Source organism: Elgaria multicarinata, chromosome 4, assembly GCF_023053635.1.
Source record: "Elgaria multicarinata webbii isolate HBS135686 ecotype San Diego chromosome 4, rElgMul1.1.pri, whole genome shotgun sequence".
NCBI classification, from domain to species: domain Eukaryota; kingdom Metazoa; phylum Chordata; class Lepidosauria; order Squamata; family Anguidae; genus Elgaria; species Elgaria multicarinata.
The window spans coordinates 59,602,553-59,674,641 of record NC_086174.1 but is presented as its reverse complement, the minus strand read 5'-3'; the positions used below and the strand labels follow the sequence as shown (position 1 = coordinate 59,674,641).

Sequence of the window (72,089 nt, the reverse complement as noted above, 5' to 3'; positions counted from 1 at the left end):
CATTGATGCCTTGTGGATACATCTGGATGAAATATTAAGGAATCTAAAATGAGAGAAGATGTTGCAGCATGTAATATCTTGTAAACCCTCACAACACTATGATAAAACAGGCAGCCCTTAATTTTTCTCATAAAAAACCTTTAGCCTGTGTGTTAGCCATTAACTGTAGAAGTACCATCTGTTCAAGTGAACACATTAACTTTTTGATAGAGAACATCAAATTAGCACTTCCTGTATGTTAGTATCTCTGAAAATTGGCAGGAGTGGACAGACACTGATGACCTCATTCTGGTTGCTTCATCTTTCCAAATAATTTCTACAGAGAGGCCCAGTTTAATTTTCTAAGTAATTTCTGATTCAAGCCTATTGGGGCAAGATAGAAAATGAACACAGATTCTTTTCCCCTAGAAAAAAAAAATCGCTTCCAATTACAGGATGAGCAAAAGAACACTGCTGCACTTTCTTTAAAAAAAACCCTGTTATTTACCATGGGGAGGTAGAATCATAAATTCAGAGTGTAGGTTGATCACAGCTTTTGAGGGAAAGATGGGTTTTGCTTTTACATATGCAACACAATTAAAAGTCTCTTCCAAAATGACCTTTCTAAATGACCTTTGAAAGCCACATTTTCCCATGTTTACTTTAACAATTGTCAGATGGATTGGCTGTTGATTGGAGAGTGAGAGAAAGGGAATACAATGTCTACAGCTTAGATGCAAACTACAGCTTTATTTTCCCCCATTTGATTAAATTATGCTTGTTTTATTAAAACAGCTCAATAACAATAAAAGACCAGAGCCTCTATTGTGTTTTATATCTCCAGAAAAGCAGATCTCATGAGTTTAAAATACCAGCTTAATCTGGGCATGGCCCTAAAGATAAGAAATCTACCAAATAAGTAGCTGAAGGGAGACAATCCAAAGAAAAATGTATTGAAAGGAGATGGAAAACAACTCAAGTGAAGGCAGGTGACAAGAGACTCATGAGACATCAAAGCATCAAAGTCTTTAACTGGGAAATGCTCTTTGATCTGCATTTCATAGAAATCTTACTGTTTGGCCATTGTTCTAGATTAGTTGTAGGGATAACTATTTAGCTTCTGTGAAATGTGAATGTCAGTCATTGGAATAGCCCCAGTGTGTGATCTAGCTTTTATACAGGTGAGACCAAGTTGCATTGGTATGTACTCGCATACTAGCCTCTTCACAAGACTGGCCCATGGTGGTATCCAAAAGGCAGGGTGTCCCTAAAGCCCTTACATTGGGCTTGGCAACTTGTAATCTCCCCTGCTGAAGTTTTGGCCTACTACTCCATCCACCCTAGCTATCATAGACAAAGATAAACAATGATGAGAGATTTAGGCCAACATAAGTGGAGGGCCCCAAGTTGCCCACCACTGGCTTCTATGACTACCTATTCTTATTGGATGGGGTGGGGGAAAGCTATCTAGAATAGCACACCTTGACAACCTTAAATCCATCAGTTGCAGAATCCATGGGTGATGAATATATTTTCTTTATTTTCTTTATAAACCTTGATTAATAGCAGGCAACAGTTGTTTAATGCTCAAATAACCCACAGGACATGGTGCTACCCTTAATCACCCTGACTGAGCGTTGTGTGTTCAAAATGGCGGTCGTACAAGCCTGACAAGCATCCGTGTCATATAAACTGGCCCAATGTGTAGTTTGTCACTGATACTGTAAATTTCAACATCTGTCTTTGTCATCAAGATGGTCATTTGTATGTTTTATCCTGGTTGTGCTTTTTATACTGTATTTTTTGTATTTGTGCTTTTAACCTGTTGGTTGTTTTATTATGGTTTTAATTTTTGTGAACTGCCCAGAGAGCTTCAGCTATTGGGTGGTATAAAAATGTAATAAATAAATAAATAAATAAATAAATAAATAAATAAATAAATATAGTTTTTGCTTAATTAGAACGTGCTCCCTGCTTATGACCATTAGCTCAGCATCCCTACAACCCGGTGCCCTCTGGATGTTTTGGACTACAGAGCCCATCAGCCACAGCCAACATAGTGAATGATAGTCAATGATGGAAGCTGTTGTTCAAAACATCTGGAGGGTACCAGGTTGTGGGAGACTGGGTTAGCTGTATGTACTCATACGGTGGCAAGCTGCTGTTTCTAAGGCCCTTTCAGAAGATGTTGATGATGATGATGATGATGATGATGATGATGAAGATGAGTTTGTTCAAAACAGAAGATCTTCTTCTTAGTTTTGCATTCAAGCTAGTCCCATTCCAGCACCAGCAGCACAATATCGTCACCCCACCCCCATGTTGCAGGCACGCTGCTGTTCAGGAATGATAAGGAGAAGGTTGCAAGGAACGCCTCCTCCCATATGTACCTGCCCAGACCCTAAGGTCACCCTCAGGGGTCCTTATCTGTGAGCCCCTGCCAAAGGAAGTGAGGCAGGTGGCTACCAGGAGGAGGGCCTTCTCTGCTGTGGCACCCCAGCTGTGGAATGAGCTCCCTAAGAAGGTTCGCTTGGCACCTACATTATATGCTTTTAGACGCCAGGTGAAGACCTTTTTATTCTCCCAGCATTTTAACAGTCTATAAATAAATTTTAACTTGGTGTTTTAAATTTGTAATTTTGCATTGTTGCTCTTTTTATCTGGTTAAGCTTTTATATTGTATTTTATATTATGATTTTATACTGTTGTTTTATACTTTGAATGGTTTTAATTTTTGTGAACCACCCAGAGCTCCGGCTATTGGGTGGTATAGAAATGTAGTAAATAAATAAATAAATAAATGCTCAGAATGATAGGACATTTTCTCAGTCTTACTGCAGTAGACATCTTGTTCCAAAATAAAACCTCTTAAATGAGCAGAAAATACAATTCATGACAGTCAACATATGGGACAGGATCAATATCTTTCAGGAGCTTGCAAAATCAATACAAGTTAGATGGAGCTTTTTGGAGCGATATAAATAGTGTATGTTGATCTGTTCTTGATTTCATTTGCTGTAAATCCTTTGCAGAATGTATAAAATTAATTTTCTAGGAATGCTACTTGCAGAACACTTACAAGGCTCTCATCCTACCTACATTTTCTCCATCTCATAATCTCTTGTTTTTCAAAGCTTGTAACACACACTGCCTTTGCAGTGAGTGGAAGCATTCCTTTCTCATCATTGGTTTCTGTCTTTGCCAGAGTCTGAGACCTGGTAGAATGGAGGTGGCGTAAACATCACAGATGCTGCCATATATATAACCAATTTGGTTTGGGCCAATTTTAGCTACATAAGTAAAACCCCACCAAAAACAAGGGGGACTTATCCATGGGGATAAGGCAGCAACCTGAATAAGAACATAAGACGAGCCCGGCTGGATCAGACCAAAGGCCTATGTAATCCAACGTTCTGTTCCCACAGTGGCCAACTAGATACCTCTGGGAAAGATTTGCAAGGAAACTCAATAACTAAATGGTACAATAAGATATGGGAAGTAGCGCTAATAGAAAAACTGACATTTGCCGCTGAGTGGGGGACTTTTATTACCTATATGAATAAAGATAGTAATACACATCTAGTCCCAAAAGCCTTCAGAAATATTTGGCTCGCTTAGGATATAATCATTTCTTTAAATACAGCGCTCATGTTTATATTGGCATGTGTAATATCCCCTTAAGATTTTTATTTTATCGTTCATGATCATGCTCTGACTAAATTTCCATATGTTGTTTGAATAACTGTGGAATATTGTTCTTTTCTCTTGCCCCCTTTTTCTCCCCCCCCCCTTTTGACTCTTTGCATTTGTGTATATATTCTTGGTCATTTTCATTGTATTTCATGCATATTGTCAATATTATTATTATTATTTTTTAAAAAAGATACCTCTGGGACGCCCACAAGCAGGACATGAGTGCAACACACTTTCCCAGTTATGTCCCCCAGCATCTGGTGTACATAAGCATATTGCCTCTGATACTGGAGGTAACATCCAGCCATCAGGACTAGTAGCCATTGATAGCTTCAACCTCCATGATTTGTCTAATGGGGATTAGACAAATTAGCCATCCAAGTTGGTGGCCACCACTATGTTGATGACCAAAATGTTGATCTGATATTATATAATTAAGTCTGTGATCTTTAATAAATGAATCAGTTGTTAGATTAATCAATTTACAACACTTTAATCAGCTAACAATTAGGCATTTTTAATTCTTATTTTTTATATAAATTATAAAAAAAAACTTCAGATGACAGGTCTTAGGAGGGAAGATAGCATCTTCTGCAATATATATGCACTATTATCCCCCCGCCAAAGGAAAAATTCCCTTTCCCCATCAAAACTGTTTTGGCACATGCATTGTTCCTAATGGGACAAATAGCAACTTTGGGGAAGTTCTATGTCAGAAAACAGAATGGAGGAAAGGGTTAAACCAGAAGTGGGGAGCCTCCAATTCATGGCTAGATAGGACCTGCAAAGGGTACCTGTCCAGTAGGATTGCTGTAGGCCATATTTGGCACATGAACTTTAGGTTCCCCATCCAAACTGCCAGCTTTCCCTCATCTCATATCTCCTATTGCTGATTGGAGAAGAATTTTCCCCTGCTTCCTTTCCCACCCCTGCTGCATTTAGGCTTTCTAAAAGCCTAATTGCAATGCCTGTTATCTGCATTGCTTCCTAAAAATGCTAGCTGCAGAATCAGTGTAGTTTTTGTCTTGTGTTAGATTGGTGGCATTCCAGGTTTACATAGTTGCATGCCTGTTTAGCCTCATCAGGAAAGAATAATGTACAGAGCAACATGTGACTTGAAACTTCATTGTCCAAGCTGTAATCAAATTCAAGAGAGTTTTAGCTGACTTGCTACCTCATTACACTTATTTATTGGTGCCCTAATGGCAGTACATTTTTGTCAGCTTCAGCCCTGTTGGTTTCTATCCAGGACAAACTTAATTTTGCAAATCCTGAAGCTTGCAATCATCTATAAATCCATTTAATAAATGAATGTATCAACTCCAAACGTCCTGCTTCCTTTCTTGATGAGTATTACATTATTTTATTTCTCTAAATATCCCATTCATTTGTCAAATTCTCTGCACTGCTTTTTTAACTGACACAAATTAAACTGATTTGGTTCCAGTGAGGATCAGTATTGAGTGGAGATGTGATTCCCAGCATCACTGATGTCTCATTAAAAAAGATCTCACATCAGTTGATAGTTTAATCAGCTGGGCTTATAAAACTGAATTCATTTATGGCACTGAATTTAATATTACCATCCTCCCCAAAAACAAATCACAGAGGTCTTTGGTAGGGATAAAGGAGAGTGTTGATTGGGAAAAGACCAGCAGTCCAAAAACCAAACAAACAAAACACCTGTGGTGAATGGGAAAAGAAGTGGCAGGTTTGGGATCCATGTCAACTGGCTGCCTATTACTTTATCATTTTATTGTAACTGTTAACCAGAATGGAAAACATTCCAGCCAAAGTTAAGCACTTTTATGTCTCATTGATTTTGATAAGGCAGGTAAGCTGACTCTAGTTTAAACTCTCTCCTGTGAAACTCAGTGGGACATTAAAAATGCTGGAAATAATATTGGGCAATTGACCAGCTATCTTTTGGAGTAGAGAAATGTCTAAACCTAGCAGATGACGATATTGAGTTAATTTCATAGCAGCTAGGGAAAGGAGATTCCATCCATCCAATTAATATAATGGATGGGCTAAATCAATCCTGCAGAACTTGTGACTCTCCAACCCCAAAGCGCCCCCCATATGGAAGTCTAACTGTGACTATTCCCAGCATCCCCTAGCCTACTGTTGCTGTCTCCCTGCAAAAAGATGTTTTGTTTTTTTATCAAGGCCCAAGTCAGTCACCGTGTTCAGCCGATAAGCCATGTTTGGCCTGGGCTATACATTCAAGCCCAACCTTCCCTGACCTGGAACCCTCCAGACTACAACACCCACTGTCAGTCAATCATGCAGAGTGGGGGGTTCTGGGAGTTGCAGCCTAACCAATCTGGAGGGAGCCAGGTTGGGGAAGGGCTCCTTGGAAAGATTTGCTGATATTCTGCCAGCCCTCTGCACAATATTGACCTCAGGGTTTTAAAAGGTTGCAGTGCGGTGGGTAGAAAACATCTTTCAGTGACCTATGGATGATTTGCCCTGTAGAATCTGAGAGGTGCCCCATCTCACAGAGGATCCCAGGTCACAATTCCTGAATTGCATACTACTTCGTTGTTGCCCCCAAAATACTGCTGGAGCAAATGGGTTCAGAATCAAGCTGTGCTTTAGTTTATGTGTATTGTACTGACCTATAATTGTTCCATAAGGAGAGTCCCACTGGATCCATCTAGTCCAGCGTCCTGTATCTAATGATGGTTAGAAGAAGCGGCTGCAACTTTTGTAAGTACAACATGAATAGAATGTCTTTTCCCTGTCATTTTTTTTTTTTTTTTTACATAGCATCTGGTATTTGGAAGTACTTTAAAAATGTGTCATGTTCCCTGTTTCTGAGGCTCCACATTACCCTTAGGAGGACTCAGATTCAGACAGGTCAGAAGTGAGCCCCAGTGGAGTCCGGTGACTCTGATGTCAGTGGGGCAGTAAATCCACTCTGAGTTTCTGTCAGAACCAGTCAGGATTCTGAAGGAGTTATCCAAGGTGCTGAGCAACCACTTCTCACTGGAGGATACGCTAGCCAACACATCCTGCAGACTGCTATCCAAGATCCTGATGGGACTCCTGCCTGACCTGATTCAGAGCAGGCCGTGAGCACCATGTTACAGTCTGTTTCCTGGACTTTCCTGGTAAGGACAAAATGGCGGTTCTATTTCAGGTATTGCGGAAGCTCCATTTATTGCTAATACCACAACCAGTTTCCTAGAGAACATCTTCCAGGTTTCTTGGGCAGGCTTTTTCAGTCATGGTGACATCCAGACATGCTTGAGTCTAAGAATTTTTCCATTTTAGAAATGCCCTGAAAAAGAGTTGCTCAGAGAGATTCCCAAGAATGGTGGGAAATTTAAAGCAAGGTGCCAAGTTGGCACTTTACCTGCCACCATTAAGCAATCAGATCCAAACTTGTTGTCCTTGCACATGTGCCTCAATGGGAGCCAGTGTAGTATAGTGGCTAAGGTGTTGGACTGGGAGTCAGGAAATCTGGGTTCTAGTCCTCACTTGGCCATGGAAACCCACTGAGTGACTTTGGGCCAGTCACAGACTCTCAGGGTGGTTGTTGTGAGGATAAAATGGAGAGTAGGAGGATTATGTACACCGGCTTGGGTTCCTTGGAGGAAAAAAGGTGGGATATCAATGCAATAATAAATAAATAATTTTTTTTGCAGTTTTATTGTGACAGTACACTTTAGCAAAAAATTAACTTGTGTTTGAATAGCTGGGCAGGTGTATCATCAAGTATTGTGTGGCCTGTAAATTCCAGTCAGTGAAGATTTTGGTTTCAAAAATCTTTTTGAAAGAGCTCACTGGCTCCAGGGTTTAAATTTTATGGTTAAGTTGTACTCTATGGTTTTAATTTTTGTGAACTGCCCATACTGCATTTCTATACACTATATCTATATCTATACCTATATAATTTGTGGGATGAGTAGACAAGTATGGGTATGTGTGAGGGGAGAAATAAGGGGCAAAATGAATTTCTAACACATTAGACTTCTGGAAAATATAAACTCAATAAAGCTGCAATCCCATGCATGCCTAGATAGAAAAAAAAATTGTAGGACTTTTTTTCAGTCTAAACATGCATACAATTGTACCCTAAGTTTATCTCCCTTCCTGGTCCATCCCCATTCCTCTAAATGCCCCATCCCCACAGATATTTAATTACAGGTTATAAGCTGGTTGTGTAGCTGCTTCAATAGAGGGGTTGAATTCAAGATCTGTTTTCTGCCTTCCACAAGAAGTCCCTCCACCCAATTTTGGGGGATCCTCTCTCACCACACACACTACAACTCACCCCATTAAGCAGGATTGTCTAACTCTTTGTGTAGCACTTTCAGAGGGTTAGAAAAGCAGGCAGGGAAGTCTACTGCTACCATTGCAGTTGATCCAGGGAAAATCTGGATCCAACCCAAGGAGTATAGGTCATGGTGGAAGACTCCTATTTCCCTGCAAAGGCTTCTCCCTCAAAAAGGAAGTCAGAGATAGAAGTCAGAGATAGTGGGGAGTGAACTTTACGGATCTCCAATGACTCCAGAATAGACTTATATTTATTTATTTATTTATTACATTTTTATACCGCCCAATAGCTGAAGCTCTCTGGGTGGTTCACAAAAATTAAAACCATAATAAAACAACCAGCAGGTTAAAAACACAAATACAAAATACAGTATAAAAAGCACAACCAGGATAAAACCACACAGCAAAATTGATATAAGATTAAAATACAGAGTTAGAACAGTAAAATTTAAATTTAAGTTAAAATTAAGTGTTAAAATACTGAGAGAATAAAAAGGTCTTCAGCTGGCGACGAAAGGAGTACAGTGTAGGCACTAGGCGGACCTCTCTGGGAAGCTCATTCCACAACCGGGGTGCCACAGCGGAGAAAGCCCTCCTCCTAGTAGCCACCTGCCTCACTTCCTTTGGCAGGGGCTCACAGAGAAGGGCCCCTGTAGATGATCTTAAGGTCCGGGCAGGTACATATGGGAGGAGGCATTCCTTCAAATAACCTGGCCCCAAACCGTTTAGGGCTTTAAATGTCAATACCAGCACTTTGAATAAGGCTTGTTTCTTTCTCCTCCCCCCACCCTGCCCCACAAGTCCAGTACTCAAATCTCTGGCTCTCATATGTCCAATGAGCATTGTGAATGGGATGGAGGTGTGCATCTAGATGTGTAACTGTATCTACAATGCTATGCATATGTAAGGCTATTTACGTACATGAATTCCCTTGTTCAATGGGGAGAACTGGCTGAAAACTCATTCCTGGTATGCTTCGTTGGATTTGGCAAGGGGAATAGGTGTGGCCTGAGGAAAGAGCCCAAACTTCCACAGGCCAGAAGGGTAATCTCTGTGGTAAGGAGGTGAATCACCACTCCTTTGCCACATCAAAAAGGTACACATCATTCCTCAATTGTGCGAGGAATTGGTTTCAGAAAGACCAAATGAAGTACGCCAGGAAGAGATAAGTGAAGTAGAAAATAATGGGAAAAAATGGAAAAGAAAAATGTTCTCCATTATCACACCTTTAAAAAGAGCTTTTCCTGATTTACATTACTTGATTCCTTTTTCACTGGCAGAACACAAACACTCTTGAACATGAATAACTTCGTAATTGTTCCAGGCAAACCAGAATTAAAATGCTGAGAGTAGGTGAGGGAAATTCCTCGCTGAAAATATTAATTTTATTTGTCACCAATTTGTTTGCTGATGGCTTTTCTATTTGCTTGCTTATCCTAGAATTCCATCTCTGCATTCTGTTTTGATGCAGTAAGCGTAATTTACTGCCGGCCTTGAAAAAAAAATGCTGTTGTTACGAAAATGCTTTTCCCACCCTTGCTTCCCTTGTTTTAAAAGGCAATCACTTTTTGCCTTTGCAGCCCTTGACAGCAGCATCACAAAGCTCTTCCTAGGAAAAGATAATGACTTTTTGCCACCAGCTGCAATACATCAGTGCATTCTGGGAAAAGGTGCTAAAGTTACACCATTCCAAAAGGCATTGCAAATGCAAATGGGTTGACCATGAAATTGGCTCAAGTTGTTCCCAATACTATTTAAATTCTTAATTGTCTGTTGAACAGCAGAAAGTGGAGTGGATCCAAAGGGACTTTCTGTGGCAGAACATTCGTAGACTAATCTTCTGAGGAATGTTTTCTCTCCTGCTACTAATTTTTATGAGAGGCAGATTTTGCTTTGAGCAAATTATTACTCCCTCACTGGCTACCAGCACATTTAACATCAAATTCTAGAGGGGTAGCCGTATGGAGCAAAAGCACCAAAGACTTAAAGACTAACGTATTTATTGTGGCCAAAGCTTTCATGAACTGCGGTCCATCAGAAACATGAAGTGTCATCATGAGCTCAAAGCATCCTTTATGAAGGATGCTTTCTGAGGAGTAGCCATTTCAGTCAGTTTTGCAGCAAAATCAACAAGTAGCCTTATAGTACCTTAAAGATTTAAACATTTATTATGGTATAAGCTTTCAGGGACTACAGTCCATGAGATATGATCTGATGAAGTACCACATTTCTTTGATTCTAAGACGCACTTTTTTTTCTCATATAAACGTCTCTAAAAACGGGGTGCATCTTAGAATCGCGGGTGTGTTTATTATTTCTTAGAATCAACACTTTTTTCTGTTGGTACTGAAATTAGTGTGCGTCTTACAATCGATGGCATCTTAGAATCGAAGAAATATGGTAGTCTGTGGTCTGTGAAAGCTTATGTCTCAATACACTTCATAGTCTTTATCACAAAACTCCATATTGTTTTTATGAATAAGGCTACCCATGTAAATAAGGTGCCTCATTTTCAGACTTGATTGCTGGCACAGAATATCCACTAACTAACAGACCTGACCCATACAGGTCTACTCAGAAGTAAGTTCCATTAAGATTTATAGACCATACTCCGGGTAAGTGGGTATAGGATTGCAGGCTTACAGCCCAATGCTAGGAAGTATGAGTCAGCTTTTCTTCTACTTTCTCCTCTTCTTTGCGTTCTTAACATAGTCCCATCTTCAGGCTGTGTATGCGCTTGGGGAAAAGACCATGTGATATGTATTTCTGTGTTAAAATTAGCAATTGTAAGCCCTTAATATACATCTTTATGACTGCAATCCTATATCCACTTACATGGGAGTAAGGTCCACTGAACTCAATGGGCCTTAATGCTGAGTGGACAATGATAGGATAGAGAGCTTCGGCTATTGGGCGGTATAAAAATGTAATAAATAAATAAATAAATAAATAAATAAATAAATAAATAGGATCATACTGTAAACTTGAGGGCTATTATCTGAGTCTTGTGGAATGCAGTGGAATCTATTTTCAAGTAATCCATAGCTCTGGGGAAAGCCCCACGGTGGCTGTGGATCTGCACCATGTCAGTTAGACAACACAAGCGCAGCTTCGCAGCCACTGCAGGGCTTCCCCACAATCCTGCATATTGAAAAAGTTGGGGATTTACCCTGACTTTTTCAAACAGAGCGACAAACACCACATTTCCGCTGTGTAGTGTCACTCCACAGCCAATCCATGGTCAACCTGGGGGCAGAGCCTGGTGGAAGTCAACCAGCGATTGGTTGCCTTCCATGAGGAAGAGGTGGAAGGCAACCAGGACTTGGACAGCTACTCAGAAACCCTGCACTCCCTCCTCAGTGTCAAGATTACGTAGTGCCACCCTGTGAGAGGGAAAGTGTGGAGTTGAAAAGGGAGGTAGCGCCAACCTGGCGCTGTGAAGACATTCCCTGGGCTTTAGGATCATAAAAGAAAAGGGCGACACATATCCATTAGATTCTTCCAATTCAACAGACATTCCTGGAAACAGTTATTTCAGGGGTCCCCAACCCCCGGGCCACGGACCGGTCCCAGTCCGTGGCCTGTTAGGAACCGGGTCGCGGAGGTGAGCTGCTTTCACCCACCCACCCCACCCCCACCCCACCCCCAGTGTACCTGGGCGCAGTGCACCATCTCACCTGCCCAGCCGAAGCGAAGCCAGGATGCTGGAGTGGGGTGGGGCAGCTTCGGTGTGGTGTGCCCGGCCGGAAGCCACTCTGGGAGAACGACTTCCAGGCGCGCCATTCTGAAGCCGCCCGCCCCAGCATCCTGGCTTCGCTTCGTCTGGACGCCCACCCAGCCGAAGAAAAGCCAGGATGCTGGAGTGGTGGGGGCAGGGGGGCTTCCCAAAACCATCCCCTCAACACACACACACACACTGGTCTGTGGAAAAACTGTCTTCTATGAAACCGGTCCCTGGTGCCAAAAAGGTTGGGGACCGCTGAGTTATCTAATTTTAAGACTTCTGCTGCCAAAGTTCCCTGTGATTTTCAGCATATATTAAGACCAGCTTAGGCTTGTATTTTAGACATCCCCTAAATACTGCATCCAACTCCATCTTCTGACTGAAATAAACACTAAAGTAGATGTGGAAAGATCCAGAGGGAGAAACAAATGCAAAGAAGAGAGTGCCAAAGGAGCAGGCAAAATGCCAGTGTTGTACAAAATATAGTCTTACTAACAGGAGTTATTTTTGTTGTACATTCAATAAATTGCATTTGGAGATGGAAGATATATTTTATCATGTGCATAATTGATTTGGCCTTCTCTTTTAATAGAATGGAAGTGGCTTTTGCAACAGAAGCAATTTTACTTATAGTCTATGCTATTATACTGCTATAAAACCAATACCGAGCTTACATTCTATGACAGTGCAATCCTACTGAGAAGTAATTACTCAGCAGGACTGAAGGAGTGGCAGAGGTGATTTTCACCTCTCCGACCTTCTTTTTCCTCTTGAAGGGCCTCTGAGCTTATCTAGGGTACCCGTGCTAGTGGGAGTAGGCCTCGGGCTGGAGAGGCCATAGGAAATATTGTGTCCTGGTCTCTTCCTTCCTCACCCACCAGAACATCTCCTTGCAGACCTCTCTGAAATCTTCTGAGGCCATGTTTTGTGACCTTGGAAAGAAGTTGGTATGGTTCTTTTCATGGCTCTGAAGAATCCTATGGACCCTGGGACACTTTCCAAGGGATTGCTCTCTCCTTCATAGACTTTGCCGCAAGAGTATTCTGAAATACTCCATGCAACTCTTCTTGTGTTAACAGATTACCTTCAGACTACTGTCTGCCTGAGTTTTGCATCAATATTTGAGTTTTAGATCATACATGGTGTCAGAGCCAGAGGCCTATTACTTACCATGGTGGTAAAACTGTGGCTAGGCTGTAACACTTCCTGTTAAGCTAGTTTTCTAGAACCGTCTCCTTAGCACCTAGTTTTCTATGTGAGTCCTGTATCTGCAGCCTGAGGTGGCAAAGCCCAAAAGGAAGTTTGCTTCTCCATTGGGAACTACCATTTCCCAAAGATGGGTATATGTGTATCAGGATATAAGGTTTGTTTCAATGTATAGACACCAGAAGCAGAAGTGCCTGCTGGAGGAGGGGAAAGCACCAAATATTAATTATCTGACTTCTCTTTCTCTTCCTTATACCTTATATCCCATCATATCTGCATCTTCTCTAGCTCCTGCCTTCCACATTAGCTACAGTGCCCTATACATACATCCTTATATCCCCCAAGTCTCCATCATAACAACACATTTTCTCCTTCTGCATCCCCTCAGTTTTGGTGGTGTGTAAATGGAATTCAACTATCATTCTAAGAAAGGTAAGTTAGAATGAAGATCTCACCATGGATTTTGAAGTACCGACAAGATCCACATGAATTCCATGGCCCTGTATCAATTCCCACAACCACCTCTGACTATCACTGTGAATCTAAAGAATTTATCAATTTTCATGCGTCTTAGATTTTTTTTTAAAGTAGAATTTAGGGTGTATAAAATGTGTATAAAAATTGAATTCAGTTGAGTGGGACTATTGAGTCCTATTCTACATTGAAAATGGATGCTGTATTTTCAGCCCAAATTATTTACTTCCATAGGTTTTGAACAGATATAAAGAGAAGATCACATTAGCCAGTGATCAGATGAAAAGTACAAAAATAAAATTTGCAACTTCTGTTCGTTCAGCCAGAATTTTAAAGGCTTTGATGCATTTTATATCAAATGGACATGATAAAGTGTGAGAAGCACAGAAAAGCAAGAATAATGAGTGAGGAGGTTTCTCCTTTCACCTTTTCATTCGAATTACATCCCTTAAGTAATGAATTGCAGTTACTGTGCTTCTTTCCCCACTTTAGATGTTCCACCTGAAAAAGAAAATAAGATAATGACTACCAGCTAAGTGCATCAATAGAAACCACTTCCCTGCTTGTACTAAGTTTGCACTAAGCATAGTAAGAACAAAGAAAGACGTGTTCAGGAAACGGCATGTTAAGCTGTCATACTGAAAAATCACATAGAAGACAGTTCCTAGACTTTCTCAAAAGTTATTTTCCACGGCTCCCTGACCATAATTTGATTTAAATTTGACACATTTGTTTGTTTGGACTACAATTCCCATTAGGCCCAGCCAGCATAATTAGGGATCATGGGAGTTGTAATGCAAAACATCTAGGGGACTCTGGGTTTGGCTGTCTTGTGGTCCCCAGCAACTCTTCAATATGTAGATTTTCAGCCGTTCCTTGTTTTTAAGAGCTTCACTGGCGATGCAGACATGGGAATGAAGATGTAGCATTTACCATTTTGAAAAGGTTTGATGAAACATATTCATCACAGGTCAACTGGATGCTGGCAATGTTCTGCAGCTATACTGAAAACCTGTCAGAAATCTCCACACCACCGTTATTGTTTCAGAATTCCAAACTATCCAGACCAAATCCTAACGTCTAGTATTGGTAGATATTCAAATTATAAACCCAAGTGTCTATCTCTCCATGATTTTTCCTTTAAAAAATGACTATAATATTGTCTGTTTTTAACCATCTTTATTTTGGTAGAATAAGAAAACATCAGATACATGAATTGTGAAGAGATTAAAAGTAATGCTAGTTCCTTCCCCCTCCTGATTCTTCCCCAAATAAAAGCATACAGTAACAGCTATGAAGAATAATCACTATTCAACATTAAGCCCGTTCAGAAGACACCTTAAACCATGGCTTTAACCACAGTGGTTAAGCGAGAAAGCCAGGCTGTGTTCAGAAAACACCTTAAACCACGGCTTTAACCATGGTGAATAAAGCAAAAAGCCTTATTCGCTGTGGTTAAAGCCATGGTTTAAGGTGTCTTCTGAACACAGCCTAGCTTTCGGGTTTAACCACCATGGTTAAAGCCATGGTTTAAAGTGTCTTCTGAACGGGCCCAGCATGACCATAATGCTCCCCACCCAGCTATTTCTCCTGCCCTGTAAGCCTGCCTCACAGATTTCCCCCTTTTTCCTTCTGTGATAGATGTGAGTACAAAAAATAAAAATAAAAATAAATATTGGGCACAGTCATTAATGCATGTTGCAGGAAATAAAAGTCCAAATATATTTTCACGAATATTTGCTAAAACAATGAGGGCAAATTAAGAAACATTTAGCTGAACTGAGTCATGTCTAAATGAATAGCTTTATTTTTTGCCATAATGACTGTATATATCTCGACAGCCTTACATTTAAATTCAGTTACTTACCAAATGCTTTTTGAAGTTACATTGCTCCTGAGGTTAAGTGAACTACATTAGATTGACTGACATTAATTTCTCAGTACTGGTACTTAATAAATGCCTGAAAACCTGAAATTATGGCAGGTTATTCCTTAAACTTAATTAGGGTAGGCCCCATTACCATTTTTCTGTCCACTCGTGCTAACATGTATTTGTTCATTCAAGCATATTTTATGGTCTTTCCTAACAGTTTCCTTACCGTAATATCTGTTGATGAAATGTAAAGGGCCACGTTTGTCAGTTTTTTAGGAATGCAGATCAAATTGAAAGCTGACATTAGGCATTGATTTCATAGACATCACCTAGAACCTGCAGTTCTCCCAATCCAAGTGTTTCTATTGTGTAACTATATTGGTTTGTTGTTTTATATTTGAATTAAGCAAAGGGACTACAGCCAGTATGATGTAGTAGTTACAGCGCTGGACTAGTGAGCCATGATGTTCACTGGGTAACCTTGAGCAAGTCATTCTCTCTCAAGCTAACATCCCTCACAGGGTAATCTTTGAGAAAATGAAATAAAGGAGGACCTTTGGAGGAAGAGTGGAATAAAAATATAATAAATTACAGGGTGGTGCACCATTTTGGCTCCAGCTCTGATTTCTGAGCTGAAGTGGGCTGATTCAGACCAAATTGGTCCAGATCTAGAGTGCGTTGGATTGGGCCTGAAGCACTTTGGACCGATCCAGATGATGCAGCAGCAGCCCAGCCTGGACATTTGGAGGGGGGCTTTCTCAGGGGTCTGCTGAGCAGCTGCCTCATGCTCCCAGATGTTCCCACTGAACTGCGTAAGCCCCCTGCTCCTTACTTGAGCCCGCTGTGAGCGCCTGGAGCTGGCGACTTGTCTTTTTCTGGAAAGGAAATCTTGCAGAAATGGCAGCCGTAATGCAGCCATATCTGTCAGGGGGAAGCTGCTTGACAGGCACCCAAGAAAGCCAGTTACCCATTTGGCCGGCTGGCCAACCTAGCTGATGTCCGAATAAGTCAGACATCCAAATATCATTTTGGACTCAGATCTGGAGTGGGTCAGATGCAGGCTGAAGTGCGCCAAAGTGGGTTGGCAGAGCTTTTCTGGATGGTCCGCGGCCTGTTACACTCTGGGCCAGGGCTTGAGATAGTTGAACCCTTGGTAGCACACTGTGACGAGTTTGCCCGGCACTTTGAAGATAAAGTCGCTTAGATTCATCGTGAATTGGACAACACACTTAATGCAGCTCCACTAGTAGAGGCGTTCAGAGCGCCGTCCGGTTCAGTTTTATTGGATGAGTTTCAGTTATTGAGGCCCGAAGATGTGGACAAGGTGCTTGGCCAAGTCCGGTCAACCACCTGTGTGCTTGACCCTTGACCCTCATGGCTCATTACATCAAATAAGGAGGGGATTTAAATTTAAGTTAAAATTAAGTGTTAAAATACTGAGAGAATAAAAAGGTCTTCAGCTGGCGATGAAAGGAGTACAGTGTAGGCGCCAGGCGTACGCCTTTCGTCGCCAGCTGAAGACCTTTTTATTCTCTCAGTATTTTAACACTTAATTTTAACTTAAATTTAAATTTTACTGTTCTAACTCTGTATTTTAATCTTATATCAGTTTTGCTGCGTGGTTTTATCCTGGTTGTGCTTTTTATACTGTATTTTGTATTTGTGCTTTTAACCTGTTGGTTGTTTTATTATGGTTTTAATTTTTGTGAACCGCCCAGAGAGCTTTGGCTATTGGGCAGTATAAAAATGTAATAAATAAATAAATAAAGTGGGGTCAAATTGGCCTCTGAAGCAGGTAGGGGATCTGTTCACAGCCATAATAAATAAATAAAATTAATCAGTTGCATCTGATGAACTTGGCTCTAGTCTATTTATTTTATCTATATCTAATAACTTATGGTACCCTTCATTTCTTCTATGATGGAACTCAAGGCAATGTTTTCACAGGTATTATCAATCCAGGTACTGGCCAGGCCTAACCCTGCTTTGTTTGAACTGATAGTTGAATTATGTGTCTTCACATAATGCAAAACTCTACTACAATAGATTTAATAGACTTGGATCCAGACCTGCTTATGGCTCAGAGAAGGCCCATTGAAATCAGTTTCCTTGCTAGTTTCAACATCCAGCAGTACCCTACATAATACCACAGCCTTTCTCTGCTTTTGCCAGTCCCAGAGGTTCAATTGCTTTATCCCTGTTATAGCTCACTATATTACTTTCATGCTTTTCATTCATGCCATGCTTGCTTCTGTAGTTTTATCATTAATGTATTGATAGATTATCTGTCAGCTAGGCTATAGAAAATGTATTTTATTTTCGAATCTGGGGAGTCTTTTGTTATTTTACCAACTATTCCTGGCAATTGCTCTTTTTTCTTCATTATGCTGCCTTTTAAAAAATGTTATTTCCAATAGCTAGCTTACAGGCAGACACATTGTAGTTGGTTTCACAAGGATAGTTGATTCTTGTTAGCTTTTTCTCTGACCCAAGGCCTCAAAAGGAACAGTAATGGAAAACATGTATTTCTTTATTGATCTTGGCAGTGTAAGTGCTGCTGATTTGTGATCTCTGGGTGATATATGCGTTGACAGAAAGAGACAGAGACCTGGTTAATACATAACGAGAAGCCATCATCGTAAGTGAATTTCTCTGTGGGGCTTCCCGTTACAATGGTAGCCACCATTTTGAATATCTGAGCTGTCGGAGCAGGGGGCAGGGCAGCATAGTCTGTCACGGCATGCGAATCCAGCAAGGGTGTGTTCTTTGAGTGGTTGACAAGGCACCCACAACCAATAAACAATCCATGGATACACACCACCACTTTATTTTATTTGGAATTTAATTTATGGAAGCAATGGTGACTGATGAATGGTGTAATTAATTGAAGAGAAATTTATTAAATTTTGGAGCAGGATGTGGTTGGGAATTAGGAAACTATACTGTGTCATGAAAAGCAAAACATAATTTCAGTGAATAATTAATCCCTACAGTTAAGTCCCACAGGGCTTCTATAAGTGACTGCCAGAAGTGATAATAAATCTGATTTTATATACGCAAGCAGAATGGAATCTGGATATAGAGGGTTGGACTCTCATGGACTGATTAAAGAATGAGGGTGGGGGAGTGGAGAGTTAACACAATCACAGAGAGAAAATGAGCCATGGTGGCTTATTTTCCATCCCTGTAGATGCCAGTCATGACCCCCCTAATTAGCATAATTGCCAGGCACAGGTTACCATGACTTCAGAGGCCTGGTCAGGGTAGGCAGCTGGTATGATTAACAAACCACCCTGAAAACCTAGAACCCTTGCTGGGTTTGGATATCACAACAGAGGTTTTTTTAGAGTGCAGTTGGACACAAAATGTGCACTTCGGGGAAAATGTGCAATTGGAAATCTGATGATGGGCAATTGAAAAAAGTGTAAAAAAAATAAGTTGGCTGTTATGTTATGTGTTATGTGTACGGGCATGTCTAGACAGGGCGATATCCTGTGGATCGTCCCAGGATCTTCCCTGTGCGTCCACATGATGCACAGGGGATCCCGGGAGCAGGGAGGGTTGATCCCTCCCTTTCCCTAGCATATCAACCTACCCTTTAATCCCGACTTTTCCTGTGGTCTCAGGATGATCCCAAGACCATGTGGCCAGCTGTCCCAGTTTCGTCTCGGCTCCTCGCAGGTAATCACAAGGAGCTGGGAACTGGGCATGGGTTGTGGAGCTCCTCAGGAGCTCCGTGCGCAGTAGGAGTGGGGTGAGCGGGAGGTTTTTAAAAAACACACATCTCACTTTTGCAATGGAGTGCTCCTGCACTCTTTTTTGATTGAAACAACAACAACAATGGCAGATGCGATGTCCGCTTCCTCCTGGGACGTCACATGCCACGTGTAGACTGAGGGGGAGGATCTCGCAATCATCATATCACAAGATCATCCCCCTCCCTCCCCCTCGTCTAGCCATGCCCTATGTGTTTATTAAGTACTTAACAATAGACAAAGTCAGGGATTAATAATAATAATAATAATAATAATAATAATAATAATAATAATAATAATAATAATAATTGCATTTCTATACTGCCCAACAGCTGAAGCTCCCTGGGCGGTTCATAAATGGCATGTTACAGAAATTATAGAAGGATGCAGGTGAAAGAGCCCTCAGTGGTGTGATTGATGTTGTTGGGTCCTGTGACAGTGTTGCCTGAATAGATGTGGGTGCATAGTCGGCACTTGGGACTATTGCATGGTCTGGTCCCTCTGTCTGTGTTTCTGTCCTGTGTACTGTTGCTGGTTAGCATCTGATTCAGGTTGGGAGGTTGTCTGTAGGCCTGAGAGAGAAGTATCTGTGCTGATTTTGAGTTGGAGTTCACAGTAGGAGCGGATCTACACAGATATATGAAATGTCGTTTTTTGAGTCATTAAACATATTATTTTATTACGATTTTATACGTCCCCGGGCACATGTATTTATTAATACGTTTCTTACCGTTGTGTTGTCCATAGATATCTGCTGATCTGGGCCACACAATGTATTTTTTTATCCTTGTTGTCTCATGTCCCCAGTCTGCTTATTGTTCCTCCCACTTCCTCTTTTCTTCCATTGTCCCTCCCCAGAGAGAAAGGGTGGTGGTGGAAAGATTTCCTCTCTTTCCTCACCTGTGAGCTTTTCCTAAATTGGAGCCATGGAGGGAGGGAGGGAGGGAGCCTCCATGCAGGGTTAGGGGATTTACTTTACTCAAATGTAAATCCCATTGATTTCAACTGCTAACGTGACCTGCTGCCCCTTGGTCTGTGCTTGAAGGGGAGAGAAACTGAGAGAAGGGGGGTTGGAAAGGTTTCCCCTCTTTCTGCGCCCTTTTCCTAAGCACAGACCAAGGGGCAGCACGTCAGGTTAGCAGTTGAAATCAATGGGATTTACTTTTGAGTAAAGTAAATCCACTAACCCTTCTTGGAGTCTCCCTCCCTGCTTGCTTGCATCTTCAAGTTCATGAACTACAGGTGTGCTGGTTCCTTTACTCAAAGGTAAATCCCATTGCTTTCAACTGCTAACATCACATGCTGGCTTACCTTGAGGAAAGCCCATTGAACAGAGAGTGTCTTACTTCTGAGTAAACACATATAGAACAATGCCCATACATAGAAGGGGGGAGGGAGGTTGTGGCTGCAAAGAGGAACATGAGGCAAGACTGAAAAAACGGCTGCAACTTTGGGCGTGGAAAGAAAAGGAACACGCCCCGAGGAAGCTGATTGGCTTTAAAAAAAATAGAAAAAGAAAGAACGCTTAGGAACGATACAATCGGGCACATAAAGATCATACTGTTATGAACCCCTAAGGAGGTTCGCTTGGTACCTACATTATATGCTTTTAGACGCCAGGTGAAGACCTTTTTATTCTCCCAGTATTTTAACTGTCTATAAATAAATTTTAACTTGGTGTTTTAAATTTGTAATTTTGCATTGCTGCTGTTTTTATCTGGTTGAGCTTTTATATTGTATTTTATATCATGGTTTTATACTGTTGTTTTATACTTTGAATGGTTTTAATTTTTGTGAACCGCCCAGAGAGCTCCGGCTATTGGGCGGTATAGAAATGTAATAAATAAATAAATAAACTTATAAGAATAACATCACAAAATAATACGACAGGAAGGGTAAGCTATAAAACGATAAAAGCCAAGTGTCATGTGGCGGAATAAGACGGAAAACGCCATTAAAAACGTTTATAAGTGGTTTATCCACTTATGTGTAGATCCGCTCTAGGTGACAACCAGTGGTGTACTTCTCTCTGTCTGTCGTCCTACCTGGGTATCCGTATGGCCCTGTCAATCTGTCTTTAAGTTTAAAGCGCTACTAGTGTTGGTGATAATCTGTCCAGTCGTGAAAGAGAAATAATGTGTTTGGCTTGGGTGGGGTTGTATGTGTGTGTCTGACAGGGAATTTGTGCAGTTGGAAAATTTGCTTTAAAAATACCCTGTATCACAACAAGCCATGCCTGCAAGAGGAAAACGTGCAAATCCAACCAGCACACGCAGGGTGATTAACAAGCCACAATAGCTTACTAACCAGCCTTGAGACCGAGCGAACCAGCCTCTAGGTTCTATATTTTGGGCTGCCTTGGGTTGCTTCTTGAAACCACTTTCATTTGTAGAAATTTCCACCAGGAAAGTTTCTGAGGAAGAAATAGCCCACAGACTAAGGGTCAATCTACGCATGAAAGCAGCATACCTCTGGCCTTTACCATGGTCCTGCCCCAGTCACTTGTAGCGTGGGAGAGGCTGTGATTTAAACTATATGGTTAAGAATGCTGAACCCCATTCCCCTCCCCCCCCTACGGTTCTGCTCTCTACTACCATGCTTGCAATCAGGCCTTTTCTGGAGAAAAAATGGCCTCAGCGGTTGGACTGCAAGGGGAAGGGAGCAATGGGAAGGACAGGATTTCCTTCTCCACCCTAACACTTTACATATGATCTGGACAGACTCATGCTGAAAGATATGGGCCTGCCACCATCACATGGCACTTGGCTCGATGGTGTATTTGTATTAGCATCAAGTGTAATTTGGAACATACCTATACCAAATGGACTTGCTGGCTGGTTTTGTGGATGAAATTGAGCCTCTGCTAATTTGAATATACAAGTGGGACTGCAAAAAAATGTTGCAGCATAAAATGCTCCTCTTCAGTGTCCCAGCCAGCCATCGCAGCGCAGTCTCCAACATCAGTGGGGCAGTGAATCTGCTCTAGGTTTCAGTCAGAACCAGTCAGAACTCTAAAGGACCCATCCAAAGTGCTTTCATACCTTCCATAGCTCCTTTAGATTTCTAACTGGTTTTGACTGAAACCCAGAGTGGATTTACCATCCCACTGATATCTGTGCCACCAGCCTCCACTGCCCCATGCCCCTGGTTTTCGGTCCCTCTCCGCTGCAGCAGGCACTCAGCATCTTGTGGCTGCTGAGCATGCTCAGCCCCCATTGGGATTGATTTGGGAGGGGGTTTGCCCTCTTAGGGGGAGTTCCCTCAATATTCTTTTCTACTTCTGCAAATCGTGCCGTTTCCTCAAGCATGCACACCCCACCCCCCTCTTCTTTTTCAGTAGCTCTGTTTTGTAGCCATCATAACTCAGTACCCTGAGCTGGCTCTTACTATGTATGTGATGATTAACTTGGAATATGTTAATGTATTCCTATTTAAATGTTAATTGTGCTGAGTTATGTGGCAAGAAATATCCTATTCCTCTCTGCAGTCTTTGACCATACTGGTGATAAGGATTCATTTGAAAAAGTGTGTTCTAGATCAGGGATGCACAACCTGTGGGTCCAGGGCTGCATGTGCCTCCCTCAAGCCTTAAGTGCAGTCCCCCAGTAGTGCCCTGACCCCCCTGCTGCTGTCGAATCCCCCTCCCCCCACTAATTTCCTTCCAGTTTCATACAGATTGTTCTTTCCCTGAAGGAAAAGCCAACTGTGGGCTTATCTACATTGGAACAAAACTCCTGCACTCTTATTGGGGCTTCGTCTTCTGGAGTCTTCACAGGATTATGACCAGCACAATACATTCGCTTCCCCCACCACTTTTTCCCCATTTCCTTTGCGAGCAAGTTCCATATTTTACGTTTATACGGCCAGCTGCGATATTGTGCGATTCCAGAAGTACACCACATCTTTGATGACAGTTTATATTTATTACTGCATTTATGGTGGTTTATCAAATGGTGAGAAAAAGCTTAAAAAATAATGGGAGAGGCACCAGAGATTGATGATGTTATGAAAAGGACCTGTGTGAACTTCCTTGAGTGAACCATCATGACCGCATGATAAATACCTGTTTATCATTGTTTCAGTGTTTCAGGACTGTTGTGGGATGGGGTGGAGAGAAGTCTTGCCATTCCATCCCAATGTGGAAGGACGATTGTTGGCATGTGTGCATGCAAACAAGTTTGTGCACATATGTGCAGCCTCTGACCCTTGACTAACTTCTCATGTGGCCCTTGGGACCAAAAAGGTTGCACACCACTGTTCAAGATGTACGTAAGCCTGATGCCAATCACTGCCAATCACTGTGTGGCATAGGAAGGTACTGAGTCAGACCATTGATCAATCTAGCCCAGTATTGTCAACATTGACTGGCAGCAATGACTCTCCAAGATTTCAGGCAGGGGTTTTTGAGCCCGACCTGGAGATGCTGGGGATTAAGCCTGGGACTTCCTGCATGCCAAACAAATGTTCTACCACTGAGCTGCAGTCCCTAAATAGGTTGAGCATGAACTGAAAGCTTTGTGTATGGAGGATGACTGAGACTATGCTCCTCTGCTTTCTACACTACTGGTCAGAAGACAGAACTATAGGACTGGGATGTCCAGATGCAATCCTCCCAGTCTACAAAATCAGGTCATGCTAGCAGTCTCACATGGTGCTACGCCCCTCCAGCTGATACAAAGACTCACAGATCTCCTGCCTTCCCAAAGTTAGATAGCTAAGCCATGCCTCTGTGCCACAACAACTACTGCCCCTGCCTGCTGGCCAAGGTGCTTGCCTGCCCTTGAGACTGGGCATGACTGTTAGAGCAGTACGACAATGGAACCAATGACCTAGGGAGGCCGTGGGCTCTCCCACTCTAGAGGCCTTCGAGAGGCAGCTGGACAGCCATCTGTCAGGTATGCTTTAAGGTGGATTCCTGCATTGACCAGGGGGTTGGACTCGATGGCCTTATAGGCCCCTTCCAACTCTACTATTCTATGATTCTATGTAACATCCCCATTAGGTGATGGTGGTTACTTGTTTCTCGAAGCCCAGAATGTATCTGAGACCTGTCTTGCATTTATCCTTCAACTGAAAACCAAAGGTTGCATGATAGAAGAACATGAAGTGCATGACCTAATGTTATTCTTGATTGAAAGAGAAAAAGAGAAAAGGTATTTTCTTCTTCAAATCAGTGTGAGAAATAGCAGTCCCTTAGTGATCACAGCAACACTCCTTGTAAATTTCACTAATACAGTTACATGACAGTTACCAGCTGGAAAATAATCATCCATAACCCAGGAGCTGGTGTAGCATAAATCCTTTCCACACTTTATGTTGAATGCATAGGGAAAAGAGTGGAATTATGCTCACTGTCCCTACTCCTGACCTTCATGTGTTCAAGTTGTGTGCATGTACAATAATGCACATAGGATTCACTCAATGCAATCAGCGATCTTGATCACACTGAGCACATAAGTAGGGGGGAAATATGGGAACTAATTTTTTTTCTTTGAAGATACCGAAGGAGTGTATTTCGAGCTCTATTTTGCTCTATATATTCGGAGAGGTTTGGAATGGTACATTGATTAGAAATTAGCCCCCTTGAAATAGTATGACTCATCTTTTATGTGAATTAAACCTTGTTGTGTTCTCATTTAATAGCATTGTTGTTGTTGTTCAATTAAAACTTTCTGAGCTTTGTGCCTTTGAGCAACCCTTTGTGAATGGATCTACAGTGGCTGCCTTTTGGTATTTATTTATTTTTACTTTATATCTATAATTAAATAGCAGGCAATTTAAAGGTCTTATAACAAAGAAAGAAGTCTGCTCATTTTATTAATGCCTTCAGATTCATGAAAGTAGATACAACTAGCTCAGATTATACATTTTTGCTTAGGTTTTCTTTGCAAAGGGCAGAGAAATGGCACACTTCTCTTCTGCAGACTTTTGCTTTAGCTGTGCCACATATAATCCTCTTTAAGCTTTGGGAGGTATCCCTCTGTACCCTGCTCTAGCAGCCACATGCCACAATCCTGTCCACAGATTCAGCAGAACTCTTTCCTTTCAACAAAACTATTCTTCTTTATGTGATTTCTGCAGCTTGACATGACTTTGTCTTTATCAAAGCCAGATCTTTAATTGCTAGCTTCTCATTTCGCAAGCATGTACCCCTAGGACAATTTGATCCCTTATTAAAGATTCAGCAAACTCTCCAAAGCGTGGCTCAATCTTTTCAGATCGGCAACAAAACCCTGAAAGGATGCTGCCTCATTTTGTTTGAATAAAAAACATTATCCCCGCAAAATCTATTTTTCCCCTTGGTATAAAATGTTCCCCAAATGTGTATATCCAATATCAAATTTACTTAGCCCTTTCTTTTACAGTTTGTGAGAAGGTATTAAACAAATCAACAGGTTAGGATCCTGCAAGGTTCTGTAACAGGGCTGCCTTCCTCTTATCTCCCTTCTCCACTGCTCTAAGGACTTCCATGAACAGGTCAAAGTGGTGTTCAAATCTTCTCCACTAAATGGTTGGAGTGAATGAATGTTTGTGAACCTAAGCTTCTTCTATCTTCATTCTTATTCAGGGTTCATAATCATTTTGTGGATCTGGACTGACTCCTAGGGCCTTGCTAGACGAGGCCTTAGCGTGCTGTGAGGCCCGGTTTCCCTGCTGTGCGTCCAGATGACGCACAGGGGAATCCGGGGTCAGGCCACGCTGAAGCCTCCCCTAACGCGCCATAAGCGAAGTTGCTTATGGCGCGCCTTTTCCGCAGCCCCGGCCTGAGGCTGGGGCTGCGGAACGTCTAGCAAAGTCCGTGGCTTTTTGCGGCTACTCGCTACTTATATGAGCGCTGTGCCCATCAGGCCGGGGGGATCCCGGGGGGGGAGATAGGGGGGAAGGCCGGACCGGCAGGAGAGGGGGAGGGTGGCACAGACACGGGAGGGAGGGCGGAGGGTGGCACAGATCGGGGATGGGACGGAGGGCGGAGGGTGGCACAGACACGGGAGGGAGGGCGGAGGGTGGCACAGATCGGGGATGGGACGGAGGGCGGAGGGTGGCACAGATCGGGGACGGGAGGGAGGGCGGAGGGTGGCACAGATTGGGGACGGGGAGGGAGGGCGGGGAAAGAGTGGGCAGGAGGCATGGGAGGGGATCAGGAGCGGATGGGGGGGCTTAAGTAAAAGAAACCCGCTCACCTTGTCCGCAGTCTTCGGGGCGCACGTGGCCCCTTTAACAACAACAACAAAAATGGCCGACGCTGCAGGGCTTCCGTAGTCTGTAGGAGGCGGGGCGGCGTGCACTAAAGTTAGCGCGCCCTCGCCCCACCTCCCTGCCGGCTTATCCAGCATCGTCTAGCAAGGCCCCTAGTACCATGTGTTGTCTCTTCTATAACAAAGCAATGCTGAAAATGGCCCTATGTTAACAACAAACACTTTACTGTGCTTTAGTGCAAAAGCACTCCATCTTAGTTAACCTTCCACTTATTCTCTGCAATGCCTTTCCTGCTGCCGTCCAAACCTCAAATATATTTCTAGTTGTTCCTACCATCCCATCCTTTTTTTAAAAGAAGTCTTAGGCCATGGGTAGATCTACCAGTTTGATGGAGGAGGGAGGATCTCACAATATGGTTATCGCAAGATCTCCCCCTCTGTCTACACGTGGCGCGTGACGTCCTGGAAGGAAGAGGACGTCGCACCCACCATTTTTTAAAAGGTACACGAGCACTCGTGCGCAAAACGTGAGTGTTTTTTTAACAAAAATAAATTTCCCCACTCACCCCACCCCACCCCTGATAGACACAGAGTTCCTCAGAAGCTCTGTGCCACGTGCCCAGCTCCTCGCAGTTACTCGCAAGGAGCTGGAACAACCTGCGATGCCTGCCCACACATTCCGTGGTCTCAGGATCATCCTGAGACTGTGGAAAAACCACAACAGAAGGGTAGGGAGATATCCCAGGGCAAGGGAGGAATCATCCCTCCCTGCTCCCAGGATGCCCTGTGTACCATGTGGACACACAGGGATGATCCCAGTCATCCCATTTACTCTCTCACAGGCAAACAAGCAGAACTCTCTAAGTCAGGGATGGACAGAAGGTAGCTCTTGATCTGTTGGTAGATCACTGAATGTTTTGCAGTGGATAGGCAAGGATTTCTGGCTCCCTATTGTTTAACAAAGGCAAGGATAAAATGACTTCCCTCTTCCTAAATTAAAATGCTGAAATGAAGAAAGCTTGTTGTAACAATGAGTAGATTTTTATGTGGAATGACTGTGAGTTGAATTAAGTTCAGATCTGATACTGAAAACAATTTTCTGAGCTCAGAATTCTGTAATTTGAAGTGCACGTATTTGCACCAGAAACAAACATGTTATAACTTTCTCCGCTGTGGCACCCCGGTTGTGGAACGAGCTCCCCAGAGAGGTCCGCCTGGCGCCTACACTGTACTGCTTTCGTCGCCAGCTGAAGACCTTTTTATTCACTCAGTATTTTAACACTTAATTTTAACTTAAATTTAAATTTTACTGTTTTAACTCTGTATTTTAATCTTATATCAACTTTGCTGTGTGGTTTTATCCTGGTTGCGCTTTTTATACTGTATTTCGTAATTGTGTTTTAACCTGTTGGGTGTTTTACTGTGGTTTTAATTTTTGTGAACCGCCCAGAGAGCTTCGGCTATTGGGCGGTATAAAAATGTAATAAATAAATAAATAAATAACTTTGGGAAACCGATCACCATCCACTTCCTTTTGCTATGGCTTTTTCAGTCTGAGCAACCTTGTCACCAAGAGAAACCATTTGATTCCTTCTCAGCTCGTACCAGACTATATTACTTGTCTATATAGATATAGATACACACACACACACACACACACACACACACACACACACACACACACACAGTCTCCTCAGCTGGCCCCGCCTGCCTTGTCTTTTCATACCCTAACTTGCACCTTTGTTCATGGATTGCTACTCTGAGGATCTCACTAGCCTACAGACTTCATAGCGCCCTGCATCATCTATCTCAGCTGTCTTAAAAACAAAATCCCATCAAAATTAAGACTGCAAATATTTTTTATTGATACCGCTAAGGTGACGTAGTAGATTCCAAACTTACACAGTTAATAATTCTAACTGGAATTTCACCGCGTCAAATTCTGAATATTTATTTCCCATGTGAATCCTTTCTAAATCATGCTATTGTTTCCTTTTCCTCTTCTGAAAGAATTTTATTATCCCCTTTTGCCACTTGCCCAGCACAGAATGTATTAACTTCAGTCCCATAACTGCTATTTAAAAGGCAGAAACATTGCATGAATTTAGATTTTACTTGTTTCAGACTGTGACACAGAACCATTTATAATACAATTCTGTTTTACTCTAAAACACAAGAGACATTTTTGGGGGTATAATTTATTATCCATAGCACCATATTGAGCAGAGCTGAGAATACAAATTGTTCTATTAGCTTCAGGACCAGTAGACTTTTAATGCATGTTAGCACTTTTTTACAAGTAAAGTCAACTTGTGTTATGATAGGGATCATTTAAATTAATATGCAGAGATAACTGCTAAATGTTAAAGTTATCTAACAGACAGTGTAATGATATCCTTGAGTTATGCCAGCTAAATGAGAGTAGGATTGGCACTAAACCTTCAATCCTGTACACACTGTCCTATGCATAAAAACCCTATTGAACAGAGTGAGATTTTATGACTAAATAAATATGCACAGTATCCCTTATACAGGCATTCCAGGTTTAATGGTGTAATAAAATTATGATGGCACTGTAAGGTTGTTATAGCACCATGACCTAAAGGCTGCAAGCCAATACACACTTATCTGGGAATATGTCCCATGGAAATCCATGGGAGTTACTTCACAGTCAATACGCTTAGGGTTTCACTGTAAGTCAGTGCAACTGCTACAACAACATAAGGAGGAGACATGGATAGATTTGGGCATGTGGTGGAGTGGAAGTGGTTCAAAGGAATGGCCAGCTTAGTCCGGAGCCTATTTTCTCCAAGTGGCATAATGTTCAGATAGTAAATTATCTGTAATAACTATTACACACCCATTGAAGCCAATGGAGAATTCAACACATCAGATTTCCACACATCCTTTCTCTCCACCTCTTCCCCAATCCATCACTACAGAGGATATAATACAGGCTAACTCTGCTATTAATTACAGCATAGCCCCAGAGGTATATAAGCCCTAGTAAAGGAATACAGCTCCCGTATAAAAATATATAGCATGGGATTACATTGCCATATGTCTATAGAGAGTTGTATGTATATAACTGAACAAGCAGGAATTGCAGATAGAGCTGCATGCATTTCGCCCCAATGAATGGTGAATATTGTTCTTGCAGAAACATATCATCCCCCTAATGGTGAACCCCACATGCAAACATCTGTGGAATTCCAGGTGAGTGCACAACTAATAAGAGCGTGTGTGGAGTTGATCTGTCGTATGCAGCAAGGGAAAGTAACTAGCTGGCTGCAACCATTCTTAATTGCTTTAATAGTTCCTAATGAGCATCTAGTCATTGGAACCATCAGCTGCAGCTACTATATGTTTCTCATGGTTATCTCCATGTTTAACTTCTTTCCATAGTCAACCAGCCAGCCGTTCAAATTAGAGCGTGGCAAAGGATTTTGCCCACCCACCCTCTGGCTCCACCAACAAATGCCTACAGCAGCCTGGCCTAACACAGTGTTTGCTAGATGTTTTGGATTTGAACTCACATCCGCCTCAGCCAGCATGGCCAATGGACAGAGATGATGTGAATTGTAGTCCCAAATGTCAGGAGGGCATCTACGGGGGGTGGGGGGTGGCCTGAAGCAGTGATCACTGGGAAACCATGGCCTAATCTACACTAAGTAGGATATAGCACTATGAAAGCCGTATTAAAGTGGTATATAAAAGGCAGGAGCCACACTACTGCTTTACAGTGGTATTGAAGTGCACTGACAACTGTTGGGGCCCATTGGCACATACCACATACCGCTGCCATACTGCTATATCCTGCTTGCTGTGGCTCCTGCCTTTTATATACCGCTTTCATAGTGCAATATCCTGCTTGGTGTAGATTAGGCCCATGTGTTCCTATATGGGGGTTCTACCTTTTTGTTCTAGAAGGCCTCTTCTGCCTTTGAAAAGAGGTAAGTAAAGGGAGTCATGATAAAGTTGTACAAAATTATGCACAGTGTGGAGGAAGTTGATAGGAAAACATTTTTCTAGCTCCCTCATTATACTAGAACCCAGAGACATCCTATGAAGCTGATTGGTGGGAGATTCAGAACAGATAAAATAAAGTACCCTTTCACATAGTGCATAATTAAACAATTTCCCAAGATGTAGTGATGGCTGCAAATTCGGATTTCTTTAAAAGGTGATTGGACAAATTCCTGGAGCAGAAGGCTGTCAATGGTTACTAGTCCTGGAGCTATATGCTACCTCCAATATCAGAGGCAATATGCCTATGATAATGGGGAATATGGGTAGTAGGGTGCTGTTGTACTCATGTCTTGCTTATATGTTTCCTGGCCAACGAGATCAGATTACACCAGTCCTTCAACAACTTCATTGGCTGCCAGTCCAGGTCTGGGCCCGATTCAAAGTGCTGGTATTAACATTCAAAGCCCTAAATGGCTTGGGGCCAGGTTATTTGAAGGAACGCTGCCTCCCATATGTGCCTGCCCGGACTTTGAGATCATCCACAGCAGGGGCCCTTCTCCGTGAGCCCCTGCCGAAAGAAGTGAGGCAGGTGGCTACTAGGAGGAGGGCTTTCTCTGCTGTGGCACCCCGGCTGTGAAACGAGCTCCCCAGAGAGGTTCGCTTGGCGCCTACATTGTTTTCCTTTCGTCGCCAGCTGAAGACCTTTTTGTTTTCTCAGTATTTTAACACCTAATTTAACTTAAATTTAAACTCTGCTGTTTTAATTTCATATTTTAACCTATATCAATTTTTGCTGTGTGGTTTTATCCTGGCCGTGCTTTTTATATTGTATTTTGTATTTGTGTTTTTAAATTGTTTGTTGTTTTATTATGCTCTTCATGGTTTTAATTTTTGTGAACCGCCCAGACAGCTTCGGCTATTGGGCAGTATAGAAATGAAATAAATAAAATAAAATAAAAATAAACAGCTGGCTGGCCACTGTGTGAACAGAATGCTGGACTAGATGAACCCTTGGTCTGATCCAGCATGACTCCTCTTATGTTCTTAATAATGAACAAAGGAGGAACATAGGCAGAGGTGGCCAACTCTGCAGAGAATGAAGAAGAGGTACCTTAACCAATTTGGCTAGTCCTCAATCTTTCATTTATTTTTAAAACATGCATTCAGGCCTGGCATCAGCACCTGGCACCCTTGGGCAACTGCTACTGCAGAAGCCTGTCTAGGAAGCTGATTCTCCACTGGCACTGATGGTTAATTTGGCTTGCCTGCCTAATCCCCTAACCATGGCTTATCTGGCAGCAGCAGAGAATCACAGAATGCTGCAAGCCTCCGTCTCCATGGGCAGAGGCCTCCCATGTAGCAGTGGTTAACTCCTCAACCACCACTGCTCCAACAGTGGTGGGACCAGGAACAGCATATTTAAGAGGCATTGTTGGGAAAGGCTGTGGCTCTACAGAATCCTATGCTCCCTTATTCTCCTGACATACCAAAACAAGAGCAAGGAAGTATGCCAGCCCTGGAACTGGCCCAGATAATTTCTCTCCCATTTGTGTCAGTGGGAGAGTGATGGGAAAAACTCTCCTCCTTGCTGATGGAGGGGGAAAATAAAACCTCCCACACACACCTTCTGTCTTGGCCAGCAAAAGTTTGCAAGGGTTAGTATAGGAATGGGGAACCTCTGGCCACAGGACTGGATATGGCCTGTGAAGGTTGCCCATCTAATCCACCTTCATTCTCAGGTCCCCTCCCCTCTACCAGGAGGAGAAAGCTCTTATCTCTGATCACTGGCTGATCGGAGATAAGAGCTTTCCCTGAAGGAGAGGGTGGGTGGGAAGCTGCTGAATGACTTAGACCTGCTTACTTCTGAGGCTTGTACTGCTTACTTGTGAGTAAATCTGCTGCTTTTGATTAATTCAGAGTGGGCATGCAGTAGCTTGGTATTTGGATGACATTGCAAGTGCTGTTGAGTGATTCAGTCCCACTAACTTGACAATAAACATGTTATAGCCTTGTCCTGCTTACTTCTGAGAAGGCTTAATTCTTCTCCCTGCCTACAATTCTATAGCAACGTCCTTGCGAACAAGCCTCATTAATCTCAATGGGTTTTAGTTTTGAATTGGCTTGTATATGTAATCCATACTCCAGTTTTAATGAGTTGACCTCCAATATGGTAAGTTCTTCCTAATGTGTGTTAAAATTTTCTGCTTATTTTTTCATATTATTAAATACAGGTGATTTCAATACAAGACAAAATTAAATTCAGCTGCCACATCAGATAAATAAATGTTCTTCCAGTATTGGAGATCTGGACATTCATTTTCTACACTAGCATGTTTCATTTGCTGATAATAAAAATAAGAATGACATGAAACAGAAGGAAGTAATGTGAGTCAAGAATATGCTGCATGCTTTTAAAAAAATTATGTTGACAAATTTTATATGTTGTTAGTTGTATATAAGAAAGTACACGCCTTACAAAAGGACAGGCGATAGATAGATTCCTATATATACACTCCTATAGTACTTCAAATGAACTTCAGTACTTCTTCCGAAAAGTAATCAATACAACTATCATGACTACCAAGTATATCAGGAATCTGAGTTAAGTAGATATTCAATTCTTATATATCAAGAATTTTAATAGAGATGGAAGGAAAATGCAACTACAGTATTAAAAAGATGGATTATTGTTAACAACATTCAATTGTTACAACAACTTTGCTTATTTTCCTATGTATTGAATATATAAAGTCATGTTTGTTCACTGTAATTCCTTTGCAAATTCTGTTTGCCATATCAGGCACCTATTTTCCTGACTCCTGGATAATTTCATACCATCCTTTTTTTGTATCCTGAATCTGAATTTTGCCACTGTTCTCTGCACAGTGCCATTCTGGTTCAGGACTGATGCAGTCCTGAACCAGAATGTTCTTAGGAGCATAGAGAGGGAACTGTTGGAGGTATCCCATGGAATAGGAGAAGGATATCCTTGTGTTCACTGCAAATAGCCAGCTGTTTAGATATTGTTAGCCAACCCCAACCCCCCAAAATCAGGTAACCTCTAAGATGTTTTAGATTGTAACTCCCAGAATTCTTGACCATTGGCCATGCTAGCTGTGGCTGATGGCAACGGAAATTCAGAACATTTGAAGGGCACTAGGTCAGGGAAGGCACTACTAACCCATATAGTTCCTGTACTGGTCATGTAGACAGGAAAAGTAGCATGAACATCTGGTGTATGGGGATCAAATATGCCAAAACTGACACTTGACCCCCCAAATTAGAGGTCCCACTGACATCAGGGAACTCATTGTTTATGTCATGGCATTGGCAGAGTGGGTGTTCTCCTGAACCTTACAGACTCTCTCCCAGCAGATCTCAAGTACTATATAGGATTGCATCCTTCATCAACTAAAAGGTCTGGTTGACAGCCCTAGTTGATGGGGATAGTATTTATTTAATTTGACAAAGTGCTATGGCGTAAACTCTTGAATTTACCCAACCCATCATGGCTTCAAGGCTCATAATTTTTAGAAGGTCAAAGAACTACTACAGTCCTTGAGTATGCAATCCGTTATGACATTCATTTGCCTAGGAAATCAACATTTGCCCTTTGCAAGGAACTAAGAACTCCTTTTGTTTGGATGAGGGTTACATTATGAGCCTGACTATTTATGACTATCTAAATTTAGGAGTCCTTGGACATGTCCTTTAATTTCTTTGGTATAGTGAGTGTTACCTTCTCACTTGAATCATGCCTACATACATTTTGGAAGCACATTCTGCTTATGTTACTATGGAAGCCTGGACAAAAGTAGAATGGCGATAGTGTGTGTGTGTGTGTGTGTGTGTTGTGGGACGAGATGCCTGACTCAGTTAACCTCTGGTTAATAACTTGCCTTCTTAAGTACAGCATTTTCTGGAGTTGTTTCTCCATAAATGCCCCATTAAGCTAAGCTGGTTTGTTGTAGTATGTTTGCTGACTCACACCTGCTAAATTCTAAAAAAAGTCACAGTGCATCTTTGTTCTAACAATATTACAAAATCAACAAGAAAAACAAGTTTGTGTTGAGTCATGAATCATTGCCAAACCAAACCCCAGTCTATAAATACGTCACAGAGCTTGGCATGATTCTGACCATCAAGATCTATTGTTCCCCACCTCAATCCAAGCGGAGAGGCGGGTAAGAAATACATTATTATTATTATTATTATTATTATTATTATTATTATTATTGGGCATGTCACACCAGGATACGCCATTCAGAACCTTGTTTCTGATAATAATTTCAAATATGCATCAGTTTAATTTTCCCATCTTCAGAGGCTATCTGGTTCTGACTATGTACACTACTGAATATTTAATCAAATACCCAGGGTAATGAACAAAATCACTATACTAAAAATCACAGCCCTGATCCACCATAACCACATCAAAAATATATATCCAGCCAGTTCCATAGAGTCTAGATAGAACACTAGCTGTTTGCTTCCTTAGATGAATCCCCCTTGATAGATTTGGATGCATATCTTATTTCCTATACTATTTTTAAGAAATATTGGGGGTGGGGATAGGATACAGTTGAAAATCCCAAAAGCCATTACTTAAATAAGCCCCCTTTGACTCAAAATACTTTGTAGAATGGTGGGATATAAATCAATCAATCAATCAATCATATATTTTGATCATACTATCTACTTTAGGGAGTATAGAAAACTAGCCTGATAAAGACATCTGGATTCAACATTCTTTCATTGTTAAAACTTCATTATTAGCATTGGGATGCTCAGGTATTAAAAGGCTTTTCTCCTTTCTCCTCTCCGTTTCGCTACTCTTTCCTCCTTTTTTCTTCCTTCTGTTGCCCAACCTAATGTCTTCCAAACCTTCTCCAACCTAATGCCCTCCAAATGTTTTGGACCAACTTCCCTCAGGAGCTGAAGTCAAAAATGGTCAGGAATACTGTGAGTTGTGGTCCAAAACAGCTGGAGGGCACTAATTTGGAGAGGGATGGCTTAGATTATAACATCCTCCAGGTAGTGGCCTATCTTTTTGCTTATATTAGACTGTATAATCGACAATGAAAAAAACATACTTCTACATTATTTAATTAAGTAGCTTCCTGCATTCACTCATATATGCAGTATCAAGGGGGCTATCTATACACAAGGAAAGCCCCACGGTGGCTGTGGACATCTGTACCCCATTGGTTAGATGATGCAGGCGCAGGTTCGCAGCCACCGCAGGGCTTCTCTGCGATGCTGCATTTAGAAGAAGTTGGGGATTTACCCTGACTTTTTCAAATGAAGTAATGTTAACAGAGCACTTCCGCCATGTAACATCATTCCATGGCCAATCCAGGCTCAACCCGGGGACGGAGCTTGGTGGAAGACGACCAGCAATTGTTTGCCCTCCACCAGGAAGAGGGCAGGGGTGGCTCCAGAACCCAGATGGCCACCCAGAAATTGCATGCTCCCTCCTCAGCATCAGGATTACCCAATGCTGCCCCAAGAGAGGGAAAGCATGGGGTTGAAGAAGGAGGCAGCGCCAACCCTGCACCATGAAATCAGCTCCAAGGTTGTTATATAATATGAGAATAACAACTAATTCTATGATAACTGAAGGGCTACTATAGCAGTGCAGTTAGAGCAGAAGCAAGATTCCAGCTTTCTCTTTCATTACCCTAATTTGCTCATTTTAACCAGAGGAACTAAGGAGGACTAGACACAATAGTGGATCTTCTCAAGATGTCTCATCTTTTGCTGGTTTCTCTACTGTTTCCTCCCTACTGTTTCCTTCTTTTGCTGTTTCTTTTGCCAGAACTTCCTTTTTCCAACAAAGTGAATCTCTGTTTCTATCACCAAAAGACACCTGATTTGGGAAGGCAGGATGGCATGGTGAGAACAGCTCTGCAAGCATGTTTCCAGAAGGAGGATTTATCTTTTTTTAGCCACCATTGGCTGTTGCCCTGTAGCACTGGAGATGGAGACAACTTTCTAGATCAAATATTAGGATAATTTGCAGGGCAATCCTATGGTTCCTGAGAGGGTATCCCAGAGACCATAGGATATGGCAGATACAGATACATACATACACACACACACACACCAGCCATAGGAAGAGCTTCAACCTGGGAGAGGGGAAGCAGACATGATTTTTCCCCTTCCCCCTTCCCAGCTGCTGCAGACCTTCCCACAGTGGCTCCTCTTCTGTGCTTGCAGCAGTAATCTCAGAAGAGAGTCAGGGAGAGAGAAAAGGGGGCACAGAGGAGGGGAAGTCTGGATCCACGAGTCTCTCTATTCCTGTCCCCAACCTAGTAACCTAGATCTCTAGCTAAGTATGTTAGAATGCAGGAGTGGGATGCAAAAATACATCCATTGTTCCTCTAGCCTTGCTTATCACTGTGGTCTGATTTGCAAAGTTCATTCATTTATTTTTATTTAAAGTATTTATAAACCACTCAACAATGCAAAATACTGAAGCAGTGTACAAAGTAAACTTCAACTGAAACACAATAAAATATAAACTCAGTATAACACAGTAGCTGGTAATACATCTAGCTAAAATCATACCTTTGGGAAAACTTGAAATGAATAGAAAAGTTTTCAACATACTCCAAGAGCCCAGTAACATTGGGGCACATTTTATATCCATGGGAAGAGAGTTCCATAAAACTAGTACTACTACACTAAAAACCCTGCTTTGAGTAGACACAAAGCAAACCTCAGTAGTGTTACCAAAAGGGCTTCTGTAGATGACCATAGCGAGTGAGAAGGAAATTAAAAAAGGAGTAATGATGGCACAATCTCTTTTCGATTGCTACCAATGGATTTTGCAACCTATATATCAAATGAGGACGTACTAATTAGTGTAAACAAACCAACAGTATTAATAAATGCCAGCAAATGAAGAAAATTGCAATATCTTGGTCATATTATTCGAGGAGAAAAATACACCATTCTCCAAGGGAAAATTGAAGGGAAAAAACCAGTTGGGAGAAGAAGAACATCCTGGCTAAAGAACTTGAGGGAATGGTATAGCTGTACTTCTATTATTTAGAGCAGCAGCTTCAAAAACAAAAATAGCTGTAATGTTAGCTAACCTCCAATAGGAGAAGACACCCTAAGAAGATGTCATATGTTTGTGAATTGTCATTCATAACAGATAACTAACTTATTTACATTTTATTTATTTATTAGAACCCATTCCCCAACACAGGGATGGGAAGTGTGTGGCCCTCCAGATGTTGCGGATCTGCAACTCTCATGATTTCTCATCACTGGCTATGTTGGCTAGGGCCAAAACAAGTCCCTGGCTCAAATCGTTTGCTAGACATACCTAATGAGCATAGAGAGCTCTCCTCTGCCCCTTCCTAGCAGTATGTGTGTTGATTGTCAATGGCAGGCTATTTTTCCTAGACATTTTGACCCCCATGGTTTTCTTAGTATGTGGTAGGGCAACCCATTAGTCCCTCCTTTTCTAGTCTATTCTATGTGTTTACTTATGGAATGGAGGGAAGAGATGAATCATTTATTGGTTCTAATTACACTGGTGGAACGTATAGTTTTCTCTTTAGTGCTAATCTGGAAGAATACAAGAATCCTACACAGCGCATTGTGGAATTGCACCAGTGATATGTCCCCCAGTATGTTAAAATGCCAGTTTATCATGATGCAGCATTGAAAGAGGTAGGTATAAAGCAGAGGTGCACAACCTCAGGCCCAGGAGGAAGGGGGCGATCCAGCCTTCCTGGTTGCCTAGAAGGCCATGCCCCTATCTGTGACCCCACCCAGGCAGCAATCTTTCAGTAGTTTCCTGGCTTTTGTGAAGTTTTTACCCCAATGTAAAAGGTTGAAATGCCTCTCCTAAGACTTAGGCAGTAAGAGCTTCAAGTGAAAATACTTCAAGTGAAAAATATGTTTTGTTATTTTGGCTCTGCCCCTTTTGCCTTTGGCCCCACCTGCCACTGGGGTGCACCTCCCCCCCCCCTCTCTGAGCTTCTCTGAAGTGGAATTTGCCCCTCAGGCCGAAATGTCCTGAACCCCTGGCATGGAGACTAGTTGCCTACATGTAGCCCTATCTGCAGCTTCTTAGCCATAGACAGCCAGCTACAGTTCACACAACACTGTGAGCCTGATATATTGTAGCAACTTGTTTTTAAAGCAGCAGAGCAGAGGCCTGTGCTCCCCTTGCCTTGTGCAAGATTTCCATCATACTTAACATTGCATTCCACTGCAACTGTGTGTGTATAGTTCCTCTATGTCAGTGTGGATAGTTCCTCTATGTCAGTGAGCCATTTGGGATAGCCGGTGTGCAGGTAGAGTTTATGCTGGACTCCTATCTGCCTACATGGCTAGTTGACAAGAGCAATATGGGCTCACAATGCCGACACATCTGGATACACAAGAACATCCTTCTCTGCCTATTCCTTTGGGTAGCTGCTGAGAGCATGAGTGGCAATGGAAGCTGATGGCTCCAATGCCAGTGGACCAGTGAATCCACTCTGGGTTTTAGGCAGAACCCTAAATCCAAGGTGCTGAACCCTATCCACAAACTGGGTCCAGCTCCTTTAGAGTCCTGGCTGGTACTGACCGAAATCCACAGAGGATCTAAACCCCCACCGACATCAGAGCCATCAGCCTCCACTGATGAGAGGCTGCCGCCTACACCGGTCCTGAAACAGAAGGCAGCGCCGGCCCTGGCAGGCACTGTACAAAGAACCGTGGCAAGGTCCACATTCAGAAAGCGAACAGGATGGATGGGAAGGACCCAGAACCGAGGGACAGGAAAACTGGCCCTTAAAGGTGGAATATATAGCATTCAACAGAGGAACTACACAGAGCTGGGGGACATCTCTTCCTCCCTCCCTCTGGAATGGCTCAAACGGCCATTCCAGAGGCGCCCTTTATGGTCAGCGTGTGCGTTTCCTTTGGCCGAACATTTTCAGCCAGCTCCGAGCTGGAACCCGTTCAGCAGCAGCTCCGGCTGACGCGCGCTCCGCCGGCCGGTTACCTGAGCAGGGCGACCACGTGAGCGCCACATCATCTGAGCTTTTGATACTGAAAGTCACCGAAAGGAGGAAACAGGAAAAGCGCGGAGCAAAAACACACACCCCAAACCCTGCCGAGACGCCGCCGAAGCCGGGCTCCTCTGAAGTCGCGGGCACGGAGCTCGGTCCTCGCGGGTGGGCCCGAGCCGGCGCTCCAGGAGGGGCTTCCGAGCCCGCGTCGCGCTGAGGGTGGCCGCCTCGGTCCCACTGCTGCTTCCGCGCGCGCCGAGCATTCCCGCGCGCGCCTCCGCTTCCCCCCTCCCGCCCTACGGTCCAGTCCGGGGCCCAAGCAAGCCCGTGCCGAGAGCTCGTCCGGGCAGCGGCGGGCTGGCGCTCGGGGCGGCGGCAGCGAGGCGCTGGCGGGGGAAGATGCTGCAGTCGCTGGCGGGCAGCTCGTGCGTGCGGCTGGTGGAGCGGCACCGCTCCGCCTGGTGCTTCGGCTTGCTGGTGCTGGGCTACCTGCTCTACCTGGTCTTCGGCGCCGTGGTCTTCTCGTCGGTGGAGCTGCCTTATGAGGACCTGCTGCGCCAGGAGCTGCGCAAGCTGAAGCGGCGCTTCGTGGAGGAGCACCAGTGCCTGTCGGAGCAGCAGCTCGAGGGCTTCCTGGCGCGCGTGCTCGAGGCCAGCAACTACGGCGTGTCGGTGTTGAGCAACGCCTCGGGCAACTGGAACTGGGACTTCACCTCGGCGCTCTTCTTCGCCAGCACCGTGCTCTCCACCACGGGTAAGGGCGGCCGAGGCGACACGCGGCGGGCCTCAGCCCAGGCCTCGGCGGCGCGCCTTTCCGTGGCGCCTTCGTCCGCGAGTCCTGGTCCCGCAGGCCAAGTGGGCCGCCCGCTCCTCCGTCGCGACTGCGCGCCTTGGGGCCTCCCTCCGGGCTGAGCCCGGGAACCTCGGGAAGGAGCAAGTGCCTTTGCGCCGCTGCGGAGTGCCTTTTCCCATAGCGGTGGAGAGCGAGGCTACTCTTCATGGCTCCAAGGGAAGAGGCCGGGGTGGGGGTAGGGGACGCTCAGGCAGGGCTGAGCCCCGGGACCTCTCGCTTTACAAAGAGCACCGTCTCTTCCTCCACCCTCCCCTGGCCGGTGCCCTCCTCGTGTAATCCTTGTTCCCTCTATCCCACGGCTGCTCCTTCCCTCTCTGCAGAACTCCAGCCTGGCGCTGGGAAACTGCAGGGTCTGTTTTCCTGAGTCTGTTTTCAGTACTTGGGCTGAGACCTTGACTATGCGAAGCGGTGATCAAGGGGACCGCACAATGCGTCTTTCCTTCATCACCAAGGAACCAACCCTAGGAATTCCTGTGGTATAGCAGGCATTTCATCCATGGCACTTTAAATGGCTCTCACTTATTCCTCCTCTCCAGCCCCTCTTTGTTTAGAAATTAATCATGGGATAGAGTTACAAAAGAAAGAAACAGAGCGCAGGGCAGGGTCCTAGGGAGGATTCATATATGAGGTTTAAATGGGATTTTACTTACATTGGAATACAATGCAAGTATAAAACCTCCCCAGGCTGGGCTGGATTGTACATCCAGTTTAAAAATGGTTCTCTTCCACACTGATAATGTGCAGAGATAGTGTGAGAAACATTCAAAGGGCCTTGTCATACATACAGTTTTTTGTGTAAGCCAGTCTGCAGTAACATGACTGTAACGCTTACAGTGTCTAAAATGTGTGTTTGATTTTTGTTCCTTATTTAAAGATGACTTATGAAGACACACAAAGGTGCTTTTAGAGTGTAATCCTGAATACACTTTTCAAGGAGTAATCCCCAGTGAATGCAGAAGGCCTTACTTCTAAGTAAACATGATGGACAGAATCCTATGCTGTCTGTGTGCCAGTGGGATTCACTGGTAGCACACTGGGGACCTAGCAGTTCGTAAATCATCTGGAAAGAGCGGAAACACCCGATTCTGGATTGAGACAGGTCAGCAGAGCTCACAGAAAGGAAGTTCACTGACCTGACCCTATCTGGAAATGAACGTTTCCACTTGTTTCTGGAGTTATATGAGGAAACACTGACTCCCTATTGCATTGGCAGTGGATCCCTCTAGTGCAACAGAATCAGAAGTAGCTCAGTGGTAGTATTAGATACTGCCCACTTTCACTGTTAGTGTTATTGGTGAAAATATAATGAACTCTTGGTGTCAATGATGATTTCACAGCTAATGTTAAGTGCAAAGGTTAGTATATTATTGGAGCCCAGTCCTAAACACAGTTATTCAGGAGACAATCTCATTTGTATTGGTGGAACTTATAACCATTTACATAAGAAATGTAGGATTGTGGTGTTAAGTAGCATTAGGAAAGTGGTTTGATATTGAAACTTACAATGCAATCCTCTGCATGTTTACTCAGAAGTAAGTCTTGCTTTGTTCACTGGGGCTCACTCCCAGGTAAGTTCTAACAGTGATTGAATGAGAGTTGTGGGTTGAATTCAGGAATAATTTCTACAAAGAGCTATAATGCAGGTTTTTCGGGATCTCTTTACAATTGGCACTAAAGGACCCACTGTTGATAATCTTGGGAATCACTGTCATGCTGTACCAAAAGGTCTTTTATATTATTTGAACCATGCTTCTTGAGGGGTTCTGAATATATTTCCAGAGGTCTCACTCGGATGGCTTAAAAAGTGTGGGGGAAAGAGGTGTGTGAGCAAGTATTTCTTTTTCTTTCTTTCTTTCTTTCTTCTGTTCCATCCCTCCTTCTTTCTTAATGTTGCAGAGCTTTATTTTCAAACCTTGAAAGAGGAGCACAAACTTTTGATGCTTGTCTCTAGTGCCTCTGATTTCCATTTAAACTTTTAAAGCTCTCTGACTGTGATCAGATTTTGGCCTTGGGACAGCAAGTTTGCCATCCATTATGTTCTGCATAGAGAAGCTTAGTAAAACATCCAAAGTAAATGTTTTGTTACAACAGAGAAGTTGATGGAAGTTTGTTTAGTTTAAATGTTTTCAGTTTTCTTAACTGGCAGAACAGGAAAATTCAGAAGCCTAATTTCTGCAGAATGAGGACATAAATTTTGCAATTCTCCTCAAAGGCAGAGAGTAGTCACAATGCTAATGAGATAGCTGAGAGGATGCATGCTTGCTACCACATCTCTTTCGCTTTCCGAATAAGGTGACCTGGTGAGGACAAGTGGGTATTATATTTCCTGTTACAATGGAAAAACCGATTGCTCATCATGTATGGCTGAGGGGATAAGCACACCCATAACTAATTCATTGTATACTTGCAATATGGGTAGATTGTGTCTCTGTAGCTACCTGACTGCGTGCAGTGGATTTCAGAGTTTTAAATATATGATGTTACTTAGTCCTGAGTCCTAAACTGTCCAGTTAAGTTTGAATTCTTTCATCCTGAATCTATATTTTTCTTCATTCTGAATACAGTCATTGTTCACAGATAGAATATTGTCTTGTTAGCAGTCCTGCTGAAGTCAGTGAGTTTACAACTGCATAAAATATTGTGAAATCACTCTGCATATTCCAAGAAGCATGAATGACATGAGTTAAGTTTTTTTTAAAAAAAAATCACGTCTAAGCCCAAATTGTTTTAGTTTCTTTTCAAAGCTACTTCATGTTTGTTGGACATTGCCATGGTATGAAGCTTGGAGTATCACTTTTCAGTTGCACAGAACAGCTGTTCTCTCATTGTTTGTTACTTTCTCAGCTTTAGCTATTCCTTTTCATGTTGATATCGAAGACTTGTTACTGCATTACATTTTAGGCTACTCCAGGATTGGTTTAATTTATGGTGTGTTTTGTATTATTGTTTTTTTAAGAACTGTACTATACTAAATATTAGGGGTGTGCACACACACGTCCCAGAATTATCTGGTAACCGTGATCATCCACAGAGCATTTGGTCTTCCAGAGCAGAGATTGGCTGCTTCCAAACCCAGCAATTAATATCAGAGTGGAGACGTGCCCAATCGGAGCTTCTAAAGTGTCTGGAATTATCCTGCTCTGTGTGTGTGTGTGTGTGTGTCTAAATTGAATATCTCCATATTTGGAAGATGCTGAGGGGGTGAGGGGTAGCTTTGATATTGACATCTGTGGCTAGCCAATTAGGAATAGCCACAGATGTCCTTGACCATGTTCTCCTCGAATCACAGTGTTTGGGGGAGTGGGAAACTAACTGACTGCTGATTCTGGCTGTGGGGCAGGGGGAGGCAGAGAGGGAGCACGTTTCTGCGCAGACTCAAAGAAGTCAATCATCCACATTTCCACAGTGAGAAAGTGCTGCTGGGCTGGCTGGCTGGCTGGCATGGTGAGTGAGAAAGCTTCTACACCTGAGTCAGACACAAGCAGGCTCTTTATTTCAGTGGCTGGACTTCCAGTGCAAGAATGGGGAGGGGGGTGTCCGTCCAATAGATCTGGAGGGCACCAGGTTGGAGAAGGCTGGAGTGGGGATTTTTAAAAAAAATCCTAAAAAAATAAAGGCATTAATGGATCTGATTCAAACTTGGTGTGGCTAAAACCGTCCTTAAGAGCTGACACATTGCCATGTTTCATCTCTTTATCTATAAAAATTACACAGATGTAAGCATTTTTGTTAATTTCCATTTAAAAATTCCTAAAAAATCAAAGCATGAACTGATCTGATTCAAACTTGGTGGGGCTAAAGCTCTCCTTGAGCTATTGCTGTGCAAAGTTTTATCTCTTTAGCTTTAAAAATGAGGGAGCCATAAGCATTTCTGTTAATACCGGTTACCCAAATTCTGAACGGTTCTTCGATGGGTAATTCTATGAGGCAAAGAGAGGGGAGCCACTCCAAAATTGAGGCAGAGAATCACCTCTACAGTGCTTCACATTGAATTTCAAGGCAGAGAAGACCCACTTTGCACACCCCTACTAAATATTGTGGTGTAGGAATGCTATTAAGGGGTAAATGTTGTGCAGACAATGTTATGTTATTTCCTCACTTTGCCACTAGAGCTCACATTTATGTTCCCACTTTATGGATAACTGGGTCCTGCAATAAAATGTTGCAATATTATCCACATCCCTTGAGACAAGTGCTCCAATTCAGGTCCCCAGCCAGCCTGGAAAAGAAGCCTTGTAGTTCTCTTCCAGCCTTTCAAGTGAAGAGAGTGTAAGAGATGAGGGGGGGGGGAGTACATCCTGCCCCCCTCATCCCTTGATGTGCTGTGCAACTTCCTTCTCCAAACTTGAGCATTTTATATAGCAGGGGGAAGAGGTTTTGAGAGTGGGAAAGGAAAATGCCCCTGTATTACAGGTTAGGGGATGCATTCGCCCAACACTAATCCCTCCCAGGATACTTATTATAAGTGACTAGGGGCTTGAATAGACCAATTCCCCTTCCAGTTTCTTCTCCTTCCACCCATAACTGACACCTCGATATTCTGGAAAATCATGAAATCGCATGTGTTTGTTTTAAAAATAATAATAATATAAAATAATAATAACAATAATAATAATAATAATATAAATTTATAAATTAAGTTTTTAATCTCAAATGTAGGGAGCCCTCCAAGTACGTAGAAACCACCACTATAATTTTGAATGGCCCAAATTCATTTTCCAATTGATAGGCCCTTAAGCATCTGTATTTGCTGTTTGTTTATGATGAATTGAAGATGATACTAGTACACTTTAGTCTCAAACACATTGTATTCCAGACAATCTCAGAAATGGTGAACCAAGAACAGAGTTAGCAGAGCAGAGGTTTCCATCCAAGGTATTAGTTCAAAATGTCTCTTTCCCCTGACACTGGGTGGGTTCACACAACATGCTAACCCACCCAATGTGGGTTGTTGTTGAACTGTAGTTCATCATGTTGTCTGAACGCAGCATGTGTTCATGGGTTCTCAAGGTGGCTTGTTCAAGAAAAATAAACCACTGCATGGTTAACAAGCCATTATGCGAAAAACACGCTGTGTTCAGACAACACGATAACCCATCCTGCAGAAAGCATACTGCTTTCAGACAAAATGTTTTAAAAAAACACCCTGTGGAAAATGCACTGCATTCAGACATTACGATAATCCGTGATAGGTTACCGTGTTATGTGAACCCAGCCACTGGCAACACAACTCTGCATGGGGCAGCATCTCTTAGCATTACTGCACTATTTATTTATTTATTTATTTATTTATTACATTTCTATACCACCCAATAGCCGGAGCTCTCTGGGCGGTTTACAAAAATTAAAAACATTCAAAGTTTGAATATAAAACAACAGTATAAAACCATAATATAAAATACAATATAAAAGCTCAACCAGATAAAAACAGCAGCAATGCAAAATTACAAATTTAAAACACCAAGTTAAAATGTATTTATAGACAGTTAAACACTAGTGCTGGGAAACAGATTTTAAGCAGCACAGGTCCACCCAAGAGGATTCTTCAAGGCAGGAAGTCCTTAGCTCAGCCATGCTGGCTGGGGATGATACTAATTGTAGTCTCACCACGCTTGGAGGGCAACAGGTTGTGGATGATTGCTTAGCTATTCTAGAAACTGCTAGAGGAAAAGAATGAATGAGTACAGAAGTCCAGTTTTATGCTGTCTTGTACTACTACAACAACAACAAAATATAGGATCAAGGCTTCACAAATCAGTGTAGCAAAGAATTTTCTTTAGGGAAGCTGGGGGAAAGGATAATAGCTTTACATCATTTTGCCTAGCATAGGATACTGTTTTACTTATAACTTTCTGGCATTGTGGGTTGGTAGTTTCACAGCATTTTTTAAAATTTTGTCTGATTAGCATGTGCTGCCAAAGTTTAAAATAGTAAAGTAAAAGGTTGAAAAGAAAAATAGCTGTCATAAGAATAATTAAAATGTGGGGAACAACTTCACCAGATTTTTTAAAAATATCTCCTGTAGTACAAAATAGGAATGTTGAAAATACTGCTCTAAAGGAAACTGGGGCGGGGTGAGGTGAACTACGCATGGGTGGATTCAGAGTGCTAATTAAATGTGCAGGAAAGTGAGTCATTGAAACATTTTAACAAGGTTTCTTTTCATAAACGTGAGATGCCTTAAAAACTGACTCACAAATCACTAGTGTTCAAAGTGAGAACTTAGACTTTCAAATTATACTTCACAGGGCTCTGTGATGTTGTGAACAGGACAACCTTCTTAGAAAGCACTTAACATTTTTCCTTGTACCTCAGCTGATTATAGGAGTGAAGTTTTAAAACATGGGAGTGCAAACCACTTGCATTAAAGTTAGTTTTGATTTCTTTGTGTTTTCTTCAAAAAGGAGGATATTAAACACGTAGTACTCTGCTCCCTTTTTGATCATTAATACTAATTTGCAATTAAATTCACCAAAGTTACTACTCTACAAAAATATTTACTAACTCAAAATGTCTCTGGCATTAATATGTATCTGAAAGGAACCGAATCTCATAAGTTCCCTGTATTGTTTCTTGATAGCAATTTTTACAGAGCTTTATTATATTGCGATTAATAATATTACTTATTAAAAATAAAAAATATGTGGTGGTATCATCATACAGAATGTGCTGTGTTGGCACATTGAAATAACAATGGTGACAAGGGGTAGGGGATACATATTTCTGGTGGTATCAAATATTTTATTGTAGAAATTAATTTCTTTTTGAGTTTGATCATTGCAAAATGATGTGGACAGTGCATTATTGTTGTGGGACCCAGCATGATTATTGGGGGGAAAGATGGTGAAGCAGCTGCAGTTGTAATAGCTGAGTGCATATTTTGTTTATAGATAGCAAATCTTTACAAAATAGAACATGTAATTGTATATAGGGTGACCATATGAAAAGCAGGACAGGGCTCCTGTATCTTTAACAATTGCATAGAAAAGGGAATTTCAGCAGGTGTCATTTGTATATATGGAGAACCTGGTGAAATTCTCTCTCAATCACAACAGTTAAAGGTGAAGGAGCTATACTAGAGTGACCAGATTTAAAAGAGGGCAGGGCACCTGCAGCTTTAACTGTTGTGTTGAAGAGGGAATTTCACCAGGTTCTCCATATATACAAATGACACCTGCTGAAATTCCCTTTTCAATAGAACTGTTAAAGATACAGGAACCCTGTCCTCCTTTTCATATGGTCACCGTATTGTATAGCACCAAATCACACATGCAGAAGTTGCTTTAAGTTAGTAGCTTAGAAAGTCGTGGTAGTTGTAGCACAAATAGATGTAAACTAGAGTTGGGGTTCTCAAACTTTCTACCTCAAAGGCCCACTTGAGAGAACAGAAAATGACTGAGGCTCACCAGTCACAAAATGGTGGCAGATGGAGGCAGAGTTTGGCATAATCACCTGGCAAAAACTGATATCATTTTATATTGATATATAATTCCTCTTTGGAAATTGCCAGATTTTTTGTCACAGCTGTTTCCTTGTAGCAGGGAGTTCCATAATTCAGCTTTCAGTTAAGTAGACATTGAGCCATTTTGCACAATCACAGCAGCTTACCATGGCTTGTTTAAGAAATGGTCAGCTGTGGTGTGTGCCAGGCGTTTTTTGAATTTTCAAGCCACATGCTGTTGTATCATCCAAACCAGGTTTGTGGGGGTTTGCCAGGTTTAAACAACCCTTGTATAATCCTAGAACAGGTTATGTGAGGGTTCTTTAAGCATTGCACAGCACCCGCCACCTGGGTTTGGACAACATGATAAGATACACCTTGAATATTCATGATGGCTGCCAGCCCACATGGCAGCCCACCGTGGCTTAAATAAACCATGGTGGCTTTTTTGATTGTGTGAACCAGCCACTGGCTCTGGAGGTAACGTTACTGAGCCTCCCCATTTCAGGCAGAATTTACTGATTCAGAGGCTCTAAGAAGGACTCCATCACCTTCACCACCACACACACATCTTTCAAGATATTCTTACTCATCTATCATTTCTTCTCCCCTTCCCTTTTCACACTTAACTTCTAACTTATCCCCCCACAAACTGCCAGTTGCTTTCATCTCTTCCTCCTAAAACAACTTCCATCACCTATTCCCTCTCTCTTTATTCCCAGTTTTGTTAAAAAAAAATGTGATTATTGAAAATATTAGCCTTGCTCTCTAACCACCCACTACTTCCGCACCTACTTATGCAGTGTGCTTGGTCCAACCATGGCACAGGATGGTCAAGCAAAGAAGCACTAGGCAGTCTGAAGCACTGGGACCCAGCTGAGGGTCGGCTGAAACCCACTAGAGGGTCCCAGCCTATAAGTTTGAAAAACACTGAACTAGACGTTCATATTTTTCATACTGTGATGTATAAAGAATTCCCAAGTATTAATTAATGAAGCTTATTGAGACAGTAATACATCCATTCCATTCTGTTTTCCCATGCCTAGTAGTTAGTTACACACCCATGTTTCTTATGTGGCATTTTGGTCAAAGGGTAGCTCTGTTCTGTTTACATAAACCCAGTCAGAAGGAAATTCTGATATATGAGTTCCTGGGCATGGCTGTAATATTTCTATTCATAGAACTGTCTGTCAGCTTTTTATGCAGAGACATATTTTAAGGCAGGGATGGGGAATATCTGGCCCTCAAGATGTGAACTACAACTCTAATAATTCCTCATCATTGGCTATGTTGGCAAGGTCTGATTGGAGTTGCAGTCTAACAACATCTGGAGGGCCACACATTCCCCATCCCAGTCTTGAGGCATAAGACATGTAATCTTTTCAAACCTTTTGTAATGTATGTTTTCTCTCCTAAAATTAAGGTGATGACATCCTCCTTGAACTCATGCAGGAGAATCCTATGGATGCTTACTCAGAATTAAATCCCACTTTGTTCAATAGGCTTTCTCCCTGCTAAGTATACATGGGATTGTAGCCTTAAAACATAAGATTAATATCCATATGGCCACTGATTGGTGACTCACTACTGTTTTATAGCTGTATTGAAATGCACTGATAACTGTTGGACACAATCCACATTCCATATATTGTTTTAACAGTATTATTTCCTGCTTTTTATTCTATATTCATAATTATTTGACACAAGGTGTAGATCTGGCCTCAGATAAATACTATAGATTGGTTGTACACTGGTTACACATGATGAAAAGTTTCTCTGTAAAACTAGGCTTTCAGGAGGATATAGGAGTCCAAATCTTTTAGCTAAGAGCTGTTAGTTATTTAGCAAACAACAAAAGGAGACATTTTAAATCCATATTTCAATTAATATACAATTCTTGGACCAGATCCTTAGACTTTAAAGATAACTTTGTGCCGTAAATTGCGTTTAAGAGCTATAACCAAAATACAGAAAGACAGACTCCTGGACTGAAATGTCATGATATCACTGCAAATAGAAAGGAGAAGCTGCAGCTCAGTGGTAAAGTACCTGCTTCACATGTAGAAGGTCCCATGTTCAATCCCCAGCACCTCCAGTTAAAGCTGGGAAAGAATTGCCTGCAACCCCATAAAACTGTTACCACCAGTGTTAACAACACTGGGTGAGATGGACCAATGGTCTGACTCACAATAAGGCAGCTTCCTATGTTCCTATATCTGGACTATATGCAATGCCAACAGTCCAGATACATGCTGTTATAATGAACCTTAAAACCCAGGTTGGCACCTTAAAAAGGGATATATTTTTAATTCAGCTAAGGATGAAGAGTCAGTAACATTAGCTTCAACCACTGACTCACTCCTACACAATCAAAGACATGGGCAAAGATCAAAGAATGGTGGTGGTTCATAATAGTGGGATGAAGACCTTTGGACCAGATAAGAAGCTCTGGGAGTTCAGATGAGGTTGCCCGGCTGCCAGTTGCATACTGCTACTCTAAAAATACCAGTAATCAGATTAGAAGTAAACCAAAGTCATTAAACACTGTTGTGATACTGCATCTGAATTATCATTTCTTCTAATACTGATTCAAACTTTCCTGTGAATGTAGCCAAGATCACACCATCCACATAAAATAGGGAAATATCAGCAAACTCCAAGGAGTATGAAAAACCATAAGAAAAAAATCCATAAGGGTGACCCCCCCCCCCAATAAGCTCAGTTATTTATCATAAAAATGCATATCCCTGTTGCGTTTATCTCACTAGCAAACCCTAGGTTTTCTCTGCACCATGCATGAAACAGGCTTTACAATTTTACAATGATTTTGAGCCCAAGGGCAGTGTCCGATACTGCTGCTACACCTCTGCTTGTTCCATTGTGCCCACAGGATACTAACTCAGTAGGAACTAGTACTTCCTAAAGCAACTCAGAAACAAGTAGAAATGCTTGCTTTTAGAATGGGACAGGTCAGCAGAACTCCTTTCTGTGAGTTCCACTGATCTGCCCCATTAAGGAAATGAATATTTCTGTTCATTTCCAATTGCTTAAAGAACCACTAGCTTCCTGTTGCACTAGTAGTAGGTCCCGCTCGTGTGTTGACAGCATTAGGTACTGACTCAAGTGAATAAGCCAGCGAGTGTTCCCATCAAGTCACTGACCCAAATGAAAAGAGCTTCTCTTTTCTACTTTCCTATATATAAAATACATCTATATGAACTAGAGTTCTGTTTAATTGATTAATTATCTGACTTAATAAAGTTCAGTCCAAACTAGATGTGACATGAGTTACCATATTCATTCTTCATACATTTTTACCATTCATGTATCAAACAGGGGAAAGGATAGGTCTTGTCTGTCCAAAAAAAGAAAAAAAAATGCATGTAGAAGGGGAAATGAACCTTGCCTCCTCACCTGCCTTATCTCTCCATGCGTTGTCACTTTTCTCCCAGACTCAGTGTGAGACCAGAAATGAGCTGGGCTGAGGTCAAAAGTGCTCAAGAGATGAGGAGTGCAGGGAGGGTTCTGGCAAAGGCTTCCCTCATGTATGAGCATGTTTTATTATAAAAAAATATTATTTTATTATAATTCATTCATTTCTATACCATCCAATAGCTGAAGGTTCACACGCCATGGCCCTTTTTATACCTAAGGATTATCCCAGGAAAATGGAGGGATGTCCCTGCCTGATCCTGTGTGTCATTTGGATGCACAGGGATGATCCCGGGACGATCCCAGGGAAAAAGGCAGGTGTAGGAAGGGCCTTAGAAACTCCCTCTCACTGAATATAGTAGACAGATGAATAAATTAATCATGTCTAGCTTGGACCTTAAATCTATTTCCAAAACCAGGTGGGTTTTTTTTTTTTAGATATTGAAGGAAATATTGTGAACACTTAACATTTAAAAAACAAAACGTGCCATGCATTGTGAGAAATAGACTGTATTCCATAATTTCTGTTTCATTGCCTTTTGCAAAACACATACCAGAACCAAAATGGCCTTTAAAAATCAACAACTATGCCTTTAATTATCAGTCCTGCCAATTAAACATGCCTTCATCAATTAAAACTGCCCCCAATACCCCACCAGTTAATCTACTAAAGCTGTAGCTCAGCCTTTCCCAATCTGGTATCCTCCAAATATCTGGGAGTTGCAACTACCATAATTCCCAGCCAGTATGGCCATTGCTGAGAATTGTGATCCAACATATCTGAAGGGCACCAGCTTGGAGATGGTTGCTGTAGTTACTTGTTAAAGCACCTACAAAGATTGCTATCATTGAAAGAAAACAGGGTGTGCCACTGACCCAACATACTCTTCCTAACCCCACTCACCAGTTTCCCCCTAGATATTGAGTGGCCCAGCCCCCTTCATATATTTATAGTGTGTGTCCATGAGACTAAGGGCCTTGCTAGACCTACCTTTGAATCCGGCCTTCATGCGCGGCGAGCCCGTGCTACAATTAGCACCGGCCATTGCGCCTATCCAGACATCAGATGTGACGGGGAAAGGAAAGCCCCGTCGCGTCCTCCATTTTTTAAAAACAGTTAAAGGGGCCATGTGCGCAGGAGCGCACCAACGAAAAGGTAAGTGTTTTTTTTAAAAAAATAAAGGGTTCCCCGCTCCCCCGATTTCCCCCCCACAATGCATGATGCCCCCCCTTGCCCCACCTGCTCGCCTGCTTGCTCGCCCGCTCGCTCGACCTGTCCGCTCGCCGGTCCGCTCGCCGCCCCCGCTCGCCATGTCCGATGCCCCCTCCACCACCACCCCGGCCACGATCTCCCCACCCTGGCTCCACTCTTTCACCCCCCATCTCTCCTGCTGGGTCCGCTCTTTCCCCCCTGGCCCCCATCACTCCCCCCCGTGATTCTCTCGCCCCCAGCCCGATGGGCACAGCGCTCCTATGGACCGCGCCCAGTGCGCGGTTTCTCCCGGCTACTCGCTGCGGAACCAGCTAGACTTTCCGCACCCCCGGGCTCAGCCCAGGGCTGCGGAAAAACCGGGCCACAAGTGGATCTGGTTATCCCAGGTCAAGGGAGGGTTTAGCCCGGCCTGACCCTGGGATCCTCTGTGTATCATCTGCACGCACAGCAGGGAGCCCGGGCCTCGCACCAGGCTAAACCCTCGTCTAGCAAGGCCCTTAGATGTCCCAAGGGAAAGAATGTGTTCTTTGTTGCACTCCCAGCACAACAGTAGCCTCGACGCACCAGCCTCCATGTTGGGGAAGTAGGGCTGTACCTTTTGCCTTCTTTCACTTGACACTCTTGGGTTTTTCCTTTAAATTGCTTGACAGTGCTGGCTAGCAGCAGCAGCTTTTGGTTGTCTTATTTCCTTTTCATGATACTAAAGTCAAAGTAGTGCTGGTTTAGAGAGAAAAGCAATTTGTGTTCCATTTCCCCCCGCTCTTCCTTGTGCATTTTATGCATTTTATGTCCTGCAGGTTTTTTGATGTTCCTCTAATGGGGAGAAATAATTTGCCCAGGCTACATAACGTATTCCAGACTTGTTAGATGCTTGATTTATTAAATATATCAGTAGATGGCAATGTATTACTGTCAAGCTGTCAACTGAATCATACTGCTTGTGGGCAGGTGACAGATGTCATATCCCAGTGTCAGAAGCCTGTTCTGGATTAATTGCACCTGACATTTGTTCTTCCCAGGCTGAGTCACCATCCTGCACAGGTGCTCCACTCCGCAGTAGCTATCACCACAGCTGGCAATCGCCACAGTGCACTAGGAATAAACAATGTTTTTCAAGAGCTTAGATTAATTAGGATGAGCATTAAAAATAGATGCACATTTGTAAATGCTCTTACAGAAGATGAAGAAGCATAGCATTAATAAAGCCATCTTCCTGTCTCAAAGAAACACTCAACTTTCCATATGCCTTTATATCTGTATTAGACAAGATAAATGCTGCTAATGAATAGCTTAATTCATGTGATTTTTTTTGTAGCCAGTAGGAAACAAAACTAAGATTGGGACCCTGATGTGATTGGTCAAAAGACAAGAACATCTTCCTGAAGCATTTGCAGACTATTTTTGTTTAAGTTGGTAAATTTTATTGTAATATTTTTGTGTTAAACGTTGCACACCCTGAGTCCTCAGGATAGAGCAGGCTGCAAACTGAAATAAACAGTTCATCTTGGAACTTTCAAGTTGACTGGAAAGTATCCAGCCCACTTTAGAGCACTTTTATACTCCTTGTAAATAAAATTGTAGTTAACTGTTCTTTATTGATTTAGGTGTGCCAGGCAACATTCCTAGCTTGTTAGTGGGAGCATCCCCCTGATAGCAGGTTTTGCTTGTTTGTTGCCTAGCAGGTAGGTAAGCCAATAAATGAGTAAATTGGTAGTTTTCTAGCCGGAATTCTCAACGGAACCTTCATAAGTCTGATTTTGCTTCTTCCGCCATAGTTATTAGTTTTTGTTGGGCAAAAATGTATTTCTTTTTTCTAGATTTAATTTGAAATGTTGGAAAGTAAAGTCGACTTTGTGGGGAAGAATGTTATATTTGCAAAGAACTTACTTTAATTTATCTTTTTGTTATTCAAAATTCTGATGCCCAGAAACAAGACTAATAAACTTTAGCACCATTTGACTGCTTTCTCAAGTCCATTCCTGTATTCCTACTTTTAGAAAATATGAATCTGATTTAATCCCTGAAGGATTTCAATCAGCTTATAAGTAAAGCATTACATTTTGCTTTCAGAAGGCCAAACCTGGGGTTCATGGTGATATGCTTGTTTTTATTAGGCAACTTAAAGCTGTGTTCCTTAAAATGCAGATATTAGGTGAACATATTCATGGCATACAGATGGAGTGGTGGAAAAAACATTGGTCTGCTTTAGTTTCTGTATGTTAAAGGCTTCTTTGGAGCAGGGCTCATACAAAGTTGGCAACTCTACATATATTCCAGAATAGTTACATTACTTTTGAAGTAAGCATTTTTAAGACTACAGCTTTTTACCTCAGACCTGCCACTTAAGATAGTACTGTCACTGAAAGGAGTGGTTATGGATACGATCTATCTGTAGAAAGTCTTTGCAATATATAATAGGGTTATAATGAACAATTGCAAAAGTGTTTTATGCAAAGGGTAGCACACTAAGCATAGACGAGGTTTGAAAAATCAGCACACTCACCATTTTTGCATATATAGAAGGCACAGAGCACCTTTGGTTTGTTTGTTGTTGTTTATTTGTTCAGTCGCTTCCGACTCTTCATGACTTCATGGACCAGCCCACGCCAGAGCTTTCTGCCGGCTGTCGCCACCCCTAGCTCCCCCAAGGTCGAGTCCGTCACCTCCAGAATATTATCCATCCATCTTGCCCTTGGTCGGCCCCTCTTCCTTTTGCCTTCCACTTTCCCTAGCATCAGCCTCTTCTCCAGGGTATCCTGTCTTTTCATTATGTGGCCAAAGTACTTCAGTTTTGCCTTTAATATCATTCCCTCAAGTAAGCAGTCTGGCTTTATTTCCTGGAGTATGGACTGGTTTGATCTTCTTGCAGTCCAAGGCACTCTCAGAATTTTCCTCCAACACCACAGTTCAAAAGCATCTATCTTCCTTCGCTCAGCCTTCCTTATGGTCCTGCTCTCGCAGCCATAGGTTACTACGAGGAATGCCATTGCTTTAACTATGCGGACCTTTGTTGTCAGTGTGATGTCTCTGCTCTAAACTATTTTATCAAGATTTGTCATTGCTCTCCTCCCAAGAAGTAAATGTCTTCTGATTTCCTGGCTGCAGTCAGCGTCTGCAGTAATCTTTGCACCCAGAAATACAAAGTCTGTCACTGCCTCCACGTTTTCTCCCTCTATTTGCCAGTTGTCAATCAAGCTGGTTGCCATAATCTTGGTTTTTTTGAGGTTTAACTGCAACCCAGCTTTTGCACTTTCTTCTTTCACCTTCGTCATAAGGCTCCTCAGCTCCTCCTTGCTTTCGGCCATCAAAGTAGTATCATCTGCATATCTGAGATTGTTAATGTTTCTTCCCACAATTTTAACTCCAGCCTTGGATTCATCAAGCCCAGCACGTTGCATGAAGTGTTCTGCATACAAGTTGAATAGGTAAGGTGAGAGTATACAACCCTACCGTACTCCTTTCCCAATGTTAAACCAGTCCATTGTTCCGTGGTCTGTTCTTACCGTTGTACTTGTTCGTTATACAGATTCCTCAGGAGGCAGACAAGATGACTTGGTATCCCCATACCACCAAGAACTTGCCACAGTTTGTTATGATCCACACAGTCAAAGGCTTTAGAATAGTCAATAAAACAGAAATAGATGTTTTTCTGGAACTCCCTGGCTTTCTCCATTATCCAGCGGATATTGGCAATTTGGTCTCTAGTTCCTCTGCCTTTTCTAAACCCAGCTTGTACATCTGGCAATTCTCGCTCCATGAATTGCTGGAGTCTACCTTGCAGGATCTTGAGCATTACCTTACTGGCATGTGAAATAAGTGCCACTGTCCGATAGTTTTAACATTCTTTAGTGTTTCCCTTTTTTGGTATGGGGATATAAGTTGATTTTTTCCAATCTGATGGCCATTCTTGTGTTTTCCAAATTTGCTTGCATATGGCATGCATCACCTTGACAGCATCATCTTGCAAGATTTTAAACAGTTCGGCTGGGATGCCGTCGTCTCCTGGTGCCTTGTTATTAGCAATGCTTCTTAAGGCCCATTCAACCTCACTCTTCAGGATGTCTGGCTCTAACTCACTGACCACACCATCTGAGCTATCCCTGATATTATTATCCTTCCTATACAGATATTCCATATATTCTTGCTACCTTTTCTTGATCTCTTCTGTTTTTGTTAGGTCCTTGCCATCTTTGTTTTTGATCATACCCATTTTTGCCTGGAATTTGCCTCCGATGTTTCTAATTTTCTGGAAGAGGTCTCTTGTCCTTCCTATTCTATTGTTTTCTTCCACTTCTGCGCATTGCTTGTTTAAAAATAATTCCTTATCTCTTCTGGCTAACCTCTGGAATTTTGCATTTAATTGGGCATATCTCCCCCTATCACTGTTGCCTTTTGCTTTCCTTCTTTCTTGGGCTACTTCCAGTGTCTCAGCAGACAGCCATCTTGCCTTCTTGGTTTTCTTTTTCTTTGGGATGTTTTTTGTTGCCACCTCTTGGACAATGTTGCAAACTTCTGTCCATAGTTCTTCCGGGACCCTATCTACTAAATCTAGTCCCTTAAATCTATTCTTCACCTCCACTGCATATTCATTAGGAAAATTAGTGAACTCATAGCTAACTGATCTGTGGGTTTTCCCTATTCTCTTTATTCTCTTTCCCTATTCTCTATTCCCTATTCTAAATTGTGCAATAAGAAATTCGTTATCTGAACTACAGTTAGCTCCAGGTCTTGTTTTCACCAACTGTATAGATGTCCGCCACCTTTGGCTGGAAAGGATGTAGTCAATCTGATTTCGGTGTCAACCATCTAGTGAAGTCCATGTATAAAACCGTCTTTTAGGTTGTTGGAAGAGAGCGTTTGTTATGCACAGTGAGTTGTCCGGACAAAATTCTATCAGCCTATGTCCCGCTTCATTTTGTTCTCCTAGACCATGCTTACCTGCAATTCCAAATGTCATTTGACTACCCACCTTAGCGTTCCAGTCTCCTGTAATGAAAATAACATCTCTTTTTGGCGTATTATCCAGTAGGTGCTGCAGATCCTCATAGAACTGATCTACTTCTGCTTCTTCAGCATCTGTGGTTGGGGCGTATATTTGGATCACTGTGATGTTAAATGACTTACCCTGAATTCAAATTGAGATCATTCTATCGTTTTTTGGATTGTATCCAAGCACTGCTTTAGCCACTTTATTATTAATTATGAAGGCTACTCCATTTCTTCTGTGGTCCACTTGTCCACAGTCGTAGATCTGGTGGTGATCTGATGTGAAGTGGCCCATTCCAGTCCATTTCAGTTCACTGACACCCAAAATATCTATATTTAATCTTGACATCTCACCAATAACCACATCCATTTTTCCCTGACTCATAGATCTTACATTCCAGGTTCCTATGGTGTGTTGATCTTTAGAACATCGGATTCATCGTTCACCACCAGCACCGTCGACCACTAGCCATCCTTTTGGCTTTGAGCTAGCTGCATCATCACATCTGGGGCTAGTTGAACTTATCCTTTGTTCCTCCCCAGTAGCATTTTGACCATCTTCCGACCTGGGAGTCCCATCTTCCGATGGTATACCGACATATCTCTGGTTGTACTGATCCATTTAGTTTTCCCGGCAAGAATACTGGGGTGGGTTGCCGTTACCTTCCCCAGGAATCGTATTTAGTCTGACTTCTCTACCATGACCTTCCCGTCTTGGGTGTCCCTTCACAGTTTAGCTCATGGCGTCCTTGAGGTGCTCAAGTTCCACCACCACAACAAGGTAGCGATCTCCTTTGGGCCTTTTATCTAGCATGCTTAAAGAAATTGCTGAGGTCACAGCCATTCTACGGCTTTACCCCCTCTTCAGTTTCTTATCTGTGACTGGAGTGCATGTTTTCATATGGATTTGTTAATTAGACACCCACATAGAAATGATTTAATAGTTCATCCTCAGCTGACTTTGCCTGCTGAGCTCATATATTGTGCAGGCTGAGCAGGGAAAGCAAGCTTGAAATCATACAATATTAAGATTGGACTTGTCTTTCTCCTACCTACCTATAATTTCTATTTTGGATAAAAGTGAACATATATTTTTCTCTGGTGTTGTAGCTGACATTTACAAATCTATGCAACAAAAATTATTTTACTTAATATATTCATTTATACAAATGAAACTTCATAGTTTCTCTTGCTATGCAGTATCTAATCTGAGGCATATAATTAGTCCTAAACAGCTTGGGGTCTATCTATCCTGACATTTTGAAACCCAATATATTCTCTAAGAGTGATGAAGAGTTACCTGAATATAGTCAGTATTTAAATGACATCTAGCAAGGGTGACATTGAGAAGTGTTCATTGTAGCTGTTACATACTGGCAGAAATTCCTGTGAGCATTGAGAACTGTTGTAAATATGTAAACCTTGAGAAGTGCAAGGAGAGGGGGAGGGAGTCCAATGGGCTTTCCCCCCCCCCAATTTGGACCAAGGCGTTCCAAAGCTTTTGGACCCATTCCACTCCACTCTGGGGTACCTCAGCCCAATCCAGTACTGCTCTGGATTTGTCCAAAGCAGGCCAAATTGACCCCCTTCAGCTCAGACTCTGGGTTTGGACCTGAGGCGTTGCACATCCCTAAAATTTTCTTATTAGTCTGCCAGGTTCTAGTCAGGTTTAAGCAGGAATGCACCTGCTTCCTATTTATAGCACACTGTGATCTTGAATGTGGGAGAAACTCTTGGAGGGCTGAATTCCAGTGGTGGGCGGGACTGAAGGAAAAACGGTCAGAGCCCAAAATATCAGCGTATTTTAGGTCAGAGCTCTTAATGCCAATAACGAAGTTTTAGGAGAGGCATTTTTAGAATGGGGGAAACCACCAAACACTTGACTGATCAAGGATGGTAGGCCAAGGGAAGGGGACATGACAATCCAGGAAATCCCGGTGGGACAGATTTGGCCACTTGGCCAGAGGTTCTGCACCCCTGGATTAAATCAATCTAACAAAACAAGAATATGCTAAACCTCAAGGATCCCACCTCTGACACAGAGCTGCTAAGTCCATGTCTTGACACCCAGATGAGAGCAAGCATGAGCTTGCTTTTGCTACCCACGATCTGGGATACCAGAGGGATCCATAACAATACTTATTGAAAAAAATTGCACAGGTAAAACCAACTTTTGTTCCAACTTTTCTGTCTTAATTCAATTTCAGAGAAGAACTATCCTTGAAATTCCATTAACTTATTAGAGAATTATAGCTACAATTCATTTTGAACATTGGAGCTAAAGATCACCTAGCATTGTAATATTTTTTTTACAGCTCTCATTAAAAAAATATGAGAAGTTACTTAAATGGAACATGAGTTGCAGCGCACTTATATTCATGCTGTTGTTCAGAGTCTGCAGAGGAAATTAATATTTTGGCTGTAACACCCAGGACATAATTTGGGAACTCACATTGCCAAATGTACTATGTTGTCTTTCAGCAATTGTGGTGGTGATCCTATGTATGTCTTATAGCGCTTGCAATGTAATATCCCAAATATTCCTGACTTTGTCAATTAATTGTCAGTGTTTGTCAAAGTGTGGGGGTAAGGTGAGGGAATGGAAAAATGAACCACTAGACCACACTGAAATGACTGGATTTTCCCCCAACAGCTATTTTTGGTAGGTTGCAGATGCCCATCTGTTATTTCCCCAACATACATATTAAGAAAGGCTGAATTTGAGAAGTGTGAGTAGTCACATTAGAAATACTGGCTGCAGTATACAGTGTGTCTTCATCAAAGCTCCTCCCACTGCTGAGGAGATAAAGTTCTCATCAGTTTCAAATGTGTGAGGGCCTTCTAGAAATGTCAAAGAATCATCTGGTTGTGCGGCATTGTTCTCCAGCACTACTCCCAGCAGTAGAGGAGGCCCTTCACTCAGTCCCACCACCATCACAGGGAACATGGGGGAGGGCCTTCTCGGTGGCAGCCCCGGGGTCTGGAACTCCCTTCCCAGGGAATCTAGACTGGTTCCATCCCTAGTGTGTTTCCGGAGGCAGGCTAAAACTTTTTTGTTCCGGCTGGCCTTTGGGGAGTAGTCTGGACTTCTGCTAATGCACTGTTTATATATTGGAGTTGTTGTTGTTGTTATTATTATTATTATTTTAAATGTTTTAAGTGTTTCAATATTGTAGCTTGTTTAATTATTGTGTTAATTTTTGTATATCTATTTGTTTTAACTGTACATGTTTTAATTTGTAAAACCGCCTTGAGTCCCAGTTTTGGAGAAAAGGCAGGAGGAGGAGGAGGAAGTTATGCTCAATTGTCAGGAAATTCCTGAAGCCCTTCATGTCCGTCTAGAAAAACTGCCATGAGCGAGAAAGAGATAATAATAATAATAATAATAATAATAATAATAATAATAATGACACATATGAATGATCTTTAACAAAGTATAAAATGTTGTTAAAGTATGTTAAAAGTACTCCACATCTTTAACTACTAGTTCATATAATCACCTGTACCAACCTAATGCTGCCTTGTGATAAAGAATATGAAATGAGCCCATTTCTCCAAGCCTCACTTTTATTCTTCTTGCTGATGTTGCAGGTTATGGTCACACAGTGCCTTTGTCAGATGGAGGAAAGGCCTTCTGTATCATCTATTCTGTCATTGGAATCCCTTTTACACTGCTTTTCCTGACAGCAGTGGTGCAACGCATCATAGTCTACGTCACCAGGCGGCCAGTGCTGTATTTCCACATTCGCTGGGGTTGGTCAAAGCAGATAGTTGCCATCATCCATGCAGTAATTCTGGGCTTTGTTACCGTCTCGTGCTTTTTCTTTATCCCAGCAGCGATATTTTCTGTCCTTGAAGATGATTGGAACTTTTTGGAATCTTTTTACTTTTGCTTCATTTCTCTGAGCACCATTGGCCTTGGTGACTATGTTCCAGGAGAAGGTTATAACCAAAAATTCAGAGAGCTGTATAAAATAGGAATTACATGTGAGTAGCAAAGTAGCTGTACAAATAAGATTGCTGAGAATTTTTCAGAGCTGTGTTTTGTGGTATGTTCTTTCTCAATGACTTGTAATCAGAGAAGCTGATCATATAGCAACCGATAAAGAAAAATCCAAAGTAGATCTTTAAAACCGTTCCCAAATTCCTATTAAGTGTGCATTTTTTAAAAGTGTGGAATGAATATGTATTTCAGCTGTATTTATTTGATTTATTCATTTATTTATTTCATTTCTATACCACACAATAGATAAATCTCTCTGGGTGGTTCACTAAAATTACAAAATCCTGATGGTTACGGAAAGTGTTCCTTATAGTTCTGGCAGAGTCTCAAGAAAAGGCAGTCATTCAGATGCTGATGCAAACAAGTTCTGGATCAAAACTTTAAGGACCACTTGCCTTTCTATAGATCTATTGTTATCAATGTATAAATGAATCTATTATTTTAAAACTGTGTCAAGCAGTTACGTCTTTTCCATTTTCATTTTTACTCCAGATTAAATGCAAAAACCCCAGTCCATTTTGAGTCCCTAAAATAGATGGGTAGGTAGGGAGTTTTTAAGATCTGCATCAGCCCCTCTGCACCTACTCAAGAATAGAAATGAAAAAAATATGTAGTTGTCTGTTTTGGACCTAAGTAAACTTCTGGTTGGCCAGTGTCAAAAGGATATTATAGCACTAGTAAGGGCACAAAAAGCAACTGAATTGAGAGGATTGGAGTACTTTCCCTCCAAGGAATGAGACTGATGGGGTGTCAGTTCAGAACAAACCAAAGGAAGCACTGCTTCACACAACACATTACAGAATTCACAACCACAAGATGCAAGCTTTGATGGCATTAAAAACAGTTAGACAAATCCAAGGAGGGTGTTCTATTAATGGCCACTAGCAATTTTAACTACATGGTGCTCCAGGTTCACAAACAGTATACCTTTAAAAACTCAGGTGCTGTGGTCAAACAGGAGAGGGTACTGACTGCATGTCCTGCTTGTAGGTTTTGTGGAGATGCCTGGTTGGCTACTGGGGAAGCAGGATGCTGGATTAGATGGACCACTGGTCTGATCCAGCAGGGCTACTCATATGATCTTATGATTCACCCATTAGGCAGGGGTACCTTCTATTTTTTGCACAAACCTTCCTGAGACAGGACTTCCCAAATAGTAAAAGAATTGGGGAATGTTTTGAGCAATTGCTTCCTTTCTATGCTGCCTTCATATGCTATGGTCTGGAACCACTACACATATTCTTTCTTGGCCCCATAAGTCTTTTGGTGGCAGCAATAGCCTCCAATCCTCATTCCTTATTTGTAACAGTAACTTGCTCCGTCTGCCTACAGGCAAACCACGTGTTAAATTCACATATATAACAAAACCCACTTTTTTATAGTAGAAAAGAAAAGCAGCCTTGGAATTCTGCAGTTGAGTGGAGGAGTAGCAGAAAACAACTCTCAAATCCATCCCATAAGCTGATTTCTCCCCTCCCCCAATGGGGTTCAAAATGTATGTTTACAAGGGTAACAGAGGCTGGCGAGGAAAGGGTAGAGTCAGCTCCCTCTTACCTCCCAGCACTCCCCACTCAGTTTCTGTCTCCCAACATAGTTTTCAATTCTTCATTGGGCACGTCTAGACCAGGGGAGGGAGGGGGAAGGATCTCATAATATGCAAGATCCTCCCCTTTGTACAGAAGTGCACACGACATCCTGGGAGGAACCCATTTATTTTATTTTTTTACAGAAGATGAGCGCTCATATGCTCTGACGAAAAAGTAAAAAAACAAAAAACAACAGCCAATCCCGCTCCCCTCACCCCACCCCTGATGGACATGGAGCACCTGAAGAGCTCCTTGCCCGGTTCCTGCCTTGTCGTGTTTACTCGTGAGTAGTCAGGATGAAACCAGGACAGGCGCCCACACCCCCGCGGTCTCAGGATGATCCTGAGACTGTGGGAAAAACCAGGCTAAAAGTGTCCCAACATATCCCGGGGAAATGGAGGGAACATCCCTCCCTGCTCCTGGGATCCCCTGTGCGTCATATGGATGCACAGGGTTGATCCCAGGATGATCCCCAGGATATTGACTGGTGTAGACATGCCCATTATATGCATTTGTGCTTATTGTGTACTTTGCACTTCTGACCCTATCTTGGGCAGGCTTTTCAGCCAGGATGACATACCAAGAGAAGTGGATGATTTTGTAGCAACAGTGTGCAGAAAACATGACAGTGAAGCCCAGAGCTCTTAAACACTGAACCAGTGTAGTGTAGTAATTAGAATGCAGCAATTTTTCAGGGTGTCGCTAAATCCAGGTTCAAATCCCTGGTTAGCTATCAAGCACACTGGGTGACTTTGGCATATCACTAACCCTCAGTCTACACCACTCTGATTTCTTTGGAGAAAGGGCAAGATGCAAATAGAAATTGCAAATATTATAAATATTATCAATAAATACATAATTGGGCAATTGCCAAAGGGTAAGCAAAAGAGCTATCCGGGCCCCTTAAAGTAAAGACAATAAAGTAAGAGAAAGGGGCGGATCGTATCACTATCCATGTTCACATATACTACAAAAGTGGATAAGTATTATAAAAGCCTTTTAATACATTAATAAGTTTCACTAGTGCAGAAAAGAAGTATATTGCCACTGTAGGGCTATGTTGTCTGACATTTAAGAACACATTAAAAACACATTAACAAATACTAGGAACCCATTAAAAACTCAAAGTCAAGGTGTTTTTTTTTAAAAAAACAGACCAAATGCGTTTCGACACTAATGGAGGGTCTTCCTCAGTGGTCACATATACTATATAAACACTTAGAGATACTAGGTAGGTATTTACAAATTGCCAATACCACTAGATGTTACTGTCCCTTGCTTTTTAAAGTAGGTATTCGGCTAGTATATTTCAGCCAGTTTCCCAGGTTTGGGATACAGCTTCCTGTCCCAACTGCCAAAGTGGTTTTCTATCTGCAAGGAGCCTCTTTATTATGTTCTGTAGCGAACGCTGGCCCCGATTTTGCTGGTGTTTTCACATGTATTTCGTTTGTTATTAAAAGGCACACTGGGTGACTTTGGCATATCACTAACCCTCAGTCTACACCACTCTGATTTCTTTGGAGAAAGGGCAAGATGCAAATATAAAGAAATTGCAAATATTATAAATATTATCAATAAATACATAATTGGGCAATTACCAAAGGGGACATAAGGCTGTGGTCTACACATCTGTCCTATATAGATATACTTCCACATATGGTATGAGTAGCAACAAATTTTGACTCAAAGCATATGCACTTTGGAGTCATTTCTTTGCACTTTGGAGTCATTTCTTTTCTTTTTCTAATATTTTTTATTGCTTTTTCTAACAAATAAAACAATAAGTAACTTGGGAATACATTGACCACCATTTGTCATCAACATGTCTTCACCTATACTCTATTAACCTTTCCTGTTCCACTCATACCCGATTACCCTAACAAATTGTTTCATAATTGACCATGATTTTCTGGTGGTTTAAATGTTTCTTTGTGCCTAATCATATACATTGTAAATTGATGCCAAATTGCATAGAAGTCTTTTTTCTAGATAATCTTCCTGCTTGCTCTTTTGACTTGCATCAGGTTTTCCATTTTTGAGTCATTTCTGATTTAGAGGACTGCAAGACACATTTTAGCAGCTCGTATTTCAAGCACTGTTGTTATTCCTTCCTAGGTTACCTGTTGCTGGGCCTCATTGCAATGTTGGTGGTTCTAGAGACTTTCTGTGAACTTCATGAACTCAAAAAGTTTAGGAAAATGTTTTATGTGAAGAAAGACAAGGAAGAGGACCAAGTGCATATAGTAGAACATGACCAACTGTCCTTCTCTTCAATTTCAGACCAGGCTGCATCCATGAAGGAAGATCAGAAAGTAAATGAGCCCTTTGTGACTCCTCAATCTGCAGTTAATTGTGACGGCTGTATAAACAATTAACCAAGGGCTTCTGTTCCAATTTCAACAGTGCACTTAACATTCTTGCAGTTAGAACTAGGACTATTTATGAAACGATAGAGGCAGGATGGCTATTCTATATTATCCAGTATTCATTTTGGGATATTTTACAATGTATGGGCCAAGTAGAGCTTTCTTTAGGTAGATCTACATTCTGGGAATATTGGCTAAAATGTAGTGTGCAGCTGGGAAACCCTGGATTCATGGTATATGCATGGAACATAAACAGGTGAAGCTAAATTTGGAAACAAACAATTCAGTTCTCATTTCCCACGCCTGTTAAGTCCTTTCCCCTTCCCACAAAGAAAACCTTTGTCTGTTGTTGAAAGACTAGGAACTTTCTGATGCCAAGTGCAAGTTCTGGTTTTGGAACATGAATAGAAACTGAAGTGTTTGGAAAAACTGTTTGAAAAAGTCATCATGCTTTCCAGGCAGTGCTGAGTGGGAAGGGAAGAACATTGTAGCCACAGCACCACCAGGTAAACAGGAATAGTCTGCGCCAGATCTCCTTCAGTGAGATTTCCTATTGTGTGGGTCAGTGCACAGTGGATTATGCCTATACCTGCACACCCCACAGAGCCTAAAGTTCCAGACCAAGTATATTTTATCCGTTCTGTGTGGCCTCCTTCATTGTGATTCTTGCACTCAGCTGCACAGTCAGGCTCTGTAAGGATAAAGACAGACAGACAGACGTTCTAACGTGTGATGGGAAGTGGTTTAAATATTTATTTGCTGTATGCCAAGCATACTTTGAATGTATGTCTCATTTCACTCTTAAGTATATTCCAACCTATAGACATTGCTGAGCAAGAATTCTAAATCTGGGTGCTTTCCTCCTGGCCTTAAAAAAATAGCAAAAGGGTGTTTTGCAACTGATTTCAGTGGTTATAGGATCAGGGACCCATGAACACCAGCATATACAGCATTGCAGGCACAATATAGGGGAAAGCCATCTTCCTTAGCATTCTCACACACCCCTTTGACTCCTAATTGTCCCCTAAAGGCTGTGATTCTAAAATCGTTTATTCCTGAGTGGTTTCAGAATTATGGCCCTACCTGTTCAAAGAAGTACTAGTTGAGCTGAATGCGGAAGTATCTAGACTTTTATGAAAAGAGAAAAATACTTGAAACTCTATTACCTAAAAGCACTGTATATGAGTTCAGCTAATAATACTTAGTGTTTATTAATAGATTTTATACCTTTACTAGGATAGATGACTTTCTTGATAAACCTGCTTTAAAATCTATGTGAGCTGAAATTTATATTTAAGAAAACACAACTCAGAGATGCTTCTTAAACTTGATTTGACTCATAGTGTATCTGCATGTCCTCATCAAAGTGGCTATTTTTGTACATCCTAAGCTGGTTTTGTTTATAATGTTTAACCCTTTTTGTGTACATAAATATATAAATATATTTATATACTGTATATATGTTGGAGATTACCAGAATGTAACTGTGTCAGTTTTGAAATTTTAAAGATTTCTTCACCTACAGAATTCTCTTTAGAGAGAAGAAATAATGCAAACTGTGGCATTGAAAACAGTGACTTCAATTCTGACCAAATGAATGTGGAAGGATATGTTTGTACAGCTGCAATGTTAAAATTCTTATTTTTTAATAGGCCCAGCCCACCCCTCTCAGTGACACTCCTCCAAGGGAGCGTGAGTGCTGCAGCCTTCATATTGTACTGTACTATGGGATTCTCTTTCTCACTGAGGTTCTATTGACAGTTGGTGCCTGGAAGTGGTACGAGTTGCATAGGGTGACCACATGGAAAGGAGGACAGGGCTCCTATGTATCATTAACAGTTGTATAGAAAAGGGAATTTCAGCAGGTGTCATTTGTATACATGCAGTACCTGGTGAAATTCCCTCTTTATCACAACAGTTAAAGTTGCAGGAGCCCTGCTCTCTTGACCAGATACAAAAGAGAGCAGGGCTCCTGCAACTTTAAGTGCTGTGATGAAGAGGGGATTACCCCAGATGCTGCATGCATACAAAGGACATCTGGTGAAATTCCCTTTTCAATACAACTGTTAAAGATACAGGAGCCCTGTCCTCCTTTCCATATGGTTACCCTAGAGCTGCATAAATGCAGTGTTGTTTTTTAAAAAAGAGTGCTCAGTTGCAATAAGGATGGATATTAAAGCACAGAACATAAGAGACAAGCTGAATACCATACTGTACTAGCAATCAGCATGTCAGAGTTTTAAAGTTAAATAAATAAAGTGTGACTCCAGTTGTCCTTTTTTCTGAGTTGTTTGACTGCATATATTATTTTCTTTATTATTGTATTACATTTATATCCTGCCTTTCCATTAAAACTAGCACTTGAGGTGACTAACAACTTTAAAATATAAAGATCAAACGCAAAATTATAATTAAAATATAAAAGCAAATAAATGAAAACACATAAATGAAAAAGAAATAGAGTACCTACCAGTTAAAATCTAGATCAGTAAACAGATGCGCTTCAAAGCAAAAGCCCAACTGAATAAAAATGTCTTTGCTTGCCAGTGGAAGGATGACCAAGGTGGAGTTACTCTGCCCTCCCTTGGCAAAGATTTCTGGAGCCTGGGAGCAGCCACAGACAGAGCTCTCTCTCATTCCGTACACCAAAAGTGCTCCCCATGTTGATGGGGCAGAGAAAAGGGCCTCTCCTGAGGACCTATGCAGGCTCATGGGATAGGTCACTAGCTGATGTACCTGGCGTTGCTCAGCATCCCCCAGGATGTATATCTGCCAGTACTACACCTCCCACCATGCTTTGGTAACCCGCAGGTGCCCACGTCCTCTGAGGGGTGATTCCGTCCTCCCGTTGCCAATGCTTCTCCTTGACAGAGCGTTGAGAAGTAGCATTACTGAGGAGGGGAGGTAAGCGGATGTCAGTGAACCCACCCGGCTCTGGCCAAGTCCTGCTGGGACTGCCTTGGCCCCGCTTCTTGCCCACCAAGTCCTCCATCAGGAGCCTGTACTGAAGGGTCAGGGCTGACCCACCTACTTGCCCCCCTTCGTTGAGCCTATTTCTGGGCATACGCAGAGTGCTTCTCTTTCCTCCCTCCCTCTTAAGGATGAAGGCTGCGTGTACGCTTCCCCCAGTTTCTGAGAAAACAGCGATATCAGGATGAGGTGCCTTTGAGCATGTTCAGAGCTCAGCCTCTCAAAGTCATGCTATTGTATCTAGTTATGATTTTAAAACCATGCATAGCATGTGGGAGGAGGCACCACAAATGGATGCAGCTCATTTATGTGGGTTGTTTCCTTTTATGTGGAATTGGGTTTACTGCTCAAGACCAACCTTAGGTTGTGAAAGTCATGCAGGAGCCACTCACCCGTACACTCACAATGGCCACCAAAAGCCAGTAAGTCTGGCTTCCTACCCAAGGCATGCTGGGAGTTGCAGGCATAAGCCTAATTTTTTAAAATTATTTTAAAAAAATACTTAAAACACAAAATTTTGATTTTTAGATTTTTGGGGGTACATAGTAGAGCCAGACCTATCACCATGCCAAATTTCAAGTTTCTAGCTCATCTGGAAGTGGGTAAACATTTCCAAACATACATCACACACGCTTTCAGAGACAACTAGCACTTTGAAATGTGCCCGGAAAAGGACTGGCAGCCAGTGAAGCTGTTTTGTTTGTTGTTTCTTTGTGCTTTTTATTGTGAATTTAACAAAACAAAACTGAAAACAAATGGGGGGGGCGAGAACAAAAATTACATGCAATAGGAATGTCATTTTTTCCATCAGATACACCATTCATTTTTAAAAAAAAAGTAAAGAAAAATGAAAGAAATTTATGCATAGGTTTCAAGAAAAGCAGACCAAATATCTATGTATTTATCCACTCTGTTGTAGCAAAGCAGTCACATGCTCCCTAGAGTCAGTCCTGGTCAAAGGGTTCTGGACCAGCTGAAATGTCTTAACACTTTTCAAAGGCTGCCCTACAAAGGGTGCATTACAATAGTGTAATGGAATGTAATCACTTGCAGATACTGTTTTTAAATATGGCAAGTGGTATATGGATCCATTAAATAATAAATAATTAAGACGTGTGTCACAGTGGCCAGATCTGATATCTAAAGAATGAGCACAACTGGCACACTAGCCTTAGCTGTGCAATCTCGCTCCTGGAGCCGATCTACACGGCAGATTTAATGTGGACGGAAAGCACGTTGGGGTCATTTGTGACAGATGATGCTGTTGCCAATCCACAGCAAAACCTGCAGCTTCCCTCTGGAAAGGGTGCATTTTGGAAAAGTCATTTTAGTGCGTTGTTTTTCCTTAAATATTATTTTTATTTATTTATTTATTTATTTATTTATTTATATAGCACCATTAATGTACATGGTGCTGTACAGCGTAAAACAATAAATAGCAAGACCCTGCCGCACAGGCTTACATTCTAATAAAATCATAATAAAGCAATAAGGAGGGGAAGAGAATGCACCAAACAGGCAGTATAAAAGTCAGAGCAAAATAAAGTTTTAAAAGCTTTAGGAAAAAGAAAAGTTTTTAGCTGAGCTTTAAAAGCTGTGATTGAACTTGTAGTTCTCAAATGTTCTGGAAGAGCGTTCCAGGCGTAAGGGGCAGCCGAAGAGAATGGACGAAGCCGAGCAAGGGAAGTGGAGACCCTTGGGCAGGTGAGAAACATGGCATCAGAGGAGCGAAGAGCACGAGCGAGGCAATAGTGTGAGATGAGAGAGGAAAGATAGGAAGGAGCTAGACCGTGAAAAGCTTTGTAGGTCAACAGGAGAAGTTTATATTGGATTCTGAAGTGAATTGGAAGCCAATGAAGAGATTTCAGAAGTGGAGTAACATGGTCAGAGCGGCGAGCCAAGAAGATGATCTTAGCAGCAGAGTGGTGAACAGAAACCAACGGACTGATGTGAGAAGAAGGAAGGCCAGCGAGAAGAAGGTTGCAGTAGTCCAACCGAGAAATAACCAATGCATGAACAAGAGTCTTGGCAGAAGAGACAGACAAAAATGATCGAATCCTGGCAATATTATACAGGAAAAAACGACAGGATTTAGCTACTGCCTCAATATGAGGAATAAAGGAGAATGAGGAATCAAATATAAAGCCAAGACTACGAGCTTCCTTGACTGGAGTAAGTGTAACATCATTGACAGTAAGAGAGAATAAGAGATGAGGAGAAGGTTTAGGAGGAAAAACAAGCAATTCAGTCTTTGCCATATTAAGTTTCAAACGACGATGAAGCAACCAAGCTGAGATATCTGAAAGACATGCCGAGATACGATCGTGAACATCTGGAGAAAGATCCGGAGATGAAAGATATAATTGTGTATCATCGGCATACAGATGATATTGGAGGCCATGAGATTGAATAAGATTGCCCAAGGGCAACATGTATAAAGAAAACAACAGCGGGCCAAGCACCGAGCCTTGCGGAACCCCTACTGAAAGGGGAAAAGAAGAAGACGAGCTGCCATTAGCCAACACGTTGAAAGAGCGACCCGCTAGATAGGAGGCAAACCAGTTATAGACAGAGCCACAAAATCCGAGGTCATGAATGGAATCTAAAAGAAGATCGCATGCTTATTTCTGTGATCTCGCAGTGAACTGGGTCAAAAGGTGGGGTTGCTCTTCCTCCCTCCATTCCCTCTTTCCCACCTTCACAGTAGGGCTGCTTTCACAAGTAGCCTCCTTTTCCCATCCACAATAGCCCTGTTCCATTCATAATAGTGGAGTAGCCAGCTTAAATGTAGTGCACAATAAATAATACATGGAGGAGAAGGGGCAGCCAGTAACGGAAGCTCGCAGCAGTGACGTGTTGCAGTATTGCTACTGCGAAACACTGAAAACTACAGAATACACAGAGGGGGAGGAGAAGGGGTGGCCAGTAGCAAGAGCATAGACAAGGGGCCTTGCTAGACCTACTGGGTGTTCCGCGGTTGAGGAGGGGTGAAAGCGGGTTTTCCTGTATAGGTGTGATGCCTCATGGTCCACAGATTGTGTGAGTTATCCCGGTATTGGAGGGGGGTGGTTGTGGGAGTTTGCTCTGGTTGTGGTGCTGTCAGGTCATGCATGGGATGCGCAGCCACACCGGCCTGATTTGTGGGGGGGTTCGTCCGTGGCACAATTTGCGCAAGTGCGCAAGAACACAATCCGCGGTGGTTGGCAGCGGCGGCGGCTGAAGTGCTGCTGCTGCTTTTGTTGCATCCCCACCCCTCTCAGGCTGGGCACAGGGGAGCCAGTTGGCATTGGGGTATGACCCACAGGGGGTGTGGCCAGTGGTGGCAAAAGGATGGGAGTGGCATTGTTGAGCGGCAACATTGACAAGGCAGAGATGCTGTCATTTGCTTTCGGGGGTAATGACAGATGTATTGTGATCCGAGGACAGTCCTCTGCATGTGCACTCTGTGCCTACATCTCCCATCTGGCCTCTGAGTTTTTCCAGTGATGACCGGCCCTGCGCCCTTCCCCCCCATCCCACGGAGCCAACCCACATTATGGTTCCTTACACGCTGGTACTCTGTCCACATGCCCTTGGTTTTAGTGCGACACTCTTCTGCGGTTCGTTTATGGCCTCTCTTGCCCATCTCCTGTGCCACTTGTTGGAACACATTAAAGTTGTGGTGGCTAGTCCTCAGCTGCTCTTGTATCCTCTGTTCTCCCCAAATGTCCAACAGATCTAGAATCTCCTGATGCCGCCAAGTGACCCTCCTCCCCTTCGGAGCCATTCCTGATACCTACACACAGGCCAAGCAGAAAGAAGTGGGGTTCATCAGTTTCCGCACCAGCGGAGGTGCGAAACTGGCGTCAGCAGCCTGCCACCGTCACTCCACCCCCGCCCCCCAGCAAATGCAGTTGGAAGGATAGGGGAGTGTATTGACACAGTGCAAAGGGCCCCCAGGGAACATGCCCACCCCCTCAGCTGATGCTTCCCTGACCTTCCGCCTGCCGCCGCGTGGCCAATGGAAGATGGCCGCCCACCCTCGCCTGTTGCCCTCTTACACCCAGCTGCCGCGTACCCACACCAATAG

The 72,089-nt window shown here is 42.3% G+C and overlaps 1 protein-coding gene across 1 annotated transcript; it reads left to right on the top strand.

The window, feature by feature from the left end:
• Positions 1-39,568: 39,568 nt before the first annotated feature.
• Positions 39,569-66,834, top strand: KCNK1 (potassium two pore domain channel subfamily K member 1). Its single transcript, XM_063124367.1, has 3 exons — positions 39,569-39,924; positions 60,687-61,082; positions 64,800-66,834. Exons 1-3 carry the CDS (start codon positions 39,570-39,572, stop codon positions 65,057-65,059), a joined length of 1,011 nt encoding a protein of 336 aa, XP_062980437.1. The 5' UTR covers position 39,569; the 3' UTR covers positions 65,060-66,834.
• The last annotated feature ends 5,255 nt before the right edge of the window (positions 66,835-72,089 follow it).

Bases quoted from the DNA above. Each gene is read 5' to 3' on its own strand.
- KCNK1 (XM_063124367.1), top strand. From the start codon at position 39,570: ATGCTGCAGTCGCTGGCGGGCAGCTCGTGCGTGCGGCTGGTGGAGCGG. The intron at 39,925-60,686 runs GTAAGGGCGGCC...CTGATGTTGCAG, and splicing joins CACCGTGCTCTCCACCACGG to GTTATGGTCACACAGTGCCT. The intron at 61,083-64,799 runs GTGAGTAGCAAA...ATTCCTTCCTAG, and splicing joins GTATAAAATAGGAATTACAT to GTTACCTGTTGCTGGGCCTC.